This window comes from Quercus robur, chromosome 12 (genome assembly GCF_932294415.1).
Source record: "Quercus robur chromosome 12, dhQueRobu3.1, whole genome shotgun sequence".
NCBI classification, from domain to species: Eukaryota; Viridiplantae; Streptophyta; class Magnoliopsida; order Fagales; family Fagaceae; genus Quercus; species Quercus robur.
Genome location: NC_065545.1, coordinates 18,148,303 through 18,219,275, shown reverse-complemented (window position 1 = coordinate 18,219,275; position 70,973 = coordinate 18,148,303). Strand labels below are relative to the sequence as shown.

General features: G+C 35.2%; 7 protein-coding genes and 1 non-coding gene across 10 annotated transcripts in view; 4 read left to right on the top strand and 4 right to left on the bottom strand.

Moving 5' to 3' along the window:
• LOC126710589 (protein TRANSPORT INHIBITOR RESPONSE 1-like) overlaps positions 1–534 on the top strand; it is a 3,780-nt gene extending 3,246 nt beyond the window's left edge. The window contains exon 3 of the mRNA XM_050411125.1: positions 1–534. This exon is cut by the window's left edge and continues 942 nt beyond it. The gene's annotated coding sequence lies outside the window, so the exon portion shown is untranslated.
• A 4,106-nt stretch (positions 535–4,640) lies between these two features.
• On the bottom strand, positions 4,641–11,181 carry LOC126709606 (protein PXR1). Of its 2 annotated transcripts, none has more exons than XM_050409906.1 (3): positions 10,992–11,181; positions 5,731–5,840; positions 4,641–5,267 (listed from the first exon to the last, which is right to left on the bottom strand). In XM_050409906.1, exons 1-3 carry the CDS (start codon positions 11,164–11,166, stop codon positions 4,974–4,976), a joined length of 579 nt encoding a protein of 192 aa, XP_050265863.1. In that variant the 5' UTR covers positions 11,167–11,181; the 3' UTR covers positions 4,641–4,973. The 2 variants fall into 2 exon arrangements, with proteins under 2 accessions (XP_050265863.1, XP_050265862.1); XM_050409905.1 differs by lacking the exon at positions 10,992–11,181 and adding an exon at positions 7,687–8,055.
• A 13,650-nt stretch (positions 11,182–24,831) lies between these two features.
• Positions 24,832–25,395, bottom strand: LOC126708226 (uncharacterized). The gene has a single exon (XM_050408028.1). It carries the CDS (start codon positions 25,393–25,395, stop codon positions 24,832–24,834), a length of 564 nt encoding a protein of 187 aa, XP_050263985.1.
• A 6,707-nt stretch (positions 25,396–32,102) lies between these two features.
• Positions 32,103–33,989, bottom strand: LOC126709870 (bidirectional sugar transporter NEC1-like). Its single transcript, XM_050410235.1, has 6 exons — positions 33,684–33,989; positions 33,545–33,581; positions 33,228–33,438; positions 32,969–33,133; positions 32,732–32,851; positions 32,103–32,622 (listed from the first exon to the last, which is right to left on the bottom strand). The coding sequence occupies exons 1-6, from the start codon at positions 33,730–33,732 to the stop codon at positions 32,374–32,376; spliced, it is 831 nt and encodes a 276-aa protein (XP_050266192.1). The 5' UTR covers positions 33,733–33,989; the 3' UTR covers positions 32,103–32,373.
• Positions 33,990–39,782: 5,793 nt separating this feature from the next.
• On the top strand, positions 39,783–41,363 carry LOC126710090 (CASP-like protein 1E1). Its single transcript, XM_050410471.1, has 2 exons — positions 39,783–40,129; positions 40,760–41,363. Exons 1-2 carry the CDS (start codon positions 39,909–39,911, stop codon positions 41,103–41,105), a joined length of 567 nt encoding a protein of 188 aa, XP_050266428.1. The 5' UTR covers positions 39,783–39,908; the 3' UTR covers positions 41,106–41,363.
• Positions 41,364–46,882: 5,519 nt separating this feature from the next.
• LOC126708225 (uncharacterized) lies at positions 46,883–47,818 on the top strand. The gene is made up of 2 exons (XM_050408027.1): positions 46,883–47,208; positions 47,398–47,818. Exons 1-2 carry the CDS (start codon positions 46,883–46,885, stop codon positions 47,816–47,818), a joined length of 747 nt encoding a protein of 248 aa, XP_050263984.1.
• Positions 47,819–55,872: 8,054 nt separating this feature from the next.
• LOC126710677 (small nucleolar RNA U3) lies at positions 55,873–56,099 on the top strand. Its single transcript, XR_007649726.1, has one exon. It is a non-coding gene; the product is annotated as a small nucleolar RNA U3 (small nucleolar RNA).
• Positions 56,100–57,533: 1,434 nt separating this feature from the next.
• Positions 57,534–62,001, bottom strand: LOC126708963 (zinc finger protein CONSTANS-LIKE 13). 2 transcript variants are annotated; one of them, XM_050408999.1, is made up of 4 exons: positions 61,148–62,001; positions 60,273–60,485; positions 58,304–58,620; positions 57,534–57,876 (listed from the first exon to the last, which is right to left on the bottom strand). In XM_050408999.1, the coding sequence occupies exons 1-4, from the start codon at positions 61,709–61,711 to the stop codon at positions 57,771–57,773; spliced, it is 1,200 nt and encodes a 399-aa protein (XP_050264956.1). In that variant the 5' UTR covers positions 61,712–62,001; the 3' UTR covers positions 57,534–57,770. The 2 variants fall into 2 exon arrangements, with proteins under 2 accessions (XP_050264956.1, XP_050264957.1); XM_050409000.1 differs by having other exon boundaries at positions 58,334–58,620; positions 61,148–61,979.
• Between the last annotated feature and the right edge of the window lie 8,972 nt (positions 62,002–70,973).

The following is a 70,973-nucleotide window of genomic DNA, read 5'->3' as shown; positions in this document are numbered from 1 at the left end:
AATCATTGTTCGTGCTGGGTGGGTCCACGTAGGGGTAAAGCACTGGCCCGGGAAATTCTTTTCAAAGGGCAGGTAGCAGGACTCGAACTAGGGAGCACACCTAGTCGAGCCCAGTACAAGCACTTTGAGACCAAGAGCCCAACCAACTCGGCCAACCCCTTGGGTTGGTACTAAATTTTTTCGCATTTACTTTTATGTAGTTTAATATAATTGCAGCCCTGATTGGAGTGGGAGCAAGGTTGGGAAGGGTATACAGTGGATCAAGAGCTCGATTGCCACTCATTTTACACTTGGCTGAGCTATGGGATACCAATTAGTGATTAATAAGAGGAGTTAAAACTCTTGTTGTTGTATGTGTATCAAAAAGAGTTGTAATTTTATTCGGCAGGAAGCATGTATACTATTTGCAGACTTCTGCATGTTTATGCATTCATATTTCCTTGTTTTCATCAGGAATTATTATCTTTTGGACTCAGTTGTGTCGGTGTTACCTACTGAAGGAATAAGATTTCATGTTCTAATACATTTCTGTAATTGTACTTGTAATGTTGAATTTAATTATCATTCTTTCAACCTTTTAGAGGTTTACCAGTTGAGTGCCATTTTCTTGGTTACTATCAATCTTCTGTTTATTGTTTGAATTATAATGCACCATATCCATTGTCTAAAAGTGTAGAACCAATGTATGGTGGGTAAAGGTTGTATTTTTATATGCAGTTCGTGGTCCAAGCTCTCTTTTTCTAGTGCAACCCCAACTTGCAGGTTTTCATTTTTTAGACTTGCTGGGAAAGAACCTCTCTTTTTTAAGTTTCGAAGGAAGGTTTTACCTCTTATGGCATATTTTTGATGTTGATCAAATTTTGCTGGGGTCCCTAGTAGTCTTCAAAGTTCCGCTGTGTTCCAATTTGTTCGATCTTTCTTTCCAGTTTCCACTTTCTTTCACCGGGGGTTTTCCTTTGCTCTCTCTCTCTCTCAACCAGTAAAGCAGTAATTATAATTTGGTTAAATAACTTGCCTTGTCTAGCGTATTACTCACATGTGCTACCAATACCATCCCTCATTTTTCTTGCCCCTCATTTTCCATACGGTCGTATACTAGCCCTACTTTTTCCCCCTCTCCCTTCTCTCCATGGAAATGCATTTTGTCCAGTAGAGGTTTAGTCCGTTGAATTGGTCATTTGAGACCGTTAAGGCATGTGCATACACTTGTACTGTTTTCTTATGATTACCCATGATTGCAAAATTTTCGTCTATTCCAGTTGACTTCTTGTATGGTTGTTGCTCGTCACTGTATTATCCATTTCGAATTCAATTGTACACACTACACAAGGGACATGGGAGAAGAAAATTTCAGCTACTAGATATGGGAAATATGTATATTAAAAAAAAAAAAGGAGAAAGAAAAGGGTTGGCCTATCATATTGTTGCTATGATAGATCACTCTTTTTGAGCTTCTGTTTGTTATTAAGGATTAAGAAAAAAAATAACAATAAAGGAGAGACGTATAAAATGGTTGTTCAAAGTTGGAAAATTAGAAATCAAGTTCATGTGTCTGGTATGCAGCTTTTGCTACTTGTGATTTTTTTTAAAGTTGACTTGGTAAAGTTTTGTATATTGAAGAACTAATAAGAGAGATATATCGAAAGTAAATGACATTGTCATCAAAGTCTCAGTAAGGTGGAGAAGGAACAGGAGGCATGTGGTGTTAAGGTGTGAGGTCTGGTTTTGGTTCAATTTCTGATATGGGATTGGTGCAGTTCTTAATATTTGGGGTAAAAGACATCGAAATTGTACAGTTTAAGGTCTAAAATTCTAAGGTACATTTGGACACTGCACATAAATTTCTGGAATGGACTGAGGTACTTTTAAGCACATAGATTACCAACCAGCAATTACCACCCAGCAAAATATGGAGCTTCTTATTATAGAGGAGGACAAACAGGTAATGAATGTAAAAAAGGCCCAGAATTTTACCGTCAGTTGCATGAAAAGTGCACCTCTAGTTAAATGTTCTATCTTAGTATGGTAACTTTCACTTTTTGTTCAATTTCATTGGAGAAAGAGAGAGTGAGAGAGAGAGAGGGCCTCGACTGGTGAGCCACGTGATAGATTCAGTGACATTGGATGGTGTCCACAACTTTTTGCTACATTCACGCTCGCTTTTCTACACCACACCACAACCTGATAAATGACCCAGCAACCAAAGTTGTAGTGTTGTACATGAGCCTCCTATGTGAAATTTGAATATCAGATAGCCACAGAGATTAACATATATTTAGATGAGATAAAGTTTATAAACAAAATTTTATAAAAGAAAAGAAAAACAGAAAGAAATCAGGACAGGTAGACAGACAATAACATAACACAGACACCCTCAACCCCACAAGACTGACCCAACTAAAAAATAAATTAAAATTTAGAAAAAAAAAAAAAGTGAAGAGAGGTAACCATTGTGTGAAAGTGGCTGGCGTAATGAAATTCCAGACATTTTATTGGTTGATGATGGCCACACGTTTTCTATTGATGATCACCATCATTTATATTCTCTTATTACTATTACTATGATTTCTTTTGCTGATTTCATCACTCTGATTTTATTCTTTCACCCCACACTCATTATTATATCACAGTTACTGATTCATGCTTTGTATTATAAAGTTATACTAATGGTTCAGTTAAAGTTGCATTGGTTCAGTTTTTAGATGGCCCATTTCCTTGGTACCAAACTAGCGAAATTTGCAAATATGACTCCCAAATGAGCCCGATATGTGTGCATCATGATTGTGGCTTCCTAACTTCTGTGATACAATGATTATAGCCTGCCAAAGCATAGAAAGAAATGCAGGTTGGAATCCAATTCTATGAATTGTCATTTACAGTCCTATGCTGAAAAAGCTAGATTTTTTGTGTTTATAACAATTCCATTTTTTACCATATACCATAAATCGAAGTTGGTTTTCGTACAACAGGATTTCAGTTCTTGCATTCTATTATGTGTATATTTACTTTTGCTAAAGATTTATTATGATAAGTTGTACAAACTTGGTGGTTAACCAGGAATATTGGGTAGCATTTTAGTCCTAGTTCCTGTTTGACCAGGACTGGCTGCACTGCACTTGCACATGTCTGGGTTCTTGAACTTGTATTTGAAGGAATTGCTCTATCACATTTCATTGTCATGGCACTCCAGAGTGCACATTCTATTCCTATTCTTGAAGAAGTGGTAAAGGGACCCGTGCCTGTGGCCGTGGGAGTGGGAGTCATGGCTCACATAGAAACTTGAACCCCATTTTGCAACAAATCTGGGCTTATACTTTCACCTAAAAGAGTTCTATGGGCTTTCACCTCTCCTTTCTAGATGGGAGAAGAAGCCCAGTTGAACTGTGTGAGCCCAACTTCTAAAAAGAAAAAAAATTTGATGCAAACCGGGTGTAGTATACGCCAAGTCAGTCAGTCACATCTGTTTATATCAGTTTTGGACTTACTGGCATAATCGTGTCACAAAAACTGACTTTTTCAACACTGAAAGGCCGCCCGGAAACCAATAATTTTGAACTTACAATTACCAACCCTCAAATTCAATAAATAATGTAAAACCAGTCTATTCACATTGAGCTTTCTAGGTTGGTATTGGCGTATGACGGTGTCACGGTATGAAGTCATCCATTTTCAACAATAAATTCAACGACGTCATTCTTTTTCCTAGAATCTTCATATTAATCATGCGTGAACATATTAAGAATTTTTCAAGTCTTGGTCTTAGTTGACTTCAATAGATTAATAAATACTACTACAATCTCATTTTTCTAAGGCATATGTGATTCTTTCTTCTTCTATCTTGGCAAAGGAGTTGCGGGGAGGTTCTTGTTTGAAGCTTTGGTGATGGGAAAGCTTGTGTGCTCGGAATTAGCAGCTGAAGGTTTGGATTTTATGGGACTGCTGGTGGCGTTGGTGATAGCTATGACCCTTATGATCCTCTGCAGCAGACCTCCAACACCAAGGCGGGTTTTAATTGCTGTTCCTCGCTATGCTTGAGTCCTTGACAAGTGACAACCTTCTTTGTTGAAGATCCTGGGGCTTGATGTATTTTGGTCTGTCTGAATTTCCCTTCATAGTTTTTAGCTTTTGGTCTTTATTTTGGATATGATGACCCTGGTCAATAGTACACATAGAGGGGGTTTTCGTAGTGATATGGTTCATGTTAAGGGTACAAAAAAGTGACTGCAAGTCACTGACTTATTTGTCTGATTGCAGAGAATGTTTTGCTGCAGTGAATCTTTTAATAAAATGATCAGAGTTTCTTCCTTTTTCTTTTTCTTTTACTTTTAGTATAAATTATCCTGTATAATTGGTAAGAGCATTGAGCAAACGAGCTTCTGATATAAATAAATAATTAAAAAAAATTACAAAATTAACGTCCTAAGGCACTTAATGAAAAAGTTAAGAGATGTTTAAGTATTAGCCTGTCTCAGAGGGATATTTTTCCACTGTTAAATATGAATGCAATTTGATCACCCAAAAAATACAGTTAAAAAAGAAAAAAAAAAAAAAAAAAGGAAAAAGAAAAAGGAAAAAAAGAAAAGAAAAAAAAAGAAGAGCTTTGGAGAGAGGAGAAAAAAAAATTGGGTAGAAACATGAAATGAATTCAATACTATGACAAATTACATATTTTACTGATAAACAATATTGCAGGATTACAGTACAGAATACCAATTTCTCTCTATCATATTAAAATTGTTTTCAGTAATTGTATTCTTTCCATTATATCTACTGTTACAAAACAAGAAAAGGGGAGAAGGGGCAGGTGGAGAAAAGGAAGGGGAAATATTGTATTTGTCTATCGCATTGCCACAGAAAAATTTTGCTACAGAAAAGTTTAACAATCAAGTTTTTTTTTTTACCCCCAATGGAAATCTAGCTCTAAAACAACCAAAGTACAATTGAGCTCAGCACTAATTGAGGAACTTTTGCACTCAGTTTTTGGCTGAATTTTGAATAGTCTCCAAAAGATGCTCAATTCTATACTTCATAACAGGCTGGCCTGCTCTCGTCTTCTTGAACATCTTCTCTCTTGCAGCCTTCCTCCGAGCTTCAGCCTTTTCTCTCTCTTCCTTCTTTGCTTGAAGAACTGCCTGCATCTCAATCCTTTCCTTCTCTTTCTTTTCATGCTTCTTATCATACATTTCTTTCAAACTGGGTATACCAGGATTCTTCTTGTTCTGTTTGTTCAAACCCATACTGCTTCCATCTTCAGTTTCATTCTCATCCTGCAACAAACACCAGAATGGTATGTGACTTAAGCTTCCAAACTCCACATGCAACTACAAATCTATATGGATGCGATGGGTTTGGGGTTGGGGTTTTGACTTCTGAGTGGTATAAACTTAAAACACCACCAAGCATTTTTTCTATTTCAAAATCAGTGCTTTAAATAAATGATCCAAACAATGTAATGATAATTAGGACTTCAAACTAGGAACTAATACTCCAAATTGAAATCCACATACTACCTAAAAAGATTTTTTTTTTTTTTTTTTTTTAAATTTTTATTTAAAAAAAAAAAAATAATTTTATAGGACATGAGTAATGAATTGTATTTCAGAAATAGTGATACAATTGTTTATGGTAAAACTTGTGGTATTTGACATTTTTATTTAGTTCTAAACCTATTTTTAGAGAGAAACCAACAAAACAATCTAACATTCAGATGAAGTAGATGTCATATCAAACCTCAACGGATCTTATAGCTGAGGAAATATCATGTTGCTGACTTTGTTGCTTTAGCAACTTCTTATACTTCTTCACATGCTTTGCATTCTTATAAAACTCCTTTTGCTTCTCTGAAAGAAATGAAACAGGAACCTGTCAGTTAAAATACCACAGTATGACAAAGCAAAATTTATAATCACTGACATCTTTCCATTCTCTTTCAGAAAAGAATATTTTTTTCTCCACTTCATTCTTGGAAAGAACAAGATGAAACAAATTCTTAATCATTATCACTTCTTTTATATTTGAGATTAGTATCATTTTTTGCTCTTTCACCCATCTAGGAAACAAACAGAGGATAATGGATCATTATCCTCGACGGACAGCAGGTGCTATGCCCCCAAGTTGCACGGTAATAAAGGGGTCCATTCAGCAAACAAGTTCAATCAGTGGCTTTTATATACATCAAAGTTCAGGTAGCTCTGGTTAAAAAATGGCTCTCTGCTCTGCCAACTCATTTTCCTTGCCCTAATCCTTGAAAACAATTGTTATCACCATCTTTGAAAATGATGTTCTCGTTGCTCATTTCACAACATAATTCTATTTTTGTAAAAATTAAATATATTATTAGCTAAGAAGCATGGGTACACATATGACATGGCGACACAACAATTTTTGTAGCTCTTACCTAGGAAGCATGGGTACACACCCCAAATATAGTGTCGGTGCTTCCTAAATTATTAGCTGGAATATACCTACATTTCTCTCAAAAGGAATTCAAGAACATCCACAGTCTCCCTCGTCCTAGTGTACAACTCACATGGTTTGTAAGTTATTGACCGTATGAGAACACAGTGAATAACTAACACATCATATCTCATGTTTATGGGGGGTCCTAACCGATTCGAACTACAAAGTACAAACAATGCAGTTCAGCTCACTTAATATGAATCAAAGAGGAACATCATTTAAAAAAGGCTAAACAGAAAACCCTTTTTCAAACTGAAGTAGTGAACTGGAGACTGAAAGTTTATGACACCAAGTCGGTCAATAAGAATTTGGTATTTAGTTTTTAAAACTATAATTTCCTTTCAAAATTCATTCAGGCAAAAGACCAGAATTACAGAAGCATTGTACAACTAGAAAAGTCTAAAGTTTGCATCCCCACCCCACCAGGCTGGAATACCAAAAAAAATATTTCTCATTCCACAAATACTAATCCTGACCAATTCATACAATGCACTATGCTGTTCAGCTCACTTTTTTATAATTTGATAGTTGGGGGTGGGGGGATTTGAACCCCATACTTCTCCATTGGAAACACCAGGAGGTGCCAATTGAGCTATAAGGCTCTTGACGCAGTTCAGCTCTTTAATACAAAACAAAGAGGAACATCATCTATTCATCTAAACTAAGCTAACCAGCAAACCCTTTTTCAAAGTGAACCGGACTCTGCAAGATTAGGACAAAGTTGGTCAATAACAATTTTGTATAGTTTCTAAAACTGAAATTGCCTTTCAAAATTCATCCAGTCGAAAAACCATATAGAATCACACAAGCATTCTACAGCTTGAAAAGCCTAAAGCTTTCATCCCCACTAGGCTGAAATACCGTAAAAATAAAAAAAATTCTAATTCCACAAATACTAGTACATATAAAACATTAGATATTGGAATTCTAGAAAGTTACTATTATTTCCATATAGCTCAAAATTCTTTTATTTCCTTTTCCTGCATTTTCTCTGCAACCAACCAGAAATTTAGCTCTAAACCAAACAGTCTCAGCTCTCAAGTCCCACTACCTCATACCTATCAAACAGAACTAACAAAATAACCCAAAAAATAAATCAAATTGAAATAAATAATCCAATAACTAAAAAACACAAATTGTCAAAGACTCAAAACAACAAAACCTTCATAAAAGAAAAAAAGACTGAAACTTTATCAAAATAAATGAAAAAAAAAAAAAAAAACGTACTTATGAGAGATGGGTTATAAAAATCTCCTTTTGTTTTGGCATTAGCGAATGCCTCGAGCGAAAGGCCACCCCCACCTAACCTCTTCTTCTTCTTCATGTTGTTGTTGTTGTTCATTTTTATCGAATTTGAGCCATTGTTTTTCCCCCTGTTTTCCTCGTCTCGTGGTTTCTGATGCTTCATTGTTGCAAAGGGGTTGGAATTCGAGCTAAATGGAAGAGGAAATTTTGCGAATCACAGAGAATTGGAATTAGGGCAAAAGAGGGAAAAAAAAAAAAAAATTGAACGAAGTTGGAAGTTGGAAGTTGAAACCCTAATTTGCAATTTTCTGAGTGTTGGGAAGAGATTCTGTACTTTTCAGGTTGGTTTGGAAGCTGGGTCTGGGTAATAAAAGTTGAACACGTGGTAATGGGATTTTAAGTTTAAATATGATTTTTTTTTAAAAAAAAAGAAAGAAATATGATTAATTTTAGGGCTACATCTTTTACCACACACATTTTTACAATTATTAATCCTTGTCATAAAAGAATATGATCTTAGATTTTTTCTTGATAAGGTTTTTTTTTTTTTTTTTTTTTTTTTTTTTTTTTTTAATTTACTAGAAAAGAAATAAAATATATATACTAGCTGATAACTTAGCAATAAGGTAAATTTTTACAATTATTACCCTCTAAGCACGCACTCACGCACATGCTTAGAGGCTCTTCTATTTTTTTGATAAAGGTTAATAATTTGCATTTATTATAAATTGGGATTACTGCATTTTTCAATCACAAAAATTCATAGGAGTATGATGAGTGTTGTGGGGACACGTTTTGAAGTCCAAACCTAAAATAAAGGGATATAAACCTAGTGAGCCCAACATAATAAATTTGTAGAGAGTAAGTTGGAAAACTAGGTTCTAATGAAATAGACAATGGATAGAATATGTTTGAAAGATAATCAAACAAAAACCAGAAGGATTGACCTAAATAAATTCACTCTCGACCTGGTCCGAGGAGGTAAGTTCTAGTGTATATTAATTGGAAACAGTTACAAATACGATTTTGCTTGCTAGGATTTTGTTGGCAACAGTTTTTCCTTAGATATTGTCTAACTTCCACTCTTCCAGTACGTTCATGATGCACGTCCTTCTCAGCGAAACTTCCTAGAAGGTCACTTTGAGTAATAGAATATACATTTGACCTGTGCTTTGTTTATCCGAGGAGACACTCCTCCTCGGACCACCTTTCCTAACCTTTCTACTTACATGTTACTTATGGGACTTTGAACTTAACATCCTCACTATTGTTTATTCATCTTCAGACCAATCAACGTCCTCGGCTAAAATCCAAGGCCCAATATACAATTTTTGGCCCTTATTCCTACAATAACTCCTCAAAATTCTGAGTTTTTCCCTTTTATCCGAGGAGAAGAATTGGAATTTTGATTTCTTAAGAGTTAAAATTACCAATTCCTATGATTTACACACGTGGGAGCACTGTCAGGTGCTTCTTATAATTGTTGCTAACGCCTTGAAACCCATGACGCGTCATTAATTGCTCTAGGTGGCACTTTGTTCCCCGCATCCAATGGTGAGGAGCAGATCCTATGGTGGACATTTTTCTTCAAATTTTGAGTGGGATAACTCCTACTTAATCTTACCTCCTATATAAGGTGCATGAAGGGCTCACTTTTTCTCACTTTACAAAAATTTTCAAACTCTCAAGAGCTCTCAACCTTTCAAAAACTCTCAATCTTTCAAGGACTTCCTATAGCGTCACTTGTTCACTTTCCATAAGTTTTTATTCTTTATTTCTTCTAGGTTATTTTCTCCTTGGTCAATCTCCTTGGCCTTCCATTCTTTGTCTCATCCATTTCCCTTTAGATTAGCCAGATGGTAGGTTTAAGCACCTAGTAGATTCTGATGCTGGTATGGAAGGTTTAGGGCCAAGTACCACATTCAGTAAGGAGTAACCCTGCAATACTGTGCTCCAGAATAAATAGTCACAAACAGGGAGGAAAGGGAGGTAGTCATCTCTATGATCGCTTTCATAAAAGGAGGGATGATAATCCCTATGGGCAGGGTGACCCAAGACTATCTAATCAATCATAGGTTGACTCCCCACCAGTGCGCCCCTAACTTATTTAGGATCTTAGGTAGCGTAGACGCTCTCAATGAGCAAATGGGCTTGGGGCTCATGTGGTTTGATGTAGTTCATATGTACGAGTGCTACAAACTTACCAGCGCGGGATATTATCTCAAGTCTCGGTCTGACATCGTTAGACTAATATCCTGCATTCCTAAGTCTAACAAAGGCATGAAGGATGACTACCTGATTGTCTCCGAGGAGTGGCATGACGGTCTTCATTGCCTAACTCGGGTGGGAGAGCCAGGTGGGATACCTTAGGATTAGTCCCTTTGGCAGGGGATTTAGCCCTTTTAGTTTTATCCCTTTTCATTTTTAACACTTCATCTTCTTCTAATGATAATTTTCATTGGTCTGATTATGATTTCCTCCTAGGATGTTTTTGCAGATAAAAGACACGTCACTCCAAGACTCAAACTGGTCAACGGCTCTCAACTATTTGCTGAGGTCCGAGGTCTTTGTAAGTGAGAATAGGCAGTTGTCAGCCCCTCACTTAGTACTTAACTGCGAGCCCTTGTCAAGAATCTTCTAGGAGGCGAGTCAGGCGATAAGAGCTGGTGACTCCTGATTGGCCCGTATAGACGTCTTCGTGCCTGGATTTTTAGCTCGGAGAGATCTTCCACCTGTTGTATTGCCACTTCAACAAGTTTTGCCTGAGGCAACAGTAGCACCAAGGGAGGAGATTGCCTCTTTACGTCTAACACTTGAGGACGAGATAGACAAATTTCATTTTGAGGAAGAGGAAGCTCAAGAGGCTCAGATAGTTCACATCTCGGACGCTGAGGATGAGCCTGACAAGCACTCAGGTGTTCACGCCCCAACTTTGGTAATTGCTCGTCCAGACAGTACCTTCGAAGAAGAGGAAGATGAGATGGCACTGAACCGGGGGAATAAAAGCCTAAGAGACCTCATAGCTCAAAATTCTTTTATTTCCTTTTCCTGCATTTTCTCATCAACCAACCAGAAATTTAGCTCTAAACCAAACAGTCTCAGCTTTCAAGTCCCACTACCTCATACCCATCAAACAGAACTAACAAAATAACCCAAAAAATAAATCAAATTGAAATAAATAACCCAATAACTAAAAAACACAAATTGTCAAAGACTCAAACAACAAAAACCTTCAAAAAAGAAAAAAAGACTGAAACTTTATCAAAATAAATGAAAAAAAAAAGTACTTATGATAGATAGGTTGTAAAAATCTCCTTTTGTTTTGGCATTAGCGAATGCCTCGAGCGAAAGGCCACCCCCACCTAATCTCTTCTTCTTCTTCATGTTGTTGTTCATTTTTATCGAATTTGAGCCATTGTTTTCCCCCCTGTTTTCCTCGTCTCGTGGTTTCTGATGCTTCATTGTTGCAAAGGGGTTGGAATTCAAGCTAAATGGAAGAGGAAATTTTGCGAATCACAGAGAATTTGAATTAGGGCAAAAGAGGAAAAGAAAAAAGAAAAAAAGGGAACGAAATTGAAAGTTGAAACCCTAATTTGCAATTTTCTGAGTGTTGGGAAGAGATTCTGTACTTTTTAGGTTGGTTTGGAAGCTGGGTCGGGGTAATAAAAGTTGAACATGTGGTAATGGGATTTTAAGTTTAAATATGATTTTTTTTTTAAGAAAGAAATATGATTAATTTTAGGACTACATCTTTTACCACACACATTTTTACAATTATTAATCCTTGTCATAAAAGAATATGATCTTAGATTTTTTCTTGATAAGGTTTTTTATTTTATTTTTTTTTTACTAGAAAAAAAAAATAAAATATATATACTAGTTGATAACTTAGCAATAAGGTAAATTTTTACAATTACTAGCCTCTAAGCACACACTCACGCACATGCTTAGAGGCTCTTCTATTTTTTTGATAAAGGTTAATGATTTGCATTTATTATAAATTGGGATTACTACATTTTTCAATCACAAAAATTCATAGGAGTATGATGAGTGTTGTGGGGACACATTTTGAAGTCCAAACCCAAAATATAAAGGGATATAAACCTAGTGAGCCCAACACAATAAATTTGTAGAGAGTAAGTTGGAGAACTAGGTCCTAATGAGTTAAACAATGGATAGAATATGTTTGAAAGATAATCAAACAAAAACCAAAAGGATTGACCTAAATAAATTCACTCTCGGCCCGGTCCGAGGAGGTAAGTTCTAGTGTATATTAATTGGAAACAGTTACAAATACAATTTTGCTTGCTAGGATTTTGTTGCAACAGCTTTTTCTTAGATATTTCCTAACTTCCACTCTTCCAGTACGTTCATGATGTACGTCTCTCTCAGTAAAACTTCCTAGAAGGCCACTTTGAGTAATAGAATATACATTTGACCTTTGCTTTGTTTATCCGAGGAGACACTCCTCCTCGGACCACTTTTCCTAACCTTTCTACTTACATGTTACTTATGGGACTTTGAACTTAACATCCTCACTATTGTTTATTCATCTTCAGACCAATCAACGTCCTCGGCTAAAGTCCAAGGCCCAATATACAATTTTTGGCCCTTATCCCTACAATAGCCCCTCAAAATTCCGATTTTTTTCCCTCTTATCCGAGGAGAAGAATTGGGATTTTGATTTCTTAAGAGTTAAAATTACTAATTCCTATGATTTACACACGTGGGAGCACTATCAGGTGCTTCTCATAATTGTTTCTGACGCCTAGAAACCCATGACGTGTCATTAATTGCTCTAGGTGGCGCTTTGTTCCCCGCATCCAATGGTGAGGAGCAGATCCTAAGGTGGACATTTTTCTTCGAATTTTGAGTGGGATAACTCCCACTTAATCTTACCTCCTATATAAGGTGCATGAAGGGCTCACTTTTTCTCACTTTACAAAAATTTTCAAACTCTCAAGAGCTCTCAACCTTTCAAAAACTCTCAATCTTTCAAGAACTTCCTATAGTGTCACTTGTTCACTTTCCCATAAGTTTTTATTCTTTATTTCTTCTAGGTTGTTTTCTCCTTGGTCAATCTCCTTGGCCTTCCATTCTTTGTCTCATTTCTTTAAAAACTTCACCCATTTCCTTTTAGATTAGCCAGATAGGTAGGTTTAAGCACCTAGTAGATTCTGATGCTGGTATGGAAGGTTTTAGGGCCAAGTACCACATTCCGTAAGGAGTAACCTTACAATATTGTGCTCCAGAATAAATAGTCACAAACAGGGAGGAAGGGGAGGTAGTCATCCCTATGATTGCTTTCATAGAAGGAGGGATGACAATCCCTATAGGCAGGGTGACCCAAGACTATCTAATCAATCATAGGTTGACTCCCTACCAGTGCGCCCCTAACTTATTTAGGATCTTAGGTAGTGTAGACGCTCTTAATGAGCAAATGGGCTTGGGGCTCACGTGGCTTGATGTAGTTCATATGTACGAGTGCCAAAAACTTACCAGCACAGGATATTATCTCAAGTCTCGGTCTGACATCGTTAGACTGATATCGAGTGCCAGAAACTTACCAGCACGGGATATTATCTTAAGTCTCGGTCTGACATCGTTAGACTAATATCCTGCATTCCTAAGTCTAACAAAGGCATGAAGGATGACTACCTGATTGTCTCTGAGGAATGGCATGACGGTCTTCATTGCCCAACTCGGGCGGGAGAGCCAGGTGGGGTACCTTAGGATTAGTCCCTTTGGCAGGGGATTTAGCCCTTTCAGTTTTATCCCTTTTCATTTTTAACACTTCATCTTCTTCTGATGATAATTTTCATTGGTCTGATTATGATTTCCTCCTCGGATGTTTTTGCAGATAAAAGACACGTCGCTCCAAGACCTAGCCTAGTCAACGTTCCGGCTCTCAACTATTTGCTGAGGTCCGAGGTCTTTGTAAGTGAGGATAGGCAGTTGCGAGCCGCTTACTTAATACTTAACTACGAGCCTTTGTCAAGAATCTTCTAGGAGGCGAGTTAGGCGATAAGAGCTGGTGACTCCCTATTGGCCCGTATAGACGTCTTCGTGCCTGGATTTTTAGCTCGGAGAGATCTTCCACCTGTTGTATTGCCACTTCAACAGGTTTTGCCTGAGGTAGCAGCAGCAGCACCAAGGGAGGAGATTGCCTCTTCACGTCTAACACTTGAGGACAAGATAGACAAATTTCATTTTGAGGAAGAGGAAGCTCAAGAGGCTCAGATAGTTCACATCTCGGACGCTGAGGACGAGCCTGACAAGCACTCAGTGTTCACGCCCCGACTTTGGTGATTGCTTGTCCAGACAGTACCTCCGAAGAAGAGGAAGACGAGATGGCACTGAACCGGGGGAATAAAAGCCTAAGAGACCTCATGGTTGCAAGGAACAAGGGGTCAACTTCATAAGAAGTCCCCAAGTCCCAAGTTCCTCCCACTCTTCCCCCTCCTCCCCCTCTACCCCCTACTAACCTCGGACTGCATGCCATTCCAAATCTAAAGAAGAAGAGGCCAGTGCAGGAGCTTGAGGAAGGGGAAGTGGCCCCTCAGAAGTGCATAAAACAACAGAAAGTGGCTAGAGACCCTAGCGACAAGAGGTCCACTTCTGTGGACAGCCGTGAGGAGCAAACTTTAGCTGAGGTGCGCACCCAGCAACGTACTTGGTCTCTTCGACTAGAGGTGGATAGGGCTGTCATCCTGTGGAACACCTCTGTTAGGGAGTTCCGAAGAGGTCATTTTGCATACATAGCCAATGCCTTGGAGCAACCACTTTTTTTACCCAAAGATATGGACGCTATGAGGAAGTTGAAGCAGCAAGACCTCTTCACGTCCCTAAAAAGGGACCTTGCCATGGTAAGTTCACAGCCACATACTTTTTATTTTTTAAGTACTAGTAAGTTTATTTTATTTTATTATCATTATTTTTAAATGGGGTTGCTATATTGTTTTTGTGTAGATCACCCAAGAGGTCTATGTGGCCGAGGAATGGGTTAAGGAGGCTCGAAATGATGTCAAGAACTAGGTCCACCTTCGCCTCGAGACTGAAAAGGCCTTGGGGGCCACGAAGGAGGAGAACAAGGAGTTGCTCTCCAAGCTGACTGTTGAGCAAAGGGATAGAAGAAGTGCTGAGGCAGGACTAAAAAATGTCCAGACTTAGGCTGAAGACCAGTGCAAGTTACTTTATCAGACCGAAATAGAGCTGGCCACTTCAAGGCAACTTGTGCTAGATCTGAGGGCAGAGCTGCAGAAGGCAAAGGAGGTGGCTCAACTGGCCAAGGAGGCAGCAGAGGCTGAAAGGCAAGCATCTTACGCCCTCGACATGGAGGAAACACAAGCCAGGCTCACTGAAGAGCTGGCCGAGGTATGCAGGGATTACCGCAATGCAACATGGGATGAGGCCTTTAATGTTGTAGGAGTCCCTGTAGACTCGGCGTGGAGGCAACCTAGGGGCATATAATATCACCCGGATATTCATGAAGTTCTAGGTGCCATCCTTTCTCCCCCTGCCCTTGCTCCAAAGACTTCAGAGCAGCCCCTGACTGCCCAGGTTGCTCTCCCCCTCCCTGAGGCTTCGAAAGGACCCGGCCAAGCTAGTAATCAAGGCCAAGGGGCTGATGGGGCCAAAGACAAAGGTAAGGGCAAGGGGACCAAGCCCCCCTTAGAGGCCAAAGATGCTGCCAAGGCCAAGGAAGTTGAAGCTAAGGCAAAGGAAGCAGAGGCCAAGACTAAAGAAGCTGATCCTAAGGCCAAGGATGCTCCTACCTCTCAGTTGAGATAAAATGATGACCCTCCTCCTCCAAAGGCCAAGGCTTAGCACTTAGGATTTTCATTTTGTTTTTTTTTTTTTTTTTTTTTTTTTTTTTTTTTTTTTTGTAATGACATTCTATCAATGTATATAATGTATTCCTTCTTTTTTTTTTTTTTAATGAAAATGTTTTTCTTTTTATCTCTTGTTCCTTTACTTTATGTGCTTTGAAGCTTATTATTGTCACAAATAGCATTGAACTGTTGTCACTTTGTCTTTAATAAAAACTAACAATAATACATTGCTAATAATCTAAGTAATTTGATCAAGTACCAGCAATAAAGAGGTTTACCACATATTTATATTGAGAATTGAACCTTCTACAATGGAGGCTGAATCTAATGGAGATAAATGCATACTTTGTAAAAAATAAAAGGGGCAGATAACCTTCATCCTGCTCATCACTTAGATAAATAAATAAGGATTTCAACTTACCCAAAGCCATCAATCCAATGAGTTGGATATAATTTTGGATCTGTTTTGACACTTAATAAAAGACCAATAGATATCACAGTGTTAATTTTCCCAAAATATATGATCTGAGGGACCAGTCATGACTAGGGTTCCATTTAATGCTTATAAACAGAGGCGGAGCCACGTTGTCCCTTGGGGGGGCCATGGCCCCAGCAAAAAAAAAAAAAAAAAAAAAAAAAAAAAAAAAAAAGAGTCCAACAGAGTAGGCATGAAAATTGATTGGACCCCCCCAATGTTGGATATCCGCCCCCCCCCCCCCCCCCCCCACCCCATATCCCCACTATTTCTCCCACTCCCAGCTTTAGTCTTAGGCCTCTATTCTCCCAGGCTCCCACCTTTAGTTTTAGGCCTCTCATGCTCCAAAAAAAACACAAAGTTGGCCCACTAACATTTAAATACTAAAATCCAAACACATAACAACAAAACTTCACTTTCTCCATCTCAAAAACCCACCCCACAGTCTCCACGGAATCCCTTATTCTTTTCTTTTCTTTGACGTCTGTGATACACTTCCCACTTTACTTCTTATTCTTTTCTTTTCTTTGTCTTTTGTGAAACACTTCCCATTGGTACCGCCTACTAGCCCCCAAAACTCAGCAGCATCAGTCCTCCAGTCCCGAAAAAAAAAAAAAAAAAAATCCTGACCAATTTTTTCTTTCTTCCTGCTTTCTAAAAAAAATCACTCAGCATATTTCATTGTCAAATTTCAAGATTTGGAACTTGGTGACTACTTGGTGAGTTTTCTTCTCTTATTTAAGCACTATGCCTTCATCTATTTTCAGTGTCTTTTTTTTTTTATTTTCTCAACTATCTACACCTAAATATTCACATGCTCTTTATATTTTCATAGATTTTTAGAGAAATATATGATTGAAGGCATGGGGATGGTCAGGATGGAAATAAGGAGATTGTTTGTGATGACTGATGAGTCTTGAAGGGAAGAATATCTACAATTGTAGGCAATAAGCATTGCCACACGGCCCACCCATTTTTGCACTTTGTGATTCTGTGAAGACAAAGTTTCTACTTTCTAAGGTAAAATTATTTTGATTTATTATCTATTTTTGATTAGTTAATGTGGCTGTGAGAGTTGTTAAATTGTTTGGTTTATGTTGTGTACAAATACTTGTGTATTTAATTTTTGTTTTTGTTTGAGGGGGTTATTATTAATTAAAGTTGTATTAAAAAAATTAAAATACAAGAAAATTTTAATAATAGGAATGATGATGATTGATGGGTTGACTGTTTAAATTATAGTGGAAATTTTGTTTTTTCTTGAGTATGAATAACATCCATATAACTAAGTAAAAATTTCTAATTAAAATTTTATTTTTTAAAGTTCTTTTAAGGTTAATTTTTGAGTCATATTCTTAAAGCTAAAAGAATTATGAGCAAACGAAAAACAATTGATGCATTTTTTAAGAAAAAAGATGTTAGCAATTCAGAAATTAGGACACCTGTGACTGTAGAAACAAATGTTGATACTTCAATGCCTAATGAACACCTCTCCAAATGTTCAAGAATTCAATTTGAAGAGATAGATCGTGATCCAAGATCACGTAAACAAATATGTGAATTCCCTATCAACAAACAAGATGAAATCCGACGAGCTTATTTCAAAGAAGGTCCGTATCAACCTAAAAATATATACTATCCATACAATGATGATACTCATCGTTGTCGATTTCAACTTTCATGGTTTGAATCACATAAGGATTGGTTGGAATACTCACCTTCAATGGATGCGATATATTGTCTACCTTGCTACCTTTTTAGTAAGAAACAATTAGGTCGTCCCGGATCAGATGCATTCATTTCAATAGGTTTTAATAATTGGAAAAAGGTGAAAGATGGAATGAATTGTCCTTTAATTTGTCATGAAGGGAAAGATCCAAACTCCCCACATAAAATTGCTGTGAAATGTTGCGAGGATTTAAAGAATTATTTATGACATATTGACAAGCTAATTGAGAAACAAACATCAAAAAAATTAGAGAATAATCGGTTGCGGCTCAAAACCTTAATTGAGTGTGCTCGATGGCTAGCATTCCAATCTTGTGCTTCTAGAGGTCATGATGAAAGCCTTGATTCAAAAAATATAGGTAATTTTATTGAATTGATAAAATTCACATCAACTTTCAATGACAAAGTAGCTAGTGTTGTCTTGGAAAATGCTCCAGGAAATGCCAAATATACATCACCCATAATTCAAAAGGAGATTTTGCATATTCTTGCTAGTAATGTGCGAAATACTATTCGTGAAGAAATTGGGGATGCAAAATTTTGCATTCTTGTTGATGAAGTCAGGGATGAGTCGAAGAGAGAGCAAATGGCCATCATTTTGATGTTTGTTGATAAAGAAGGTTTCATTAAAGAGCGTTTCTTTCATGTTGTGCATATTAGAGACACTACTGCATTGACTTTAAAGAATGAGATATGTGTTGTCCTTTCTCATCACAACCTCCACATTGAAAATATTCGAGGTCAAGGATATGATGGGGCTAGTAACATGCGTGGTGAATGGAATGGATTACAAGCTCTTTTTCTTAAAGATTGCCCATATGCTTATTATGTACATTGTATGGCTCGTAGGTTGTAATTAGCTCTAGTTATAGCATCTAAAGAAGTAAAAGATGTTCATCAGTTCTTTGATCATTTGGTTAATATTATCAATATTGTTGCTGGTTCTAGTAAGTGTAATGATGAATTGCAACATGCTTAAGCAGAACAAGTTGAGAATATGATTGCTTCTAATGAAATTAAGACTGGAAGAGGTGCAAACCAGATTGGTACTTTGCAACGAGCTGGAGATACTAGGTGGGGATCTCATTTTCAATCTATTTGTATTTTGATTAAAATGTTTGATACTACTTGCAAAGTTATCAACACTATCTCTGAGGAATGGGCTAACTATAAACAACGTGGTGATGCCGAGGGAGCTTATCAGGTATTAACATCATTTGAATTTATTTTAATCTTGCATTTGATGAAAAAGATAATGGGAATTACTAATGTTCTTTGTCAAGCTTTGCAACAACATTCTCAAGACCTTTTAAATGCCATGCATTTAGTTTCAACTACAAAATCACTTATTCAAAAGTTGAGAGATGATGGATGGGAGCATTTACTTGCTAGTGTTATATCATTTTGTGAGCAATATGAAATTGATATTCTTGATATGAATGCTCGTTACACTAAAGGTCGAGGTAGATATCGTCGTCAAGATGAAAATTTAACAATGGAACATCATTTTAGAATTGGCATATTTACAGTTGCAATAGACTTTCAATTGCAAGAATTGAAAAGTAGATTTTGTGAGCTAACAACGGAACTTGTCATTCTTAGTTCAACTTTAAATCCCAAGGATGCTTTTAGATTATTCAAAATTGTTGATATATGCAATTTGGTTAAGAAATATTATCCTCAAGATTTCACTGAACATGAACAAGAACTTTTGGAGTCTCAATTGCAACATTATAAGCTTGATGTGATAAAACATCCAGATTTTCAGAATATGAGTACAATTTCCGAGCTATGTAAGGGATTAAAAATTTCAGGAAAGTTTAAAATCTATTTTTTGATTGATAAACTTATTTGTCTTGTGTTGACCCTTCCAGTTTCTACAGCAACTACAGAATAAGCTTTCTTAACTATGAAGTTGTTAAAAACAAAACTTCGCAATAGAATAGAGGATGAGCTTTTGGCAGATAATATGATAGTTTATATAGAGAAGGAAATTGTAGGGAATTTCAATGTAGAGATGATAATGAATGAATTTTATTCCATGAAAAATCGTCGTCAGGCATGATTTGATGTGAATGTTCTTTTTTGTATGTCTACATTGAGCTAGATAGTTTTTCATGTTTATTAATGTTCAAGTATATGATGATATATGAAAGTTGATAATTTTGTATCCAATAGACTTAAGAATTATATTTAGTATATCTCTGTTACAACCCGGCCCCCCCATGTAATTATTCCTGGCTACGCCCCTGCTTATAAAGATGTCATTGAGTATTAATTTTCCCAGAGTATGTGGTCCGAGGGACCAAACATGATTAAGGTTCTATTTAACACTTGTAAAGATGTCATTGAGTGTTAATTTCCCCAAAGCATGTGGTCCGAGGACCAGGCATGTGTAAGGTTCTATTTAATCATTGAAAAAGATGTTATTAAGTATTAATTTCCCCAAAACATGTGGTCCGAGGAGCCAGACACGTCTAAGGTTCTGTTTAACTTTTAGAAAGATGTCATTAAGTATTAATTTCCCCAAAGCATGTGGTCCGAGAAGCCAAACATGTCTAAAGTTCTGTTTAATATTTAGAAAGATGTCATTAAGTATTAATTTCTTCAAAGCATGTGGTCCGAGAAGCCAGACATATCTAAGCTTCTATTTAATACTTAAAAAGATGATAATGGGAAGTACAATGTATTTATACAATAAAGGAGCATATGACAAGGGAAACTTTCATTAATAATAATACCTTTTCAGGTTGCTTACATTTTAAGAGCGTGGTATTACATGTTCATCTAGGTCTTCGAGAAAATATGCTTTTATACCAGCCACCGAGGTAATGCGATACGGCCCCTCCTAGTTAGGTCCCAACTTTCCCCATGCTGGGTTCTTTGTAATACCTAGAACCTTTCTCAACACCAATTCACCAGGCACTAAAGGTCTCAGCTTCATATTGGCATCATAACCTTACTTGACCTTGTGTTGGTAATATGCCAATTGAACCATTGCATTTTTTCTTCCCTCCTCAATTAAGTCTAGGCTTTTCCCTAATAACTTGTTATTGTTGCTTAGAGTAAAAGAACTCATCCTCAGTGTTGGGAATCCAGTCTCCAAAGGAATAACGGCCTAGACCTCATATGTCATTGAAAATGGCGTCTCTCCCGTTGACCTACGAGGCGTAGTCCGATATGTCCAAAGGATGTGTGACAACTCTTCTGCCTATCTTCCCTTTGCATCATCCAACCTCTTCTTGAGTCCATTCACTATGACTTTGTTAACAATTTCGGCTTGTCCATTCTCTTGGGGATAAGCTGGGGTAGAATATCTATTTGTAATTCTCAGGTCACAACAGTATCTCCTAAAAGATTTGTTATCAAACTGAAGGCCATTGTCCGAGATGAGGGTACGAGGGACCCCGAACCATGTGACAATGTTTTTCCAAATGAATTTCTTGGCATCCACATCCCTGATATTTGCCAAGGGCTCAGCTTCAACCCACTTAGTGAAGTAGTCTGTGCCGACTAGCAAATATCTCTTGTTCCCTGTTGCCTTGGGGAAAGGGCCAACAATGTCTAAGCCCCATTGGGCAAACGGTCAAGGGCTAGATAGGAGATTGAGGACTCCTCCTGGTTGGTGCATGTTTGGTGCGAATCTCTAGCATTGATCACATTTCTTCACAAATTTTTGTGTTTCTTTTTGCATGTTTGGCTACCAATAGCCCTGTGTGCTGGTTCTGTGAGATAAAGATCTGCTTTCTGTGTGGCTTCTATAAATTCCTTCATGTAACTCCTCTAGAGTAGTTCTAATGCCTCAGGGTGTATGCAGAGCAAATATGGCCCAGAAAAGGAGCACTTGTACAGTTTCTGGTCCTCGGATAACCAGAACCGAGGAACCTTTCTTCGTATCGTGTCAGCCTCTGATTTCTCCTTGGGTAGGATATCCTCCTTCAAGAATAGTACCACGGGGTCCATCCAGCTAGGCCCTACTCTGACTTGGTGAACATGGACCACCTTTTTTCTTACCCTTGTGGATTTGCACAAGTCCTCTATGAGGATGACTCGAGGTAAGCTCCACGACGAAGAGGTTGCAAGCGTGGCCAGGGAATTAGCATGTGTGTTTCCACTTCTAGGGATGTGTAATAGGTTGAAAGATTCAAATCCTAATTGCAAATGCCTGACTTGACTCAAGTATTCTTGCATTCTTTCATCTCTTACTTCCAACTCTCCCTTCACCTGGACACAACCAATCTTGAGTCCGAGAACATTTCTACTGCCTTTCCGCCCATTCTTTGGACCATGGCCATTCCCATCAGTAGGGTTTCATACTTAGTCTCATTGTTTGTGACCAAGAATCCCAATCTTAATGATTTCTCAATGGTGATTTTCTTGGGTGAAACCAGAACTAGCCCCACTTCGGACCCCCTTTGATTCACTGCGCCATCAACATATACCTTCCAGATTAAAGGTTCTTGTAGGGTGATTGTACCAACTGATTTTTCATCCATGTGTTGTGTTTCTGCCTCTTTCTTGAATGGGGATTCAGCGAACTCGGCCACCAAATCTGCGAGGATCTAGCCCTTAACAGAGGTCAGTCATGTATGTGGTGTCAAAAGCCCCCAAGATTGTACCCCACTTGGCAATCCTCCTTATGTAATCAGCACTTTGGAGCAGAGCTCTGAGTGGGAGTTGAGTTAGGACAACAACTGTGTGTGCCTGGAAGTAATGGGGGATTTTACGTGTAGCATGTACTACCGACAAAATGGCTTTGTCCAGTGGTAAGTAACAGATCTCGGCTTCATGCAGTGATTTGCTCACACAATAAACTGGCATTTGTATGCCACTATTAACTTGTATTAGCACCAAGCTCACAACATGAGGGGCCACAGCAATATAAGCAAACAGGACCTCATCCATCTCAGGACTGGATATGATAGGTGGCCGAGAGAGATATTCCTTAAGCTGTTTAAAGGCCAAAGCACACTCCTCAGTCCACTCAAATTTCTTCCATTTATTCATCAATAGGAAGAAGGGTCTGCATCTATCCGCTGACCGAAAGATAAACCGGTTCAAGGCAATAGTCATTTTGATTAGTTTTTGGACTTCCTTGGGATTCCGAGGTGGTTGTAAATTGTTAATTTCCTTAATCTGATTGGAGTTAACCTCAATTCCTCGGTGAGTTACCATGTAGCCTAGAAACTTGTCTGATCCCAGACCAAAAGAGCACTTGGAAGCATTAAGGTGTAACTTGTGTTTCCTTAGAATTTCAAAAATGTTCCCAAGGTCTTCTACATGCTTGGACACCACCTTACTCTTTACCATCATATCATCTATATAGACCTCAATATTCTTGCCTAACTATGATTCAAACATTCTAGTCATCATTCTTTGATAGGTAGAACCTGCATTTTTCAAGCCAAAAGGCATCACTTTTCCTGTGGGGGTGACAAAAGTTGTCTTTTCCTGATCCCCTAGGGCTAGTGGTATTTGGTGGTATCCCTGAAAGGCGTTTAAGAAGCTCATCTGAGGATGTCCTACAGTTGCATCCACCAATTGGTCTATCTTAGGCATAGGGAAGGAATTTTTCGGGCAAGCTTTATTTAGGTCTGTGAAGTCCACATACACTCGCCACTTCCCATTCTTCTTCTTCACCACCACAGTATTGGCCAGCCAATCAGGGTAGAAAACCTTATTGATAGTCCTTGCCTGCTTAAGCTTCATCACTTTATCTCTGACAGCATCAAAATGATCCTTGGATGAGTGCCGAGGTGGTTGCTTTTTGGGGGTGACAGATGGATTAACGTTTAAATGATGGCAGATGAAGCTCAGATTGATGCCTGGGGCTTTGTAAGCGTTCCATGCAAACACATCAATATTGCTCCTAAGAAACTCTATCAGCTCCTCCTTCTTTCGAGGAGGCAACTAAGCTCCGACCTGAAAGAACTTCTCCGGATCATCACCAACAACAACCGTCTCTAGATCTTCACATTTGGCCTCATCGACTGATCCATTGACAGGCAACACCAAAGCTTTTAATTGCTATAAGCCCCTTTCAGCAGAGGCCGAGGACTCAGCTTTGGGTTGATGTAAGATGGCAGACACCAGGCACTGCCTAACCGTGGATTGACTCCTAACAATCTCTTCAATCTGGCCTCTTGTTGGATATTTCACCTTTTGGTGCAAAGTAGAAGAGGCGGCTCTCAGGGCGTGAAGCTAAGGCCTGGCCACAATGGTCGTGTAGGGGGAATAAGCATCCACCATGATGAAGTCTACCTTCACCACTTCTGAACTAGCCTGTACAGGTAATCTAATCTGACCATTCGGAATAACAACTTACCTATCAAAACTCACCACAGGAGAATTGTAGATTGTTAGGTCTTTGGGTCTCAAGTTCAACCCTTTGTACAACTCGGAATACATAATCTCAGCACCACTATCTTGATCCACCATCACCCTTTTCACGTCATACCCCCCAATCCTTAGCATGATCACCAAAGCATTATCATGGGGCTGTATGGTTCCAACTTTATCTTCGTCTGAAAAGCTTAACGTCGGTTGGATACTTACTTTAGCCCTCTTTGGCTCAGAATTTGAGTCCTCAGCAGACAGTCGAGCGATAGACATTACCCTGGAAGGACAGGACTCGATCTTCCCTGGAGCGACGAAGATGACATTTATCATTCTTAAAGGAGGTCTTGAAGAAGCATCTCTCCGGGGTTTCGAACCTTTTTGGCTCCCTTAGCCACTAGAATGATGCAAAAGCTGCTTTAACTTTCCCTTTTAGACCAGCTGGTCCAAATGGTCCCACAAATTTCTACAATCTTCTGTAGTATGTCCCTGATCTTGGTAATATTGGAAATAAAAGCTTTGGTTGCGCCTCATGGGGTTTCTTGCCATCTTATTTGACCATTTGAAGAACGGCTCATTCTTAATCTTTTTCAGAACTTATTGCACTAGTTCTCAGAACACCGCGTTAACGGCCTGAGTATTGGCAGATCCCGACTGCTCGGCGAAGTCCCTCCGAAGTCGGTTATTGTTGTATTGGTCCGACCTGAAATCCATCCTCTCTTGAGGGATAACCTTAGCCTTTCCTTTCCCCTGCTGCTAGTCTTCCTCAACCCTCTTATATTTATCAATCCGATCCATGAGTTGGCACACACTGGTGACTGGTTTGCCAGTCAGAGACTTCTTTAAACCGTGCTCAGTTGAAAGACCAACCTTGAAAGTACTAATGGCCACGTCTTCAAAGTTACCATTTATTTCATTGAATATCTCCCAGTATCTGTCCGAGTATGTCTTTAGGGTCTCTTCTTCTTGCATGGATAAGGATAGTAGGGAATCTAAGGGCCGAGGAACCCTGTTACACATAATAAAATGAGAGCCAGATGCTTGAGTGAGCTTCTTGAAGGAATCTATGGAATTTGCCCTTAGGCCGTCGAACCATCTCATCACCACGGGTCCTAGACTAGACGGGAATACCTTGCACATCAAGGTTTCGTCTTTGGAATGGACAGTCATTCTCTTATTGAAGTGGCTCACATGCTCCACATGGTCTGTTCGACTATTATAGATGGTGGACATTGACTGATGGAACTGTCGAGGAAGTATTGTCCTCTCAATCTTGTGCGTAAAGGGCAACTTGAAAATCTGGTTCAGTGTCTTACTCATAGCGTCATTTCCTAAGCCTCTGTGGGGCGGGCTTTTGTATCTACGTTTGTGATGGTGTTCTTCATGATAGGAAAAAGATTCGTTGGGTGGAGTTCTTGACCTTTGCTTATAACTTGCCTTTTCTTCACCTTCAGAGGAAACGTTAGAGTTGGAGGGGGTTCGTTCTCGCTGTGCATGGCGCAGCTTCTTTTTTAACTAGTAAATCTCCAGTTGCATGGTTCTGTTATGTTGCTCTTGAGAGACGTGACTTCCAACTTGAGAGTGGCTTCTGTTTATATGCGTAGTATGTATGCTCCCCTCACGATCTCTCCTACGTTCAAGATTAAGGAAGTTATCATGTCTTTGGGACCTCATGGACTCTTGTTGTTGGGGACCTGATCCTACCATAGTTGACCGTTGCACTCACTATCACACAAATTCTTCCCACAGACAGCGCTAATTGTAGGGACACGTTTTGAAGCTCAAACCCAAAATATAAAGGGATATGGGCCCAGTGAGCCCAACACAATAAATTTGTAGAGACTGGGTTGGAGAACTAGGCCCTAATGAGTTGGACAACAGATAGAATAGGTTTGAAAGATAATCAAACAAAAACCAGAAGGATTGACCTAAATAAATTCACTCTCGGCCTGGTTCGAGGAGGTAAGTTCTAGTGTATATTAATTGGAAACAATTACAAATACGATTTTGCTTGCTACAGTGCTTTCTCCTCCTTTTTTCCGATCCCATATCCATGGAGGATCTTTTACATTATATATCTTCTTTTTCGTTATCTTGATCCTACATTTGTTGATCATTTAAGCCACTACTTGAGTGCTTATCCCATCAGACACCTTCTCTGGCTTTCTATGAGTTGCGGTAGCCAAGGCAACACTATTCAGGGGTCTTCTCCACATAAATGCAGTTAGAAAGTTAGCTGCAGGGCATTTAATGTGGTGACAGCAGCTTTTCCTTAGATATTTCCTAACTTCCACTCTTCTAGTATGTTCACGATACATGTCCTTCTCAGCGAAACTTCCTAGAAGGTCACTTTGAGTAATAGAATATACGTTTGACCTATACTTTGTTTATCCGAGGAGACACTCCTCCTCGGACCACCTTTCTTAACATTTTTACTTGCATGTTACTTATGAGACTTTGAACTTAACACCCTCACTATTGTTTATTCATCCTCGGACCAATCAACGTCCTCGGCCAAAACCCAAGACCCAATATACAATTTTTGGCCCTTATCCCTACAAGTGTTATGCATGGAGAAAGGTTAATGATTTTAATATTTGGTACAAATGCATAACACTCATCATGATCATACTCCTAAGTATTTTTGTGATTGAAAAATGTAGTAATCCAAATTTATAATGGATGCAAATTATTAACTTTTATCAAAAAAATAGAAGAGCTTCTGAATACGCACATGAGCGCGTGCTTAGAGGCTAGTTTTATTTAGGGTAAAATGCAAAACTGACTCTCTAAGTTTTTTCAGATTTCATTTCAGTTCTCTAACTTTGCTTTTGTTCATTTCAGTCCTCTAACTTTCAAGTTTATTCAATTAAGGCTTTTCCATAAACTTTTGTTATATGTTGTGGTTAATTTTTTAATTTTATAAATTAAAAAAAATCAATTAATGATTGAAAAATATTTTCCAGATTTTTTTTTTCAAAAATTTTTAACAAAAGTTAACAGAAAAGCCTTAATTGAATAAATCTGAAACTTAGAGGACTAAAATGATTGAAAGCAAAATTAGAGGACTGAAATGAAATCTAAAGAAAGTTGGAGGGCCAGTTTTACATTTTAGCCTTTTATTTAAGGAAGCCAATTAAAGCATTCAAAAATTATCAAAAGCATTCAAAATCAAACTCAACAATTTATTTTGATACAATATCAAAATCATATAACCTTTTACATGGCATTGAAAAACAACATATGTTCAATATTCATATACATATTTATCAACAAAAAATAAAATATCCATATGCATACAAAAATAATAAAGAGAAATGAACTAAATGTGTCAGCTGCATTCTAAACCATCAAAAGAACATTTGTGTGTAGCCTTCTTTATTTCACACACTCTATGCACATTTTTATATGCTTTTTAGTTTCTTTTTCCCCCCTTTTCTTTTGGATTTCCTAATAGTTTCTATTGGCATATAGGTTCACATTAAAAGAAAGTGTTCTAAAAAAAATTCACATACGTGAATAACATGAAACTAATAGAAAATACTCAATGTAGTGAGCATATTTTATAAAAACTTTTTAAAGATTCAATAACTTGGGCACCTAGCCTGCAGATGAAGAATTCAAATAGAAACTTTGTGTTAATCTTGTGAGACACTTTGAAACAACATCATTCTAAACAAAAAGGAAACTAAAAAAAAAAAAAAAATGAAAAACTTTTCTAGATAGCCATTAACAGAAGCCAAAATGAAGAAATATAAATAAAGGGAACCAAAAGAAAGATCTCATTTGTTATATTAGATGCAAAATTATTGAATTCAAAAAAAAAAAAAAAAAAAAGAGAGAGAGAGAGAAAGAAAGAACAGTTTGACATTAAAGAAGAGAAATAAATACCAAACAAATAGAAATTGTCATGTGGCAAGAGACAACCAAATACATATTCTGAAGTCAGGATTTCACTAAATAGATGTTAATTGGTTGTTGGTGAGATATTGACAAAGCAAGAGGGGCTAGTGGCTTGAAACATAATCGCGTTTATGTTGTGCCCTTCTTGATCTGGTGGAAGCATGATATCAAGGGAATGGCTGTGACAGTAACATCTCATTATCACAAATACACGTTTGAGAGGCATTTAATATAAGAAACCAAAACAAATATTTAAAAACAATAATTGAATATATGAGATAGGAAAACTTAAATAAAAAAAAAAAAGAAGAAAATATTCGGATAAGTAAAAGAAAATTATTTGCTCATATATACTTATCCGGTCAGGTAATCAAGTCTATTTCCAACAAAGCAATTTATACATATCCAAATTTGTTTAGTTTGATATTTCCAGAAGAAGAAGAAGGATATAGCTTCAAACTCAAAAAATAAAAAATGGAAATGTAAAAGTTAATAAAAGTTGTTCTCAGGAAGTTAATAGAGCAGTTTAAAAACCAACGTGAGTGTATTGGGAGTGTGATCCTATTTTATAGATAATGTTTTACGTGGAAGTAAATATATATATATATATATATATATATTTTTTTTTTGCAATAATGGCATTTGTTTTTTTTTTTTAATCAGTAGATGTATTTTTACAAATAAACGTATGTTTGTTTTAATTTTTTTTAATAAATAGATAAAGTAATTTTTTTTTTGAGAAATAGATAAAGTAATTTGAAAACCATCAAAAGAGTGGTTCTGTTTAGGCAATGTTTTAGTGGGAGTTAAAGATGTATTTTTACTAAGTTGGCCCTATTTAAATGTAGGTTGTAGGGATATTTTGGAACAAAAAAAAATCCGGTCCAAATAGGGGAAACCCCTTAAATAATAGCATAGATGAAGATACAAATTGTCTTTTTTTATTTTTTTATTTTTTATTTTTTTTTATGAGAGAAAATAAAAATTGTTATTGGTACGTAAAAAAATAATATTGGTGAGCTAAATTTGAACTAGTTAAAAATTGTTAACACATCCATGTAAATTGATACATTTTTTAAAATCTTGAGTTCAACTTGAAATTCACAAAACTGTATGGTTTAATTTATAGTAGTTTTATATTTTAAGGGTTCAACACCTTAACTTAAACTTTTGGAATTGTATGATTTAATTTACTTTAAGATTTAAAATATAATTTGTCTTAATTACTATTATTATTTATAGCATCTATAACAAGAAAATTTTGTATCCTAGGGTTTAAATTGATACGTTTTTTTTTTTTTTTTAAATCCTGAGTTCAACTTGAAATTCACAAAACTGTATGGTTTAATTTATAGTAGTTTTATATTTTAAGGGTTCAACACTTTAACTTAAACTTTTGGAATTATATGATTTAATTTATTTTAAGATTTAAAATATAATGTCTTAATTATTATTATTATTATTTATAGAATTTATAACAAGAAAATTTTGAAGTACATATTCTATGTAATGACTTAATTTAATTTATAGGTTTTTTTTTTTTACTCAATGAATTATTTGCAAGCGAATAGTTTCTTTTTCTTCCAAATAACTTGCAACATATATACATTTTTACAACTATGTTTACCAAATGACTTGAATGAGAGACTTTTTTCACTAAACTATGACTTAAATTCAAACAATATAATTTGATGAGTTTATGCATAGATTGTTTTATTTACCAAAAAAACTGTAGAGTTTTTTTTTTTTTTTAAAATAACTTCTGAACAACTTATCGCGCATAGATTTTCTACATTGCACAACTTGTAGTACAATACCTCACTTGCTAACTATACAAAGGAACAAACAAAATATGGAGGAAACTAAGGACAAAATAATTTGTGGGAAATTTCAAAATATAGAGCAGTTTTTTGTTTTTGGTTGCAAGATGCATCTAATTTTTTATCAGCTACCTAAAATTAGTGCTTGTGCCACACAGGAAAAGTGCAACTTTGAAATCGATAATTAATAGTCCCAAAATAAAAGCTTTGTTAAAATAGAAGATGTCCACATTGCGTATTAGTATAACTCTTTTAGCTAGAAATAAATGGCACATACAAGACATGTACATAACAGTACAACACAAACAATATTATCTTGTAAAGGTGAATTAAATTCAATATAATTATGCGTTTGAAAGATTCAATACAGTGGCCATAACATAGTAACTTTCAAGTTTTTGCAATACAAAAAAAGTCGTATTGTATGGTGGCATGCCTAGTATGAATGGATAGTGAGAGCTAATTTGCCAATCAAGGTACATTCCTTAATTTTGCTTTTCTCTTATAATCTAGTGGGGATCCAAGTAAGTCCTCTTAAACTCGAAGGAATTCCAACGTGGGATTGATAAATGAAGAAAGTCATACCATTTTTTCTTTCTTTCTTTCGGCTATCTCATGCCAATAATTAAACACAAGGTTGGATGCAGCAACTAGATTCCGTAAAGTATATTACTTGGTTAACAAAGGGATCAAAGTAACTAGCCAATCATGACCATGAAGTTCACATCGACTTAGTTAATTTGTGTATATGCTATTTTGGTTGAACCGTTTCACATGTAAGTTAGATATGAACAAAATACATATTGCTGTTGATTTCTTAAATACATGGTAACGTTTGGATGGAGAATTTACCAAAAATGAAAAAAGAAGGTGCAAGGAAACAAGGAACAATAATTATATAAACCAAAATACATTTTTGGGCCTTTTCACGCTTTAACAATTGGAATTGTTTTTATTTTGATTCTTAACATTTTAAAAGTTTCAATTTGTCCCTTAAAAGTTTGGTTTCGTTTTCAAAAAAACCTTGTTATCCATATCTATTACCATTAGTAGTTTTATATATTGTTATGTGCCAAAAGGACCTCGATATATAACCCATTTAACGCAGGGCCTTTAAGAAATTGAACCATGTGTTAAGGGTGAAAATGAAACTTTTTAAAACGTTAAGGGATAAAATGAAAACATCAAACGGAATGGGCCAAAAATATATTTTAGTCTTTTTTTTTTTTTTTTTTTTTTTTTTTTACATAATGCCATGGTTTGCTATGGCTTTGTTTTGTCTTTTTTTGGTCCAAGCATATGGGTGATGTAGTTTGTTACGATAGTTTACATAAAATGAGTGATGTGACTCAAAGCTAATCTGACAATAAATTGTAAAATTATTAATTGAAATGGAACCAAATGTTTAGGGTCAAATAATCAAAATAAGATCAAATATTAAGAACCAAAAGTATACTGTAGTCATTTCTATAAGATCAAAGACAAGTAGGCATCGATATGGATCATTAAGGCAGTGTGCGTAATTATCTTCATATCCCTAAAGTAATATATGTAAATTAAAATCACATAAAAGTATTTGTAGTAAAAGAAAAAAGTATGAAGTATCTGCTATTTATAATTTATATCACTACCCACTCAATTTCATTTGTTTTTTTTTTTTTTTTCTTTCTTTAGTAGCAAATAAACAATGTAATGTAATAGTCCATTTAGATTTCACTAAAACAAATATCATTTTTTTTTTAAAATTTATGAATAAGCAAATTTCATTCCTCAATAAACAATTACAAAGTAAACAATATTTGTACAGCTGATTCCACACTTCAAAAGAATTCAATTTTGAATTTATATTATTGAGTGTGCGTTTGCCTAACGCGTTTTGTGTTTTAAATCCTGGGTCCCATGGCAATAAGTTTTGAGCTAGCTTAAAAAACGCGCATTTTGCCTATCCTGAGTTCCATGGCAATAAGTTTGCCTAACATGCGTTTTGCGTTTTATCTATTAAAAATTATTCGTTACAGTATTTTTAATAATAACTTTTCAGTTTTCAGTAAAATAAACAATATCCAAACAGACCCTAAAGGAGATTATTTTTTCAAATTGAGCCAATGACCATGCATGTGGTGGGCCGGTGGCTATTTCTTTTCCTCTTGTATTTCATAATTTTCATTGCCACATAAACATAATCAAATTTAAGTACGAGGATATACATACTTCATTAAAATGTGACAGTGAGTCGGGAAATCTTAGACAGACACACTTTGATCAATTTTGAACTTGAAATCTAGTAAGAGATGGAGAAAACCATTGGACTAAGAAGTTATACTTAATTTTATAATTAATAGTTGTTTGAAATAGTTGACATAAGCCTTATAAACTGATTCATTGAATACTAGTAAGTCGGACAACACCAATAATGAAGGTCTGTAAGAAACAACAAGAACCTGACCCTAAAAACAGAAACAACAGAAACGCCTTGCGTTTTTCTTTTGCCAAACCACTCCTCTAGAACCAAGTAGAAGCTTTTATTTTTTTTGCATTTGGGCAATACATGTCTTGTTCACTTCATTGTGGGTACTCACACATTTAATTCAGCTGCCTCAGTAGTTGCATCACCAATCCCTTTACCTATTTTAGACTCTTGCGTTTGATTCATGGCATTGAGTTTCCCTGGCGTCTCGTCTGTGCACAGTTCGATGCTGGGTATGGTGCCATTTGGAGCATCTTCAACCTTAAATTCTGGCAACACAACGTTCTTCTTATCCTTGTAAATGATGTACAGTATCATCTGAGCAATTCCGAATGTGAAACCTAGTATGTTTGGTGTCTAATAACACAAAACAAGAAGAAACAAATTAATGAATTTCTAAGCAAAGAAATTAAGGGAAAGAATAAAGTATAACATTAAACAAAGAGAACTAGCTAAGGCACTTTACCGCAACATAGAAATCATCTATCAATAAACCATAGGAGAACCACATTGTAGCACAAATCGTCAAGAAAAATGACAGTGAAAAGGGCATGAATTCCACACTCTTTGTTTTTATAACCAGTCTCTGAAAAACACACACAATAGACAAAATTTTAAAAAGTAAAAAACCACAACAAATGGTGAAGTTAATGGAATACTTAAAGCAGAACATATATAATTTGTATTTGTGTAAGAAATTTACCATGATACTAAGAGGAGCAGCAAAAACACAGACTGAAAAGATTGCACACATCCATCCAACAACTGTGAGCCTCAAATAACTTTGCTTAATTAGGAGGGAGGTGCAAAGCACAATCATCCCAAAAAGTCCTAGGTTAAAAAAGGCAAGCAGTTTTGCGGTATAAATCTGTAGAGAGAGAAACAAATCATATGTCATAAACCTATAATAAAAACAACATGATTATCATATATGAAAACATGTTAAGAGTAAGAAATAGTACCCTAGCTCTCCCTGGTGCATATATCATGAATATGATAAGGTATATGGACTCAATGGCACACCCAATGGAATTGATGGTGATTAGCATAATAGCCCGGTTCTTTAAGTATCCATAGTAAAGGGTTAACATTGCACTAAATAGTGCTACTGAATAAGGCAGTGATTGGAACCCCTCTGTTGATTTTTTCTTGCATATCCTAGAAAAAGTTGGCCTAACAAGAAAAAGGTAATGAAGGAAACAATGATGTAAATGCAACTTCATATAAGCTTATATATGAGAGAGAGAGAGAGAGAGAGAGAGAGAGAGAGAGCGCTTACAGTGGTGCAAGGTATACGAGGAAGGACACAATATTACCTGTATAGGATGAGAAATAGAGAATAGCATTAGAGAATGATAGTATATATAACTGAATTCAGGAAAGTTTGGTAATGAAGGAGAGAAAATTAAGGTAAGTACCAAGGAGGCCGAAAACAAAAGCCAAATGAACAGCATGAATGGTTGCCATTCTTGATGTGAAGCCCTTTTGGATTCTAAGGATGGAGAGGTTGTTGAGGATCAACAAAAGAGCTTGGCATAACTCTTGGTATTGGGTGCTTATTTATATATGAGACGAAAAGGTGTTGCTAAGGGTGGCATGCCATATTTCCATGCATGAATTATGAATATTTTTTTTTTGCTTTTGGTTATTTGGCTCTGGGTTGTTAAAGAAATAATGATTGAGGGAATTTGCGGGCCAGAACTAGAGAAGCTCTATTATTGCCATTTTTGAAACTTAATTTCTAGGTTTTTCACTTATTCTTCTCTATAACTCCTGAAACTTCACTAGATAGCTGCTTTAGGAGCCGTTTAGGATCTTCCTTCTTTTTTTTTTTTTTTTTTATTTATTGAGGAAACGTTTAGGATCTTCCTTGTTAGCCTAGGTGACTAAATGAAAATTGCTTTATCAAAATATATCAAAAAGTTTATGTACACAGCATTTTTCATGTTGACATGGCTAATTGTAAATTTGCAGTTAGTGTACAATTAAATGGTATTACTCACGTGAAAGTAGTGTTGTTCTAATCAAAATAAGTGAAACAACAAGAATATTGTGTCCCTAACAATATTATTCAATAAAATATATACGTTCACTAGCAATTCTTCTTAAACTGAATATTGGAGCTATTCTAATGTTTGATTTTTGGGGATATGTTACATTAGAACTTTATCATATGAACATTTCATCTGTAATTATCTTCTTTCTTTAGAGGAATGTTGAAATTTCAACTTTCAATTTATCTGTAATTATCAGTATATATGCCCCTCATGTTCATTTGGTTCATAATGCCATTGAAAATGAAATGGTACAGTTTGATAGTACAGAATTAAAAATAAAAGAAGCCTTGGAATCAATAACCAAAAAGATAAATTCCATAGCTTTATTTAAAATTTTTTTAATGAATCAAATAAATTCCATATCTTGCTCTAATTGGGATTTACACATGGTATTTGGGACCGTGTATGAGTGGCTAAAATGTGACTAGAAAGTGAGCGTGTCGAGTCATTCGATACGTGTAATAATGAGTAGTTGTGGAAATAATAGAGAGTTTGTTTTGCATTTATTCCCAAAGCCCTTTTTTGAGGGATTGGAATTAGCATGTGAGATGAGAGGGGTCCACTAGCGGTACATACGTTACGTTTAAATTGGTCACAACCAATTCATGACTGGCATCCACGTCTAGACTAATTTGCTTTTGCTCCTATAGGCTCTATTCTTACAAAAAGCAAGGGCCATTTTTAAAAAAAAAAAAAATTGTCTACTTATGCATATATCAGCAAGAACCTCATTTCTAAATCCAATGTGAAATCTTATAATGATGGAATTTGCAAAGATTGCATTGCCAATTTAATTTTAAAACCAATCAAGAAAAAAAAAAAAAAAAAAAAAGCAGCTAGCATCCCTTAACACATCATGTGAGGGAAGGTGATGAGAGAAATATGTTGGATCATTGTTGCCCCGTCCCTCTCTTGTCTCTTATTTGGGGCTGAAAAACCTCGCATGGATTTGGAGTGGGCGTGGGATTGGAGTGGGCAAATCAGGATGAGACAGGTTGGAGGTATTTTTCTATACTTAAGGAAACATAGTCGTGTGTGTATTAAAAGAAAGATGAAGCAAACGTTTTAAGGATGGTAATAAAATATGTAAATTAAAATAAATGGAATAAATATATATATACACGTTCAGGAAAAAGCAAAGTGAGACGAGGAGAGGCTAGCGAAACCAATCTTTGCCCTGTTACATCTTCAGGAAGAATTAATAAAAATTGTGCCAAACATAACGGAATAAGACAAGCCAGACGGGACAGGAAAATTTTGTGGAAAAGCATATGGTATATTGAACTATTGATATGACTTTGGGCGCATGAAATAATTTACCAATAAAAGAAATAAGGATCACTTGGTTGAATTTGTTGGTTTATTGTTTCTTGCAGGTCATAGAAACCGGTGGTGTTATGAACTCTTAGTTTTGAGCTTTCATTCTCCCATTAAATTTCATTTATACATTATTTCTATCTCAGTTTCAATTTTTGCAATAGTTTTTGTGTGTGTGTGCAATACATTAATTATGGATTTATAGTAGGAAAAAGATTACTTGCAACTTGCAATTAGAATTCCACATACTCCTTTCTCAAAAAGAATTCCACATACTCGTTTGTGTAATCTAGATCAACCTAATACATTCCCATGGGATTCAACATATTACTACCACACAACACTCTCACTCAATCATATAATCCAATCAATACGATCATGGGAATCATAATTATGTAGTTAATTTCTTTTTTCTTAGAACTTCATAGTTTGCATTAACTATTATCAGTACATATATAGTATACTATGACTTATATCCTCATTTGCATTGGTATCTATGGAATAACACATGCCGTACACGCTTAATTATTTTATTTATAAGATTATTATATCAAACTGGATTTTACTAAATAGAGTCCTAGAGGATGTGTCATCCACATATTGACAATAAAGCATATTCAAATCTCGAGTTGTTTAACAAGCTAAATTTAGCACAATGATGCGTTTTTCCTTCGTTTAGATCAATAATTTCATGACAATCAGGACGTGTGCAATTATTTGTTTTTCTTTGCCAGAGAGAAAGAGAGAGAGAGATGGGTTTTAAGTTTTACACTTTTATGATACTACTATAATGAGGTGGGACTAGTGAATCAAGAATCAGAAAATGCCCTAATAAATTACTTGATATTAAAGGGTGAGCAAAGAGATCACTCAAAAGCTAAATAAAGGATTTCGAAAACGTGATTCACATATATTCAATTTGCTTACTTAATGTCCAAATAATTCATAATAATGACCTGTGATAGAATATTCAGGTCCTTCAAATTAGTCAAAAATAATTTGCCTGGTTCTCTAATTAGACATTTGCTTATTTGCATCTACTAGGACAACTGCTAATAGACGATTGTTTCGTTCACATCTTTCACTTCATGACTTTCTTGTCATTCAGATTTAGCACCAACATGACCATCATAATCGATCTGATATATTTTCTAAATGTTTCTAGACTTCTATGAAATTAATTAAAAAAAAATTAAAGAGTGAAGTCGGATTATAAAGGCATAGTAGAAAGTAGAAACATTGTTCATCATAAATATTGTAAGATTTTTATTTTATTTTTATTTTTTTTGGTCCTAAAATATTACAATAATGGGTCAATGTTTTAGAATAAACCAGTAAGTAGTGCACGGGAAAGATGGTCATTCACTAGTTTATTGGAATTTGGTTCAATGTTTGATTCTAAATAATTTTATTATGAACAATTAAAATAAATATGATAGTATGAAAGAATTTCATATACTTATTGTGGGGCCAGAGAATTTGTGATCCCGGCCCACTTTCCATTAGGGTCTAAGTCCCACGCCGAGGAGAGGTGTTGCCGAGGACATGCAACGAAAGTCCAAATGGCTTAGAGATATAGCCGAGGACGATCTTGTCCTCGGCGTCCCAAAACCTAGAAGGAAGGAACGGCATGCTATCAAAGGCGGCCGCCAGAGCGCTCCCAGAAGGAAAGGCGAGTACATTGTAGGAGTAGTTCAAGGAAAACTGTCACCTCTGCATTGAATGCGCCAACAAACGTCCTGACCGCCTTAATGGAGAAAGGACCCCTAAACAGTGTGGCGACAAAGAACAAGGGAAAGACTGCCATTACTGCAATTAAGTACTCTGTGCCTAACAGAGCCATGCTTTTTAGCTTTTACAACCACTTTGGGTATGGGCTGATAAGACAAGTATCAGCCCTATAAAGCTGAACCTATACGTGGACGTTCGAGGGAGGGGAAAAGCTAGTATAAAAGGAAAGTGATGTATCGCCAAAGAGAAACCTAGCACAAAAGGGGTTATAAGAATATTAAACCCCTTGGACGAGGGCCAAGAACTAGAGCCACCCAGGCCGTGCCGAGGAGAGCGTCTTCTTGGATACGCTCAGTTCACCCCTGTGCGATCATCATGAACACCATAACTAACAATTGTCCGTTTACCAAGGCCTAGCCTTTTAGCCCACTCTCTACAAATTTATTGTTTGAGCCTTTAACGTTCGAACCCAATACATCAATTTGGGGTCGTTACAAATTGAGTCCCTACACTTATCAGTTTGACGTATATATTAAATAATCTAAATGCTATATTTTGATTAGTAATATCCAAATTTATTGAGTATTTAAGAAAAAAAATGTGAATTTTTATCCTAGAAAAATTGACTGAGTTGATAAACTAGTTTTACATATTTTTTGATTGAGTTTGATTCACCCAAATCCAATGAATTAAATAGTTTAATTTGATTCAATTATCTTAACAAATCAAAGGGGTTTGGAGTCTTTGGACAGTAAATAATAAGATTGATTCATGATTTAACCAATCCAACCTGATCAATTGTGATTTTTTTTATTAACAAAAACCTTTAATTATTTGACTTAATTGGTAAATTCTCCCTGTGCTGGGTTTGCTTCTTCCAGTTTGATCTTTGGGTAGCCTTGCTTAATATAATTCTGTTATCTATAAGCTGTAAGGCATAATTTAGCCTTCATCTAAACTTCTCCTATTTTAGTTTTACTTGTCCATTGTAACAGGTGACCCAAAAAAAAAAAAAAATGGGTGGGAAAAAAATCCCAGAGCCCATATAGCCAAATGCCTTTCCTAATTATGTAAACATAATTTAATAACAGTGTCATATCACTATAAGTTCTTGTTATGATTACTGAGACAAAGTTTGGCTGTAAGTCCCATTAAAAAAAACTAACATAGCTATATATTTTGAAAATTTAACCCATTAAATATTATGTTTTTAATACGTATATCAAATTTTGTGTCAATCAAATACTATTTACTATTTAATTTAAAAACTTATTTTAAACTTAAAATTTAAAATTTTGATTGATGACATAGTTATTAATATTTAATTTTATGAAATTTTTTACAAACTTGCAGGATATATATAAAAAATAATGTTATCAAATGATAAATTTGTTAAAATTCACATTTAAATGATAAATATTGAGCAGAACTATAGCAAAATTTTGCATTTTAAATAACTATAAACCCATATTGATGGGCTGTACTTTTGGATTGAAGCCCATAATTTTCTTTAGTGTGACGGCCCAGTCAGACCCTAGATCTAAATTATGTGCAAACTGCAAGGTACTTTGAGAATGGACCATTCGGTGTGCAGGTGTAGATAATAATGGACGAAATTAATATGGATTAATTAAACAAGTCTAGCATGTTTGATACAGTTTAGTTTTGAACCTACAATCCCTTGTCACATTCAGAGTAACCTCCAACAAATGCAAAATCATATATGATTGTGACAACACATTCTTGTGGGTCCTCAAGTAAGTAGACTATTCACACACGAACCCAACCTTGTGGTTAGATTCTTTTATGGGTTGAGTTTTTGAATTCAAATCTTTGGGGTTGACGACATGACCGTTGGTTTGGTTTAAGAACTATTACTTTGCATGGTTTGAAATCACTAATAAATTCCTTTTGATGTGGTTGAGGGGATGAGGCTATGACTTAACCAATGCAGATTGCATCGGCTCCTCTAATACTTGATATTAAAGCCACTCAAATAATGTTAGAAATACAAAATATTTCAAAATTACTAAGATGATAAGTTTCTGTGAGAGATGCATTATTTTCATACGAAAACTTTTATTTACGCTAATCACTGCATGACAATATGCCACTTTAACAAATGTGAAAAAACATTTGTGTCTTTAGACTACGCAGACCATCAGGGTTCATTTCAAAATAAGTCCCATAACTTTCCCAAGACCTAAATATTTTAGCTATCACCTTCTAGTCTTCTACTCTTCTACGTGACATGAATAATTCTAGGTAGTTTAATTAGCCTGCAAGTGTGACTGTTACTAAACCTTTTTACCAAATGAACTGGCATAGTTTTCACTATGTTGTTCATGGTTATTTAAAACAAGCATATGACTTGTCTTCAATGCTAGCTTTTACTTCCCTCACTTTCCCACCTACTCTCTCCCAATATCTTATTTACATTGATGCAGTCTTTCACCCTCTCGTATAACTCTTTGCCTTTGCTCTACTCTCTTTATTTTCTTTCTCTTGTAGAACTAGTAGTACAGCAAGCACAACAACATGGATGGAGTGAGGAGTGATGTGAAGGTGGTAGAGAGTCCAAGGAGAGTAAGGGTTTTTGATGCCTTCCTGAGACTTTTTGCGTTGGCCTTTACACTGGTTGCAGCAGTTGTGGTGGGTGTTAGCAAGGAGACCGAGATTGTTCCTATCACTATTACACCAAGCTTACCCACCTTGCATCTTCAATTCACTGCAAAGTGGCAGTATATGTCTGCTTTTGTGTAAGCTTGTCTCAAACTTGTTTCTTGTTTATATTTGCTATGGTTCATTTCATTATTCCATGTAGAACTTTTTGGATCCCTAGCCACTACTGCACTGAAAATAGTCCAATCATTGATCTTCTATTTCCGAAGAAATCAAACCATGTGTTTGTTTATACTATTGAGGTCATCATAAACTCTATAGCTTTCATCTCAAAAATACAAATAAAAGAAAGTGCATTATGTAATATAACAAAAAGTTTTATGGTTTTGAAGATATATGCTTTTAAAGAATCCTTTTATTTTTAATGTTTTCGTTAAGCATTTGGTATTTGACAATACAAATGTTATGACAACTAATGCGTATGTGATAGCCTGATAAGCACATACTGAAAAGAGTCATTAAAATTTAAGATGTCCAATAAGTTTAGGGACAATATTTTGTATAATGTATTTCATAACTACTGATGTGACCATACGTGATTGATGCATAAAAAAGTTTATTAGTATATTTTTGTGAAAATGTTCTTTCCGATTATAACTTGTCATCTTCCCATGTTCTGAAAGAGATTATGTTAATCACAGTATTCTAAGAATTGCTTTGGTATCAAATAGGGACCCTAATTCTTTATTACCCTTGCAAATATATAGGTACTTCTTGGTATCAAATGCCATAGCATGTTCATATGCAGCAGCATCTTTGTTATACTCATTGGCAGTCAGCTCAAGCTTCAACCAAGATGCAGTAGTATTGGTATTAAGCATTCTAGACCTTGTCATAATGGCACTACTCTTCTCTGCAAATGGTGCAGCGGCTGCTATTGGAATCATTGGCCGTGACGGGAACTCACACGTGCAATGGAGAAAGGTGTGTGATATGTTTGGTGCCTTTTGTCACCACTTCACTGCTGCCTTAGTTCTGTCCCTGATTGGTTCTTCCGCCTTTCTTTTGCTTGTGGCCTTTGCTGTTTTGGGACTTCACAAGAAACCAAAATGAAAAATAGGGTTGTTGGTAAATTAATTATACGAAGTTAGGTTTGGTGTAAGAAAGCTTGTTATGTGCTGGTACTTTACTAGTAGTAAATGTATGTGCGACTTGGCATTCAAAAGTTAAAAAAGAAGTAGAAGAAAGGACTAGTAAATGCTTTTCTGTGTGCTAATTGAATTCGATGCCAAACAGCTGGTAGGTGTGGTTTATTAATTGCTACTTCTATGCAGAACCGGATAACTAATAATGGAGTCTTTTTTATATTTATATATTAATTAAATTAATATTTATTTAATATTTTTATATTATAATACATTTCATTTAAAATTTATCTTTTTTTGCCTTTTGAGATGCAAATTGACTAATAAAATATTTGTATTCAAGTTCTTCTAATATCTCATTTTCAATCAATAATATAGCTAATTCACTTCATCTTTCTTGGGATATTGTCCATCTTAGATATGATTTTATTAATTTTAATTTTGAAAAACTTCTTTATGCAAAAGCTATTATAACAAGTATTGTTAGTAAAATCCTATAAGCAATGTATGTATTTGAAAATGAATCTAATCTTTTTATATAATTTAGTATGTCAATTAGAGTATAATATTTTATTTGTAAAATTTCTTTTAAAACGTTTAACTTTGAAAATAAATCTAAACCATCAATATCATAATAAACATCACGTTTGAGAAAATCTTCAAGTTTAAGACAGTATTTTTGTAAACTATCATCATCTAGTGGCTTCAATTTTGTGAAGTTAAATAGAAAACCAAAAATATCTTCATATATTTGAAATTGTTCCAATCTATTCTCAATTGAACTAATTGCTTTATCTACTATATATAAGAAATAATTAATTCTAAAAGATTCTTTAGCAGAATGTGTTGTCTCATTATGAATATTTTCATCAAATTGTTTCTTTCTATGAATTATACGTTTCTCACGAAATACAAGTTCTATTTCCATTTCTAATGCAATTTTTTTAGATGAATTCATTGTAGATGTGAATCCATTTTCTCATTATTTTCATTTTCTTCTAAATTATTTTGAAGTTCATTATCAAGATTTGTTGTATTGCAAAATTGAACATCATTGTTATCTTGCAATTGTATTATTTCATTATCTTCTAACTCTTTTTGGTGAATTTCTTACTCATTTGTGATATTTTCATCTAAATTTTGTTTATTACTAGTAACAAATTTATCCATTAATCCTTTTTGAGACTCAATTAATTTTTCTTCTTTATTTCTTTTTTAAAGTTTTTCATATCTAGATGCATATTTTCTAGTAGACATTTCTAATCAAACAATATATTTATAAAGACTAAAATAAAAAATAACTTTCAAGTGTACAGCAAATGAGAAATAGAACCTGATTTATATATAAAGTATTGTTGTAGTTTCACCGAACAATAACAAGTTTTTAGCAATCTCAACCTGCATAAATAAAGACTTATTCAATATATTACCACTAACTAAATATATATATATATATATATATATATATATATGAACACAAGATTAAAATTAAAAAAAAAAAAAAAATTTAAGCACAAGCATAACAAAAATTTAAGCACAGCTATAACACAAAGCTTATTAATAAGACCCACCCACAAAAAAACACAAAACAAATCCGATCTATAACCCAAAAAAAAAAAACACAGGCTTTATTAAAAAAGAAAAAACTTGAAAGCCCAAACAAAAGTGAAATGTCCAGGCAGCCATAAACAAAACAGGCCCAAATGCCTAATCTTATTATCTTAACAAATTAAATGAAGAGAAAGCCAACTAGCCAAGCGAAGCGCCATATATTTATACCTGATACGGTGAGCAGTTGAGAGAGGTGGACAGTAGAGAATTAGATTTAGAGAAAGAATGAGAGAGGCGGAGAAAGCTTGCTTGAGCAGTTGAGAGAGGCAGTCCAAGCGGAGGAAGCTTGCTTGAGCAGTTGAGAACAGTGGAGAGAATATCAGAGAAAGAATAAGAGACAGAGAGAGGCGGAGAGCAGAGGGAACGGTAAAATTTTTAGGGATTTGAGTTGTTTTATTTGTTTGGATTTGTGATTGTTTTGTGGTTAATCTCTTAAACCAGATTTGTAGTTTATCTTGTTGATTTTTGGTTTGTCTAGAGGATAATAATGTTATTTTTGGGTAATGATTTTGTTTAGAACCAATGTTTAACGGATCTACCAAAATTTTTGTTTTTTGGTTAAAAGGATGTGCTAAATTTTTGTAATTCATCTGAAACTTTTTTTTTTTTTTTTTTGGGGCCCCCCTTCCACTTGGGGGCCTTAGGCAATTGCCTAATTGGCCTAGTGGAAGGGCGGCCCTACTTCTATGAAACAGTTGCAATATAGTATGAACTTGATTATTTTGGATATCACATGGAAGAGCAGGATAGGACTAACATAGATTTAGAAAGTTTTTTTTTTTTTTTAATTTTTTTTAATTTTTAGAAAGTTACAATATCCTGCTAACCCTACAATTTTTCTTTCCCCTTTAGATCTCCAAACACTTTATGCATGTATGAAAAAATGTCAATTAAATTCCAAGACTCTTGACAGAAAGTTACTAATGTGGTAATGTTGTTATTTGTTATAATTCTCTTACCACAAGTGAGGGAGGGAAAATTGAACCCAAATTTTTGACATAAAGATAATTTGAATAATTTCATCCAACCACAAAACTTTTAACATAAAATCTAAAGTTAAAAATAACGCAAATTGGTATATCTCATGATTCAAAATATGTTGGCTTTTAGACTAAGTAATTAACAATACTTCTCCACAAAGTTTGGGTGATAAGATAAGCTATCCAATGGCCTGCCCTAAATTCACGTAGAGAGAGTTGTTTTAGTCAATATGCGAAGCCACACTATGTTGGGAGGGCCCCCAAATTTATGAAAATTTCTTTTTTTAATGTATGTATGTTTTAAACAGTTATAAAGATGGACAAAATTTAACTACAAAATTGGTTGTAGTCTAAGACTTCATACTCAATAAAATAGACATTATTACATATTTTGAAAATCTAATAGTTGAATTGCATGTTCTTTACACTCTTAATACACATAAAATTTTGTGTCAATCGGATATTATTTACTATATGATCTATAAGTTTATATTTTATGCGTAATTTTAAACTATAAAAACTTACAATTTAAATCATTTATTGATAACATAACTATTGATCTTCAATTTTCTAAAAATCTTGCAAGTATAAAGAATATAATAAGAAGATGTATTCCAAGGGTGGACTTACCAAAATTCGCCTTCAATACAAAGATATTGAGTAAGGTTATAGCCATAGGCTACAATAAATTTTGTAGTAAATTTTGTCTTTACACATATTCCACGTCCAATGAGCAACCAAAGGTAACTTTTGTAAGGAAATATCAAACTACATGGAACCAGAACGCTCTCTCTCTCTCTCTCGCGAAGAACAAGAGGAACTAGCATGTAGCAAGAACAAGGTCAAAGACGTGAGTCATGCTGGTTACTATGATGATCTTAGCTTGAACCCAGTGTCACCTACTTACGCTGAGGGGTCTTAGAGCCAAAATGCTTCATTTAAGGATAAACTTTTGGGGGATGTTCCTAGGGCTTTTATGCAAGCTTTCTGCCTTGAAGATGCTATGGAAGATGACGTTGAATCTGATGGTGAAGTGGAGACACTTAGGCAAGGTCTTGTTGCGGTGAGATTCTCTAGGGAATTTAAGCAAGAGTTTCGGAAGCCATGGACGAGAGCTTTCATCGTAAAGGTGTATGGACGTACCGTGGGGCTAAAGTTTCTCCAGGTTAAGCTCTTGGCTTTATGGAAACCAGTAGGGAGATTGGAGCGTGTGGATTTAGGCCATGGGTTTTTCCTCACAAGAATTTCCCTTAGGGAGGATTTTAAAAATGTATTGAGGAAGGGTCCGTGGTTTGTGGGTGATCATTTCCTCTCCATTAGACCTTGAGAGTCGGATTTTAAGCTTGCTTTAGCAAATGTGTCTTCCATTGCTGTTTAGGTCAGATTAAATGAACTTCTCATTGAGTACTACAATGCGAAGGTGTTGAATCACATTGGGAAAGCCATTGGAAACATCCTAAGAATCGATACTTTTAAGGCGACTGAAAGTAGAGGGAGATTTGCAAGAATTCGTATTCAAGTGGATGTGGAGAAACCTTTGATAACTGTGATTATGATAGGGAAATTAGAACAACAAATTAGCTACAGAGGTATTCAAAAACTCTATTTTGGATGTGGACGTATAGGCCACAGGAAGGAAAATTGCCCTTATTTTGTTCGGCAAGCACCGCTGTCCGTGGAGGAGGGGAGAAATGAGCAAGGTGATTGGAGGTTTAGCTCACACGAGAAGCGTGTGCCTAACAGTCTGAAGGGGATGAAGGGGACCACTAAAGCAGTGCATGAACCTGAGCAAGGGACTGTGCATGAAGACTTGTATGGGTTGTGGGTAGTGGTTACATGTAGAAAGAAAGGGACAAAAAATCAGAGGAGTGGTGGGACCCCACCTGGATTGACTAAGGATTTTGTCTTCAAAAGTACTGTTAATGTAGAGGCTGGAAGTCCGGTTAGGGTTGAAGTGCAAGTTGGGCCAACTAGAGAGAGTAAAAGGAAGTTATCTTCCTCGGTAGCATTGCATAAGGCCCAAATAGAGGTTGTGGTTCAAAGTATTGGAAAGAAGCCTTTTCAACAGGCCTAACCCAGCTCGGCCCGAAACTATAAGGTAGGGGAGACAAAAACTCAAACAGGTCGGACTCTATCTACACAGAGCTCCTTACGATCAAACACGGTTAAGGGTAAAAAGGAGATAGCTTAGAGTAGGGCGAGCCAAGGGCAGTTTTTTAGCACCGGTGAAGGTAGGAATTCCAAGCTCGGCACCAGCAGTCAGTAAAGGGAAGGTGCTTTTGTTGGATTGAGTGAGGGAAGAAGCTGCAAAGGCAAGACCGAAAACTCCTGAACTCGTTTAGCTCATAGCCACCACGACATTAGAGATGGGTAGTAAATGTGGAAGGCGCTATAGTGAAGATTCCGAATTTTGTCTTGACCGTGATTCGACCATCCTGAACCATGGGTGGTTCAGCGCCAAGATCAAGGAGCCTTGGAGTGTCTTACGGAGCGGGGTATGCTAGAGGGGCATCTGATAGCTACATTCACAATGGGGAAAAGCCTGCCATGAGTCTGATTCAAGTTTTCTATCCAATAGTGGGCTTCAATCTACTGTTAGCCTTACAGGAATTGGATATGGGGGTTCTACAGCACATGGCAACATTGTAACCAGGAGAGGGTCAGACGAGGGAGGTCTTGAAGCAGACCAGATGGAACTTGAGGGAGGAGGCGAAGCTGAGGCCTCTCTATGATGAATGCCCTACCCCATCTTATAAGTTTTCTGATGAATGTTATAATTTGGAATTATAGGGGGGCTTTGAAGCCCTCTTTTAAGAAACGTGTCAGAGAGTTGGTGCAGATTTATGATCCAGCTATTCTTATTGTCATGGAGACCCATGTTGGGGGAGACAGAGCAAGGGAAATCATGGACTTGTTGCCTTTTGATAGAGCTATCCACACTATCACCATTGGCTATGCTGAAGGCCTTTAGGTCCTGTGGAATGATGACAAGGTTGACATATCTTTACTTTCTAGCACAGAGCAGGAAATCCGCACTTAGGTGAAGGTACGTTTCACTAAGAACAGCTGGTTACTTTTTGCTGTGTATGCTAGCCCTAGGAGTTCCGAAAGGCAAATTTTATGGAATCTGATGAGTGTTGCTGAGTTGTAAAATATGCCTTGGGTAATAGCAGGTGATTTTAATGAACCTCTTATAAATGAGGATAAATTTGGGGGAAGAGCGGTGAGTGTTAGTAGGTCGCTCTTATTTAAAGAATGTTTAGATAAATGCAACATGATTGATATTGGTTTTTTGCGTCCTCGTTTCACTTGGACTAATAGGAGGGAGGTTCAGGCTTTGATTAAGGAGAGATTTGATAGGTATTTTGTGAATCCTAGCTGGGTTTTGATGTATCCAGAAGCTAAAGTAACTCATCTCACTCGATGCCACTCGGATCATTGCCCAGTTTTTGTTGGAGATGTAGTCGAGATGCCATGTTGGTAAGGTTCGTCCTTTAGATTTCAGACTGCTTGGTTGCTAGATCCTACCTTTCCTCTGCTTGTGCATCAGGCGTGGGAAAGTAATAATAACCTGGAGGCTGCAATTAGTTGTTTTACTCTTAAAGCTAGGGAGTGGAATAAAAACTAGTTTGGCAATATTTTCATTTGGAAAAAGAACTTGATGTCAAGGATCAATGGTATTCAGAGGGCCCTAGCCTTAAAACCTTCTACTTTCCTTGTTAATTTGGAAAATGAGCTCCTTAAGGAGTTGGATGTAGTGCTGAATCAAGAAGAGGAATTATGGGCTTTGAAATCCAGGGTGAATTGGATGATTCAGGATGACCGTAATACTTCCGTTTATCATGTCTCAACTCTTGTTAAAAGGAAGAGGAATAAAATTATGGCAATCAAGGATGCAGTGGGTGATTGGATTCATGAGGAAGATGATATCAAGTTTTTTATTAGAAGTGGTTTCAATAAAATTTACTTGCCTTCCCTTTCTTGTGTACCAAAAACAGACCCTACTAAATCGTCTTGGCAACCTAAGCTTACGGAGGTGGAGAGGGAGTGTCACGACCCAAATCCATGGAACATGAATTCAGATGCATGACTAACCTACTAAACTTATATAACTCCATAAACATAATTAATCCAAAATAAATTAATACTCCAAAGAAACAATACTCTTAAAAACCTCTTACAACAATCTAAACTCCACAAATTGGAAATAATCTCTATTGTATAAAACATAAATTACAAAATAAAGGTAACTAAAATTCTATAAGTCTTCAAGTAATACTGAAATCGCCTACAACTTCCATGCTCTACCTTGCACCTTACAAAGCGATCCAAAGGTTCTATATTCCCAACTACACTTTAATTTGAAAAATAGTAATTGATGGGGTGAGCCACACATCTAGTAAGTAATTATACAGAATATACAACGGAATAGAGTCAAGCAAAGCACGAGTATTTTGATTTTTTTCACAAACTCATTCAATGGTATCAAAAATAATTATTCCAAAACATATAATGAATCACTTAATACATATATAATCACATCTCAAAATCATTAGAAAACACATACATATAATTGATCAGAGAACAATGTCATATATACTCATCACATATTCTCACATACAATCCTGTGAGTGGATACTAACATCTAACCCCTGCTGGTAAGGGATCAACACATATTCTCACATATAATTCTGTGAGTGGAATTACACATTTATCTGATCAATTCTAAAAACATTCATTTTGAGTCACATATCACAAAACAAACTATATGCAAAATAGAATAATTTTCTTAATATTAACAATTATTCCAAATATAAATGCGTAGCGAATATCACAATAACGAATGGAACATAAATCAAAGGATGCTTGACTCTCTTAGTGAATGAATAAGAACGAAAGAGTTTATATAAATATTTTTACAATTCTTGAGTAAGTTTGAAAACCCAATTTACTAAAGGAAACGTCTTAAATACCATTTGAAAAATAAGAATATGACTTTGAAATCGCTTGGTTTTAAACAAACTTAAAGAACAAGAACCTTTTTAGAAAACTTACTTTGAAACTCAATTATTTTCGGAAAACAATTTAGTTTAGAAATCATCTTTTAAATGAAATTTGGACATTCAACACATTATTTAAAATTCGAAATTTCTCTTTAAGACATTGTCTAAAAGTCGAAGTTTCTCTTTCAATGATGTAAAAATAATGCTTTTGATAAACTTTAGAAAATGTAAGTTTTAAAAACATAACTTTTGAAAACCTTTAACTTCTAAGAACCTAAAGAATAAAATATGTGCATATTATGCATAATTACTTACTGCACTTGAATCACTCTGAAAGTTCAGCTGAAACACCCTCCAAATAGTCTCAAAATACTCTTAAATAGTACCTATAATCAATCATGGAAATATACTTAGCATCTTCTACAAAATATAAAGCTTATAGAACTATACAAATAGACTCACTAGGATTATACTTTGCTAAACTAATAACACTTTTAACACTAAATTAAAGTTTCTCTAACCAATAATATTCCCTTATATTAATCGAAACTCATATTGCCATGAGGAAGGCAGTAGCCAAAAATATCATTGACCTAGGATTTAATATAAAACCCCAATGAAAATGTAAGAGCCATATAGCTGAATAGATATTTGTAATCCATGGCTTGTTCACACAGTGGGCAACCTAGAATTTTATTAAATAACTCTAATGAACAAGTGAAGGCCATCTCCATGAATAAAATTTTGATCCATGAACACACGGTGGCCCAAAACTAGAATTAAAGATATAAATATAAATATATATATATATATATATATATATATATGAGATGGGTTCAAGTTACACCTTTTTTAAGCCATTGGATTTAAGGAGATCCAACGGTCAGAAAAAGACCCTCATTAATGTTAATTTTCTAATTGATCTTATTTATTATCCATTATTCAATACATTCCATACTTATTTTTGAACCCAAAAAAGGTTATAAGTATGACTCTTTCTCTCTCCACTGCATCTCTCTCTCTCTTTCTTGTTGCACGTTTCTCTCTCTATTTCCTCCACCGCTCTTCCACCTCTAAGGCCAGGTTGCCGGTAGCAACAACAAAAAAAAGTCACAGCCACTGGAGTTTGTTGAATAACACAACCATTGCTTTTAGCGAAGTCTTAAAACAAAAGGCCACAGCTGCTGGACTGTGTTCATCATTAGCGAAGTCTTAAAACAATAATCAAATGCAGCTTGTTCACAAACCAGCGAAGCGAGATTTTAATATCTATTAAAATAATATTTGGATTTCAAGATTATGCACTTTTTTGCTTTCATTTAACAAAAAAACAAGAGGAACGCAAAACTTTCACCATCTCGTAAAACAAAAAACTGAGCTGGAGATGGGGATAATTCGTAAGTCTTCCACAAAATTTGGAGATTGATTAGCAAATTTTTCTTTCCACAAAATTTGGGGCAAGAAAGCGGTATACTTTAATTCAATCAAATTGAAGCACAAAAGGGTTCTTTATTTATATTATATCAATAAGTCCAAACACTAAACCTAAGAAATGTGTTGGATAACGAGGATTCAAATTTGATCAGATCTGGATACAAGTTAAATTGAATAAAATTCAAGAATTAGATTAGGTTAGAATAAATTGCAAAACTTATGATGCTTAGTTGTTCTAGAAACGTGGAGATTGAGCACTGGGTGTGTTTTTTTTTTTTTTTTTTTTTTTGCTGCCGATGACTTGGCAATGGAAGTGAAGACTGAAGAGCCGTGGAGGAGATAGAGAGAGAAACATGCAAAGAGAAAGAGAGAGAGACGTGCAGTGGAGAGAGAAAGAGTCATACTTATAAACTTTTTTGGGTTCAGAAATAAGTATGGAATGTATTGAATAATGGATAATAAATGAGATCAATTAGAAAATTAGCATTAATGAGGGTCTTTTTCTGACCGTTGGATCTCCTTAAATCCAATGGCTTAAAAAAGGTGTAACTCTTTAAAGTTACACCAAGTGTAACTTGAACCCATCTCTCTCTCTCTCTCTCTCTCTCTATATATATATATATATATATATATATTATATCCCAACGAAACAACGTTAAAGACATCTTTTTTCTTTTTTTTTTTCCCCAAATTGCAACTATCTCTAAAGATTCAGCAACTTTTGGATTAACTTTATTGAGGTCTTTAAAGCCATCCTCTAATATATATAAATATATAACCCAAGAAAAACAATAAAGCTACCTAATATATATAACCCCAAACGTTAAAGCCATATTCATAATTAAGATTTGAAATTCCATGATTAAAATTCTAACTCCTTAATTCTTTGTTTCTAACGGTGAGAAATCATACCTTGAACAATTGGTTGCTTCTTCAATTAACTCCAAGGAAAAATACACCTCCTAGCCTCTTTAGTGATGAAACCCTTCTTATGAAAACCCTAATTTATCTTTTCCTCCACCTTATATTTTAACACATCAGAGATGTGGGTTTGGTGGGATAGTGGGTTGGAGTTTAAAATCCACTTGAGCTTATCTCTTTAGTCTCCAAGAAGTCCATAAAACATCTTCACCTTTTATTTATTTATTATTTTAATTGCCGCACCAAATTGTATGCACTAAAACTTTAATTTTCTCACCTATTTATAGCATCACAAAATTGTTTACTCCCATCTTAACGTGCACACACATATAGTACCTCAACTTTATATTAAAAATGACAAGGTACGGTGATAATCATAAAAACAAAATTGGGGTATTACAAGGAGAGCATTAGCGGTAGTGCTTCTGAAGAAGAAATTAGGGCTGTTGTTTGGTCTCTTAAACCCTTCAAGGCACCAGGTCCGGATGGCCTTCATGTGGGTTTTTTTTTTTTTTTTTTTTTTTTTTTACAGAAATTTTGGCCCACGGTGGGAAGTTCAGTGATTGAAGAGGTGAAGAAGATTTTTGAGGATAGGAAAGTTCCTAAAGCTTTGAATAGAACCCTCATTGCTTTGATTCCAAAAACTCAGGGCCCTGAGACTTTGGGGAATTATAGACCCATAAGTTTGTGCAACATGATGTATAAGATGGTTACAAAAATTATTGTGGCAAGATTGCCGCCTTTCTTGGATAAGCTTATCTCTCCTTTGCAAACGGCTTTTGTGCCAGGGAGGAAAGGCATTGACAATATGATTATTGCTCAGGAGATTATTCACTCTTTAGGGAAGAAAAGAGGAAAGACAGGGTATATGGCTTTAAAAATTGATTTGGAGAAGGCCTATGATAAACTAGAATGGAATTTCATCAAAGACATGCTTATTAGGGCAAATCTTCCAATTGATATTATAGATGTCATCATGAGTTGTGTGTTAACAGTTTCTACATCTATATTATTCAATGGAGAAGCCCTTGACCAGATTCTCCCTTCTAGAGGCATAAGGTAGGGAGATCTTTTATCGCCTTATCTATTCGTCCTTTGCATGGACTATCTTGGGCAACTTATTGAAGAGAAGTGTAGTGAGAATCTTTGGCAACCAGTGAAGGCTTCTTAGAGCGGCCTGGCTTTTTCTCATCTGTTCTTTGCAGATGACCTGATTTTATTTGCAAAAGCTGATAGTGTGAATTGCTCAGCAATTAGAGGTGTGTTGGACACATTCTGCAGCTTCTCGGGGCAAACTGTGAGTGAAACCAAGTTGCGGGTCTATTTTTCCCCAAATGTGGACAGGGATACTAGGGAATCCCTTTGTGATATATTGGGGTTTGCTTCTACGCCTTTTCTTGGAAGATATCTTGGTTTTCCGCTAAAACATCCTGGTTCTTCCTCCTAGGACTATAATTTTATTTTGGATAGAGTGAAACAAAAGTTGGAAGGGTGGAAGGCGAATCTCTTATCCTTGGATGGGCATATAGTACTTAAAAAAGCTTCCTTGGCAGCCATACCTTCTTATATTATGTAATGCTCTTATTTGCCAAGGAGGGTTTTGAACTGACTAGATAGAGTTAATAGAAACTTCCTGTGGGGTCAACAGATACAGCCAAGAAAATTCATTAGGTTCGCTGGGAAAAGGTGATTAAACCTAAGGATGAAGGCGGGCTTGGATTACAATCAGCCAAAGGTAGGAATTTAGCTCTCCTCTCCAAGCTAAATTGGAGGTTTCATACAAAGGGAGAGGCACCGTGGGTTAGGCTTCTGAAAATGAAATATTGTAGCCAAAGGAGAAGGGTAGCTGCCAAAGTCGATAAACTCCCTTGTTCCCCAATTTGGGCTGCAATGAAAAAAGGGATGGATACTTTCAATAAGGGTAGTAGGTGTGGAACGACCCAAGGAAAAGCGCTAACCACATCTGCGCTATACCTCAAAAGGACTAGTCGCAATTGAAGCTCCTTGCAGTTGTTAATAAAGCCCATTTCAACCCAGTAAATACCCGATGTGGGACTCATCACACACCCACACATATCACACAATCAATCAAATTGGGGCATCACAATCTCCCCCACTTAAATTCCTAACGTCCTTGTTAGGGCCCACTTTGTGGGGTAGTGTCTCCGAGCCCACACAGGGTTACCGGGCCGGCTCTAATACCATATGTAACGACCCAAGGAAAAGCGCTAGCCACATCTGCGCTATACCTCAAAAGTACTAGTCACAATTAAGGTTCCTTGTAGTTGTTAATAAAACCTAGATCTACTCAATAAATACTCGATGTGGGACTCACACACCCATACACATCACATAATCAATGAAATTGGGGCATCACATTTGATTGATTATAGCGCAGATCTGGCTAGCGCTTTTCCTTGGGTCGTTACATATGGTATCAGAGCCGGCCTGGTAACTTCGTGTGGGCTTAGAGACACTACCCACAAAGTGGGTCCTAACGAGGATGTTAGGGATTTAAGTGTGGGAGATTGTGATGCCCCAATTTGATTGATTATGTGATGTGTGTGGGTGTGTGATGAGTCCCACATCAGGTATTTATTGGGTAGATCTGAGCTTTATTAACAACTACAAGGAACCTTAATTGTGACTAGTCCTTTTGAAGTATAGCGCAGATGTAACTAGTGCTTTTCCTTGGGTTGTTACAAGGTGGCTGGTGGGTAGTGATTGCAAATTGAATATTTGGCATAGCAATTGGAAAAATGGGGGGCCCTTCAACATTTGATTCAAGGGCCTATTACTCAAGAAGCTAGTCTTTTGGAAGTAAGGGATTTGATGCTGGAAACGGGCTGGATTGGGAGAAATTGCCCTTTGAGCTACCTGTTGATATTAAGAGAATGATTCTTGCAATTCCTACAACAATCTTAGGTGGTGGAAATGATAAATTGGCTTGGGCTAGGACTCCCCACGACTCTTTTGATATGAAAAGTGCTTATAGGCTTGCAATGGGGTTTATGGAGTTTGATACCTTTGCAGCTAAGTGGATTTGGAAGGCAGACCTACTGCCAAAAATTAAAACCTTTCTATGGATGTGTGCACACAACGACATTGGTGTCAAATGTTGTTTAGAAAAGAGAGGTGTGGTCCATGACAATGTTTGCCCTATCTGTTGTAATGGTTCTGAAACCATTTTACATGCCCTTAGAGATTGCAATCATTTGAAGCAAGTGTAGAGTCAGTTGGGGGTCTCACCCTCCAACCATGAATTTTGGCATTCCAACTTGCTAGAGTGGCTGTCAACTACCAATGCTAGATCCAATGGCAAGTGTCTTAATATTACCCCTCCATGGAAGGTTGTTTTTTCCTTCGCTTTATGGAGCATTTGAAAGAGTAGGAACAAGTTTGTTTTTAACAGGAGGAGCAGAAATCCGAATCTGGCAGTAGAGATTATTAATCAAGCAGTGGAATTTTATCACTGTGTGACAGCCCCTAGAGTGTAGAACCGTAGAGTGTTAAAAAGGATCCCCTGGGAGAGGCCTTTGCAAGGATGGAAGAAGCTAAACATGGATGGTTAAGCCTTGGGAGAGCACTGGTCAGCTGGCTGTGGTGGGGTGATCAGAGATGAAGGTGGTCATTGGGTAGCAGGCTTTAGCAAGCAAATTGGGTACACCAGTTGTTTTGCAGCGGAGCTGTGGGGGCTTAGAGAAGGCCTTCTGTTGTGCTACAACCTTAATATTCAGCTTCTTGAAATTGAAGTGGATGCCAAATCTGTTGTAGATGTGTTAGGAAACTTGTCTTATGTTAATAACATCATCTCTCCCATTTTGGATGACTGCAGGCAATTGATAACTCGGTTTCAGCAAGTCCGGATTATGCATTGTTTCAAGCAAGTGAATTGGTGTGCTGATGGTTTAGCTAGGATGAGCTTTAGGATGAATGATGATTTTAAGCTTTATGATAGTTCGCCTATGGACATTCTTGATGTTTTTTAGGGTGACCTAATTGGGATGTACCTTAACGGGATATATCCTGAACCTTGTGTTTTTCCTTAGTTGTTTTTAATGATATCGTCTTTCACCCAAAAAGAAAAAAAAAAGGGTAACTTTTGTTTAATTTAAAATTGTGAATATAAAAAAGCTAGAGATAAATTGTTTTCGATGAAAAAAACGTTAGTATATTACTACATAAATAATCATGTCTTGCCATTTAAATTGTCTATAAATATCAATACAAATGAAAATCAATTGAATTTAACCAAACTCTTGGTAATAGAAGAAAAATTAAAGAAGTGCATATAACTCTAGAAAATGGCCTCTCAAAAAAAAAAAAAAAATCTCCAGAGAGTGGCGTGGGTTTGGGGATCCCCTAATTTTTATAGCTACAAATTATTTTCCATGTAAAATTAATGTAAGCCTAAAGTAATCTACATAGGAAGCCATTGCAATTTGCATCTATTGATTTTTATTCATCCCTAAAAATAAAAATAAATAAAAATCTACACAGGAAGCCCATATACTTGGTTTAAATAGTTGAATTACTTTCAAGTTGGAGTAATGCTCTCCTATTGGTTTTTTTTTTTTTTTTAATGGAAGAGAAGAACTAAGAAGTAATGCTCTCCTCTATCAATCATTGCGCAGCCAGGTCATGATGATATTTAGAACTTAGAACCTGGATGGCTCACAGGGACAAAGTATTCGTTTGGCTTTGGCAGACGAAACAGAAGAGTCCCACGTTGAAAAGACATGACATAAGATAGTGCTTTATATTATTTAGCGTAGCATGGGAGTTTACGACTTTACTTGAACAAGATCTGTTCTTTAGGATTGTACGTCTGTTTCCTTGATCACAAAGGAGACGGGAACGCAAACCTTGTGGATGAATCGTGGCTGTGTGATCAGAGCGTGATTAATGGTTAGATGAGTTCGTGGAGTCCCATCCATTGAGCCGTAGAGGATCATTCTCAGCTGGTTCAGCCATTTGAGATGGTTGGGATGGCACACGGCTGTCTGACAGGTCTAAATATCTTTTTGCCATTTTTTCTTAGACGTGGCTATCATTTATTGGCTGGGGCCCTTTTAAGAATAACTCCAAACTTAATTGCAATTAAAATGCTCTTGTATTTTTTTTTTTTTTTTCATTTTTTGAGTATATTAAATATTTATTATTTTCAAAGTGTTTTTGTTTGATTGCAATTAGAGTTTCTTGTAGTTTTCAAGTATTAAAAATTTGTTTTTGAAACGTGGATCTTAAATTTCAATCCTCAAGTCCAAATGCCAATTGTCTAAAGGTGAAAAAATTGTGGTAATTGGTGACTTTAGACTTTAGCATGGGCACCAATGGACCAAGTCAATTTAAATAATTAATATTAAAAAGATAATTTTCTGCAAATTTTGTCCAAAACTTTGATATAATAATCCATATTAAATCAGAATGGAACAACATTCACACAATCCTGTATCAAAAAAAGAGCAGTTGGTTTTGTTCATAGTGCCATCATGTCATGTATTTGAAAAATGATCCTCCCAAGTTTGTATTAAGTGCATTATAGGCAAGCTTAATTAGAAGGTAATGGTGGGTTCCAGTTAACTAACTGATAAAATCTCTAATAGTTGAATAAGAGATCTAGGGTTCAATCCCCGTCTACACAAAAAACTAATTGATGTCTTAATCTGATGATAGCTTCTATCATTAGGAGTGAACGCCTTAGTTAAAATTCTCTATAAAAATAAAATAAAATTAGAAGGTAATGATAGAACCAGTGTTTATACCACGAAAAAGGATTTTATCACCACACCCTCGAAAACCATCTTCTCGTATCAAAAATATGGTTGGAATAACGTTTGAGTCTTTGGCCATTCACACTTATGCCTATTACCTAGCAAAATAATCTAGTAAGGTTTGGTAATTCTCAATCTGCAATAGTTTTGTGGTTTGTTTTTTTTTTTTTTTTTTTTTTTTTGAGAAGCAGTTTTGTGGTTTGTAAGTGGTATATCTGGACCAGACCTTAGATTATATGTGTTAAGGTCATGACCATCATCGGACTTTACGCACTGTGAGAATCTTCCATTACTCATATGAGTTCTATTTGAGTCCCATACCAAATGTTCTGGTAACTACACTCATCTGAAGTGCATGTTCCTACTATCAATGGTGCAGATGAAAACCATATCTAGCATGATGGTCTCAAAGTTGCCTGTGCTGGATGTAAAACTAAAACGGAAACTTTCATTAAGAAAAATGGCAACAAAGGCTGAATCTTCCTTGTACTTGGAATAAAAGAAGCACAAGTTCCCAATGCAATGATTTGGTATGCAAAGTGAGTGTTGGTTACAAGGGAGAGGCTTATAAAATTTGGACAAGCATTTAGTCGTAACTCTTTTCCAACTAAGGCACATTTCAGCACATAATCAGTTACTATCATATAGGATATAGCTACTTTATACAGAATCCGACCAAAGGTAACTTTTGTTTAAGTGAAAATTGTGAACATTAAAAAGCTAATGATTTTTCTAGATTTTACATTTAGCTTAAGTGAAAATTGTGAAATCCAAAAATACTTTCCAAGCTTTAGCTTCAAAAGCTATTACATACACAAATAGTAATTCGCTTCACCTGATGAAAGATAAACTTGTTTTACTAATAATTAATACAATGGCAGTAAACAAAACGAGATTAGCAATTCTGATGTTACAACTGCCTGCCTGTAGTATCCATCTTAGCAAAGCGTCCCTTGATTCTTATCCTGCTCTCTGCCCGAACCTTCCGTGATTCATACCTAATGTGCTTTTCATACCTGTTGTTTCCACATAATGATCATCATTATACTAGGTCCAAATGTGATTACAAGATGAAAAATGTGAGCCACATATAAATAAATAAGAAAGAATTTAGCAGGGTAACTTTAGAAACAAGAAGACATCCATTGTGTGACTTACCCCGGAGAAAAAAAAATTCATTTTCGTTCCTACTTATTCAGTAACCTCGACTTTTAACATTGACGAGAGCATGATAACATTCCAATTTCAATATTTCAGCTCATTCCATTTCAAAGCTAACATAAATCAAAGCAAACTCCAAAACCTTACAATTGTAACTTTGAGAAAAATATGTACCATGTTTTGGAAACATTTTAAGTTCCTGAAATTTTTAAGAGGCTCAAAATGAAACACTTCAGTGATCGATAGACTTCGAAAAAAATTCAAATATTTGAGAAGTCATACATTTGTGGGCAAAGGGTGGGGCTATGATACCTCCTTGTTTTCTTCTTCTCTTTGTATCGTGATAATGCAGAGTCCCTCTCCTGGCTATTCAGCTCATGTGAAGCAATCCTTTGAAAAGCTGATGAGGTTTCAGATTTAATAGGGTATCGTGAATGTCCTTCACTACCATCATTGGCATGAGTGACACTGCAACTAATATCTGAATGCTTGTCAGTAACCACATGACTTTCTTCAAGATAGCTTCTTGTTGATGAATTAGGAAGAAAAAAATGATTTGCAGCCTCACTACCACCAGTACAGCACTGAAATGCACTTGCCTGCACAATAAGGAAAACATTTAAACTTTCCACTTTTATTTTTTTGAAAGAATACATCATATTCATAAACAAGATAGTGAAATTGGAAGAATTCAAAGATCTAACAAGTTCTCTAATGGCTGAACAAACTCAAGCCGCAACAAACATTAAAGAAATGAAACTATAAGTTATAACACAAAACAGATAGGGTGCATTGGTATAGAATCTAACAATGATCTGTAGTTTATCTGAATAAATAACATGCTACGTTGGTATTTTATGTCTCCAAATTCATTTAACATAGAAAATTTTAGGTCTGAGAAAGTGAGATGTCCATTTGGAGATCTGATTTTTCACAAGAAAAGCAGTAGAGTTAATGAATCAGATTGACATACATGGACTATTACTCCATCATATCTTACATCTTACAAGACACAGGTATCAAATGCTGTTACTTCATTTCGCAATGACATGATTGTAGGATATGTCACTACTTGGCAAGGTGATTCAGTAATGAAATTAACAAGTAATGTACAGTAAAATTTAAACTAGTATGTAAGATTATCCACTTGGGAAAATGCTAGTTTGACTCAGAAAGGACCACGGCAAGAACTAATTCAGAAGTAAAGATCTAATTCTTACTGTAAGAGATATATCAGCGTATTAGCATAGGCCCAAGCTTAATTCTACTTTGTGTGCAAGCCAAGTCTCTTATGTTATAGTTCATTGTAACATAGGTTTTATACTGCACTCTTATATAATAAAAATGTGGGTTTCCTCCGTGGATGTAGCTCATAAGGCTGAACCATGTAACCCTTGTGTTCTCGAGTTCCTATTTATGCTTCCCTCTTCCGCATCTATTCAAGCATATTCAACATAAAATATATTATAGCTAATATTTAACATGGTATTAGAGCCACCTTCCTGTCGCCATGGTTCTTTGGCTTCCCACTACTACTTTGGCTCTCCGGTAAAGTTATGCCACCGTTAGAAGTCGCATCAATATTGCATGACCATTGCCTTCCTCAAACTACCGTCACAAAGCCAAACTTCATTTAAGGGATTTTCTCAACCTTATCAAATCTCAAGCTTCCATCTTGAATTTGAGAAGGGGTTTTAGAGATATATTAGCCTATTAGCATAGGTCTAAACCTAATTTTGCTTTGTGTGTAAGCCAAGTCTCCTACTTGTACTAGAAGTCTATTAATCTAGGATTTAATCTACTATATGTATACCTATTTTATGGTTCATTGTAACACAGGTTTTGTACTACACTCTTATATAATAAAGATGTAGCCTTTAAGGGTTTCCTTTGTGGACATAGATAGTAAGGTTGAACCACGTAACACTCGTGTTCTTGTGTTTCTATTTTATGCTTCCCTCTTCTGCATCTATTCAAGCATATTCAACTTGGAATATATCGACTTCAAAAAAAAAAAAACCTTTGGAATATATCATAGCTAATATTTAACGCTTACAATTCCTACACCTTAAATTGGTGATCAAGAAGTAAAGAATAAAAACAATAACGCTATACATATCAAATGAGAAGATATAATGACAAGGAGTTCCATGTTAGACAAATGTACAAAAGAAAGCTTGAATATGGAAAATAGCAAGGTGGCAAGCATCAGAAAACAGTTTGCAGAATACCAACAGAGTAAGAAGTTTACCTCAAATCTAGGGAAAACAAATGGCTCTGCATTATCTGCAAAACCTGTAACCATATCTTCTTGTTGTACATTTTGTTCAGACAGCAGTGGTTGGAAACCAGTGAGGGGTTCAGCATCCACATTTTCACAATTCAAGTTGGGTTCCAACTTTACCAATTCACGAAGCTGATTGATTATTTCGTCCTTGTATAGCCCACAAGCAGCATTACGATTCTGATTCAACAACATAACCCAGAACCAAGTCAAAACTGCAGTAGTCTAACAGAAAATTTTATAGAAATATTTAACATTCCATATAATCACATATCCAGAAAAACCTCAACCAAAATCAAATAAACCCCAGCAAAAGAACCTGAAATTCAATGTCAAAACAAAATCAGAAATCATAAGATTCAATTACTGTAAGAATAAACAATACATTCCTAAGCCAAAAGGAAAAGAGTTCATTAAAAAATATATATATATATATATATATATATATCATATCATACAAATTTTTAATTCACAAGAACCCCATAAGCAAAAACCTACACTTAGTCTAACACAATAATAAAATGGATGATACTTAGTAAGAACCATAAATGACTAATTAACGTAATACTTGTGGATTAATAGCTCAAACTTAATACAACACCAGACTTACTAGTTCATTTCTGGTGGTTCATATCACTTTTCCTCTGTTTTCTCAGCACTCAGAAATCAAATAAAACAACAACAATATCAAGATTTAGTCCCAAAATTTTCGGGGTCAACCACGGATCCCCAACATACTAGTTAGAGTTGACTAAATGTATTCTTTTACGACAACCAAATAAAACAACTTAATTTATTTACAAAATAAAAAATAAAGCAGAAGAACAAGTTAGATAATTGACCTTGGGCAGAGGAGGAACTTCCATAGCCTGAAAATCATGCTCCGAACTCGTCGAACTAATCAAATCATCAAGACTAACAGCACAAGGAGTATCCCAAACCAAAAAATCCGAAAGCCCATCAAAACCATCATCACCACCAGTGCTCTCATCCTTCAAAAACAGAGCTTTATGACCCGTCTCTTCAAACCCAACAATACCCAACAATTCATGCACAGAAGGACACCCAGTGAACCCCTCGAGTGGCCTCCTATTGTGCACTTGTGAAAGTGAGAGGCTGTGGCGTTCCCAGTCACAGTTCTGGCACAGAACAGAGCACTCTGTAGAGCAGAAAATGGAAGCAGGGGAGGAGTCACAGGAATCACAGAGACGTGAGCGAGTGTGCTTGGAGAAGAGCTGGTTGGTAGAGTGGACTTCACGGTCACAGAGGAAGCAGAGCTTGGCTGAGTCTGCTCGGCAGTAGAGAAGAGCTGTGGTTTCTGAGCAATAGTCACAGAGTCGCTTTTGAATTTGAGGGCTCATGATGTTTTGGTCTTGCTGTTTTATTTGAGCTCGAGAGTCAGTCATTTCTTGCTCTATGTTTCAAGGGTTTTGGGTATTAGAGCTCTGTGTACTTTTTTGCTTTCTCTGTTCCTTCAAATCAACAAGAAGATGAAGAAAAGTCCATTATTTCATGCTTTTCTTTCTTTTCTTCTTTTCCTTTTTTTTTTTTTTTTTTTTTTTTTCCGAAGGGTTTAGAGGTTTGCCTATTTATTGCTTTAAAGAAGGAGAAGAAGAAGGTGGGTAGTTTGAATGTTGTAGCTTTGAAACAGCGCTAAGTAGGACAACATCATAAATAGTATGACTATACGCGAGAGAGATAGAGAGAGACTTGTTGTCTTGTTGAGCAAGAAGCCAAGAAGTATCTTGATTCTTGAGCACGTAGTTGAGATCTTTTATTAATTATTTCACTTTTGATTGGCCACTTTTTCTCATCATAATTTTGCCATAATTCTTACTTGAAGGTAGAATAATTGTAGCAAAAGTAGCCATAATTATTACTATTTTTTCTTTGGCTGAGATTTGAAAGCTGAAGGAGTTTCCAATCTCAACTTTTTTGTCAATCAAAAGGGTTTATTATTTACTTGCTTTCTTAGCTAAGAAGGTGGACGAAGTCGTTGAAGTACAAACTTCCAAGGCTTATTTTGGCCCGCTCTCATTGTCAAACCACTCCCTCCTAAAAGAAAATTTATCTTATTATATAAGCTAAGTTCCCAAACTACTAGTTTGAGAAATTTGGAGGTGGTAATTTATTGTGAAAAGTAGCCATCTGATTTGGCGATTGAAGTAAACATGAAGTACCCACCAAAGTTATTTACGCATACCACCAAGACAATAGGATTATGGGAGTAATTCAATCAGCTTATGGGCCACTAGTACAAGAGAAGCACAAGATTTAGGTACAAGATTTAAATACTATTTTTTAGGTTTTCTTTTTAAAATTTTGGTATGTAGATTTTTTTCTCATGGGGTGAAAGTGTATTTTTTAGTAAAGTAAACACATTACTGAATTTTAAGAGGGGAATTTAAAGAGCAGCACCTAAGCTGTACCTAAGCTTTGCTCATAAGAGAAAGTGTTTATTTGGAAACAGTTTATTTAGTTGAAACTGAAAAACTTTTTGTTAAAAATACTATAAATAAAAATAAAAGTTAGCTGAAATTGTACAATGAGACCCGTGAATAGTGTCAAAAAGTGCAGTGAGATCAATAAATAGTAGCAAAAATAAACTGAATAGTAAAATAAGCTGGAAAAAATAATCAATGCCAAACACACACAAAGTATGTTATTACCGACATTGTTTAAGAACTTTGTGGCTCAATGATATTTCTCTGTTCTTTACATGAGTAGAATATGGATTTGAATTCCTCCTCATTTGTTGCCAAAATTAAAAGAAGTCAACAGTTGACAAAGTAGGATTTTCACCATAAAGATAAACTAACAAGGATATTTAACATAAATTTTCACAAATCAAAATAATATCCTCAAAAATTCATGTGACTTTCAGCAGTTATATGAATTCAAAAGATCAACCAGCACTTCAAAAGTTCTTTCCACAATATGACATTACAAAATAATTCACCTAAAAGTATAATTAAGCTTTTCTCATAACTGAACCCGTTGTCCAGCCTTCAGCCAAACGACTTGTGCAAAAGAGTTATCCCAAGAATAAATGAATGCAAAAAGTTTAGTTATGAATTATGATGGCAAATTATTGGGGATCTTCCTCTCTTGCCAAACAGTGAAGTTGCTGCATGGCCTTCGGAATCCTTATTGTTTAATTTAATCTATAATTTTGGCAAGTTGCCTTTTATATATAATTTTGCATGTGGTGCAAATTAAAAAGAAGAGTGAAATGCTATTGGGAGATTAGACCATTGATGCAAATATTAAAAACTGAACTGCCTATTGCAAAGCAGCATCCATTGATGCTAGTATGTCAAAGATTAATGCCTCTTCATTATTAACATTAGATGATATCCCGCGCGATAAGCGGATTACTTTTACAATTTTATTTGAACTCATTTTTATGTATATTAAAATCTACATATAATACTTAATACTTATTTTTTTGTATAATATTTATGTTTACCCACAATATTGTTAATTTTGAAACTTGATTTTCTTAATATTTTCTTTAAAAAAATTGTATAACACTCTAAGATTATAATATATTATAATATGTACTATTAAAAATAGATTTTATTTTTCAAACTGATTAAATGATTTTGAAATCTACAAATAAGAATTTAAAGTATATAATACTTTTATATCCTAAAATTACGTAAATTTTAGCAACCTATCAAAAACTTTCTCAACCACTCTATTCTCACAACCAAATATAGAGACTTTGATCACAAACACCCAATTAATTATTTCAATGAAATTAAGGAAATCATTTGTAAGTATCAACATAAAGAGAACGTTATTAAACAAAGAGAAATTTGCTAAAAACACATTTATTTATCAAAATTCAATCGTCTTTAGTTGGGCTTCCATATCTTTTGAAAAAAAGCGAAAAACACTTTTAAATCACCATTGATTTTTGTTGTTATCACTATGGCTCATACCACACAAAATAGCAGTAAAATAAACTTACAAAGAAACCTAAAAATTATGAATTCTAACACAAAATTTAAATAAATAAAAAAGAAGCTAACTTCATAAATAATCAATTAGAATGTTTCTTTTTCTTTTTCTTTTTCTTTAGTTCTAAAAAAATACATTTATAACTTTCCCAAACCAAAATCTCAAACATCCAAAGACTCCAAGTGAATCAAAATCTTCACAAAATCTACAATGTCTGACTTCAACATCAAAACCGTAAGCGACCATCACTGAATAAAAAGCACAAGCCCCCTTCCTTGGTCATAGCCTACTCATATGGGTTACGATCAAATGATACTACAACATTGGAGTTATTTAGGTGTCATTGAAAGGTTGAAAGTAAATGACATCGTTTTTTGTCTAAGCATATTTGAGATGGGATGGTATGAAAGGCTATGGACATGTGTATATAAAGGAGTAGAAGTGAAAAGGGTGAATGGAAATACAAAGAGTTTTTTGTGTGTGTAAGAGATGAAAAATCTTGAAACATTGAACCAAATAAAACAAATATTAAGCCTAGTTTGGATAGCACGTGCACATTCACATTTGTTGTGAAATGCGCGTTTTCTGCCTTTATTTTATTTTTTTATTTTTTATTTTTTAAGACCAGCGCTCGGTGCACTGTTCATGCATATGAACAGTAAAAAAAGAGTGAACAGTAATTTTTCACACATTTAAAAATTATTTTGTTATAGTGTTTTCAGCAAAATAAGTTGTATCTAAACAAACCCTTAGTCTTAAAACATTAAATAATAATGTAACAAAAATAGTCTTGAAACATGGAACCAAAGGAAATAAAAAGTCTCTATTTTAAATTTGTTTTTATCTCTAATGTATAGTTTAAGGGTATTTCAATTCTCTTCATAGAGTGCGCCATATGGCAGAACCTCATGCTCTCTATATGAGGTATCTGTTTTTATATATATATATATATATATATATATATATATATTTATTTATTAATGATTGATGTGTTCAAAGGACACACTAATGGTCTCTTTCCTCAAGTTTCTACTCTTTGCATGGCTAGCTCAAAGAAATTTTTATCATTCAGAGAAGGACAAAAAAGAACTTCATTTTCAGCCATAGTCGATATTTAAGCTTGTGGGACACACAATCTTCGCTGGAAAATCTGATCGAAGGCGATGAGACCTGCACTAATTAAAAGGCAAGCGAACCACATCAAAGGAATTTGTGTGTAATATAAATACTATGTCGGTATATAGTTTTAAAGGTTCACATGTCACGTTGGTATCATCATAAGCATGCGGTCCTCTCCTCTACGTTCATGAATGGCCACCTTATGTACAACAAAGCCTATTTTGACAATAACTTGAAAATTGAGTTTGCATCTACATGTACTCTTTCAAACCTCATGACTCATTCCTAACTTTTTCTTCATTTCATGTCATTTCGTATTATGGGTCCATTTTACACTCCCAAATTTCATGTGATATAGGCTAATGGCCTGTAGACCGACTAGGGTTCTAAATGTCACAGTAACCTACCCAAAAAAAAAAAAAAATCATGTGATAATTGATAAGGATAGGATATGGATATTGATATAAAAATAAAAATCATGTGATATAGATAGGATATTGATATCTAATCAATCGTAAAGCTCCCTAGAAATCTCTCATAGTGTTAAGTATCATTTAAAGCATCTCCAGCAAAATCATCAAATTTTTGTACTGTTTGGAGAATGAACAGTAACTTTTACCTTTATCTACCCACTTTTTCAAATACACTTTCCAACAGACTCTCTATCTCATTCTCTATCTCATTTAAATATTATTTCTTCATTCATTATTTATTCTTTTTTTAACAACTACATATCTTCCAACATTTTTTTATTCAACACCTAATTATTATAATAGTAAAAAATGATTTGAAGAATGAACAGTAGCTCATCAGGTGATGAGCTACTGTTCATTAGCCAAAAAAAAATTCATGTATGGAGAGTCTGTTGGAGAGGTCATTTGTGAGTTTCCTCTCTATAATAGAGAGGATTTTGTGTATGAAGAGCCTATTGGAGATGCTCTTAGTTGTCAAATTTGCCTTTTCTTTGACTCGTATAAGCCTAGTTCATCATATGCCAGTCCTAACTCCTAATATACATGCAACGTACTCAACACTCGATAATTTAAATACTCCATCTTTTCAATTTGTTTGTCCTCTATTCTATTTTAGGATGTCCCAAAATATTGTCCTGTTTCTAAAAATAAAAGTTATTAATTTACCAATGTTCCTATTATACCCCTACTTTATTTTCAAAACTATTTGAAAAGAAAACTAACAAATATTTAAAATGTCGTTCTAATTGAGGCACCTTTTTAGTTGCCTCATTAAGAGTAAATCTTTTAAAAAAAAAACTAATAAATTTATTGAAGGGTAGTTTTGTAAACTTATACATTTTTATGAGGTAAACAAGAAATAATGTTCCCTAAAAAAGTTTGACTTTTCAAACAAGATAAACAAATTAGGACAGAGGGAGTATAAGAGCACCCACAGCAGATGTGCTAAATGTGCCAAATGCCAAATTTTTGGCACATTTAGCACACCAAACACAAAAACATAGGTTTATCAAATGTTCTAAATGGTAAAAATTATACAACATATGAACAGTACCGTTGCAAATTTGCAACGGTACGGACAGATGTTGTAAAATTTTTATTATTTTATATTACGTTTTCTCTCTCCTCTCTCTCTTCATTTCTTTCTTTTCTCCTCTCTCATTCTCTGGTTCCCTCTCTCTTCTTCATTTTTTTTCTTTTCTCCTCTCTCACTCTCCGGTTCCCTCTCTCTTCAACCGGTCCGAAATGTTTACCGTCAGCGACGACGGCGTAGCTCCGACGACGACTGCGCGCTCCGCCAAGCTCGATCTCGCTCCAGCCACTCGATCTCACGCTCAGCCACGCTCCAGCTACGCTCGATCTCACCGATCACACCCACGCTCGATCACACCCACGCTCGATCTCACCGATCACACCCCGAGGCCGCCATCGATCTCACGCTCCAGCCACTCTGCCTCTCTCTCACACACACAAACATGTCTGTGACTAATAACAGAGCTCTTTCTTTCTCTTCTCTCTGCGTTTTCCTTATCACAATCTCATCAAACTCTCACAACCCCATCAAACTCCACCACAGAGTCCTTCGTCTTCGGCGGTTGTTCTCAGCTAAAGTACACACCAGGCTCACCTTATGAAAACAACTTCAACTCGCTACTCACCTCCCTGGTCAACTCAGCCATGTACAGGACTAGTACCTCTGGGGCTGTACAGGGTGTGGCGCAGTGTGTTGGGGATTTGAGTCCGAGCCACTCTGTCTTCTGTTATTTTTTTTTTTAATTTTTTTTTCCTGTTTTGTTGGTGGTTTCTGGCTTGCTGGGTGTGTGATGGTGGGGTGGTGGTGGTTGGTGGATGTTGTTGCTTGGTGATTGGTATTTGTTTGCTGTTGGTGGCTGAGATAATATATTATTTTAATGAGTAGTATATATTATTTTAATGTATAGAATTGAATGATAAAACATCTGATAAATGCGATGTTGTAAAATGATGTGGTAAAATAATAAAGTAGGTGTTTGGTGTGGCAAAATAGCATTTTTTTTACAACAGCTGCTGTGGATGCTCTAAGAAATAAGAAAATTATTGTGTACTCCTATATTTCCTCCACTCACATGAATGGTGGGTCCCACTAATTAAATTCATGGTGGGACCCACCATTTATGTGAGAGGGGGGACTACGCATTTATGGTACTTCGAAAGTACCTAATAATTTTCCTAAGAAATAAAACATCAACTATGAAATAGACTATTTTCATAGGTGAAATAGAGATAATTTTGACCGTTTATTTTATTAATCAATTATTAGCCTTGAAAATCAGTTGCTAAGTCTAATTGATATATTAGACATTGTTATGTGTTGATATTAAAAAAAAGAAAAAAAAAAGGTGGTTGGTTGTACTTCGATTTGGGATGTTTAGTTTTAAATAAATACTAGTTAGGGTAGCACGTGCAAGGCACGTGCTTGCCGTGGAAAAAAAGTACTGTAGTAATTAAGGTCAATTTTAGATTTTATTTGTATTACAAAACAAAGATATGAATCATTTGATTTTTAAAATATATAAAGATTTACATTAATCAAAAGATATATTAATTTTAAGAATTTTGATAATTATGTCGTAAAAAATTAATCTCATTCGTTTAAGAATTTTGATCAACCACAAAGTTAGGGTAGCTATTTAACATATAAATATTTATTTGACTATAATAGTTTTTTAGTACCTACTTGCTAAAGACAATATATCTATTCTCTAAAAACTTCTAAGAATGATAACGAATATCATCATCTTTCAACAATAAACAATTGAGTTTTGCTAAGAAATTTAAAATAATAAAAAAAAAAAAAAAAGAAAAGGCCTGTGTCATTAAATATCATTATTCTAACTTTCTAAGAATTTTTATCATTTAAAACTCAAAATACGTAAAGAAAATTTTTAGAATGTTAAAATTTAGCAAGAGTAATTTAGACATTACACAATAAAATATTTTAAGAATCATAAGCTTTCATTAGGGTTTAACTGAGAAAATAATAATATGATATATTTGCTCTTTTCCAAAATATTAAGGGAAAAATTGCATGATTTTAAAGTTTAAGGAAGAATTGTAAACTACCCCAAACATAAAGGATGAAAAATGTTTTTTTCCTAAATTTTTGTTTTTGTTTTTGTGTGCAAAACTATGTGTTTTTACTTAAAATAATGTGTAAAGAAAAAAATATACAAAAAGTCAACCCAAAAAAATTGTATGTAGAATAGTGAATTTTGGCTCAACAGAGTTGATTAAACCAACTTGGTACTGTAGTTACTATTCAAAACTTAAAAAAAAAAAAAAAAAAAATACAAAGTGGCTCAACAAAATGGTACTGTAGATGTACAACGCAAAAATACTGGATGTAGAGCGCAAAAACACTTTACGCGCATTTGCGCTTTTATATATAAGAAAAAAGAGCACAAATCTATGATTGAAAGAAAAAAAAAAAGTACATATTGAACAAACAAAAAGTACTGTAACTTTTACACATTCACCTAACAAGTGTCACAACATTTTCACAAAATATTTATTTTTAATTGTGGTTAGTCACAGTTTCATATTTTATTATTTTATTTTAACTTATAAGAAATTGACACCTTAATAATTGTGAAAATATTATGAAATTTGTTGTGTCAGTATAACAATATATATAAAAGAAAAAAAAGTACAAACGGAAGACCCAAAAAAAAATGTAACTATTGTAGCTACAGTGCTGCCTGGTACTGTAGCTACGGTTCAAAACTAAAAAAAAAAAAAAAAAAAAGACAAAGTGGCTCACCAAAATTGTACTATAGATGAACAGTGGAAAACATTGTATATACAGTGACAAAACACTGTAGTGGCATAGCCGCTTTTTATATAGTTAATAGATATATAAGAAAAAAGAGCACAAATCGATGATTGAAAAAAAAAAAATACATATTGAACAAACCAAAAGTATTGTAGTTTTTACACATTCACCTAACAAGTGTCATAACGTTTTCACAAAACATTTATTTTCAATTGTGATCGGTCACAGTTTTATATTTTATTATTTTATTTTGACTTATAAAAAATTGACAACTCAATAATAATGAAAATATTGTGAAATTTGTTGTGTCAATATAACAATATATATAAAAGGAAAAAAGTACAAACGGAAGACAAAAAAAAATTGTAACTACTGTAGCTACAGTGCCGCCTGGTACTGTAGCTACTGTTCGAAACTTAAAAAAAAAAAAAAAAAAGAAGAAGTGCCTCACCAAATTTCCAATGTAGATAAACAGTGAAAATAGTGATATAAACCGTGCATAAAGCCATAAACATTGTAGCAGCGTAGCCGCTTTTTATATAGTTAATAGAAATATATAAATATATATATATATATATATATATATATATATATATATATTTATATATTTAAATAAAAAGGAAAGTCTTTATCACTAGTCAAAGCAGTTATCAGATTAGGATATGATTCATTTGATCTTAATTACTATTTTTCATTAAGTTGGTTTTTTTAGGATTGTTGTTATTAAGTAAGTTGTAAAAATTGTAAGTTCTTAACAAAATAAGATTTATAAGTTTCCTTCCAATTTCAAGAGCCTTGTAGCTAAACTTGTTAGCATCTCTTGATATATCTATGACACTTTGGGTTAACTCCCCTCCCTAGTTATAACTATCGAATTATTATAAATAAATAAAATCATTTGGAAACACTCGAGTGGTGGGATCAACGGACTTAAAGAATGTGTTGTACAACCTGAGGTCTCAACTTCTAACTACCACACTATATACTCATGGGGTTTTCAAGTGTCTTGTGGGCATGGGACTAGGGGTGGCAAATGGGTAGGTTGGGTTATAAATGGGTTGGGTGTATAATTACCCATTCATCCATTTATGATCTGTTTATATATAAATTAATTATCAATTACCAACCCAACCCATTTAATTAGTAAACCACCCATTTAATCTAATATGACCCACATACCTCTAAAACTACTTAAATACTCTTTCGACCTCCAAAATTACCAAAATACCCTTAAATACCTAAGATGACCCAAATACCTCTATACTTCCAAAATTACCAATATACCCTTGAACACCAAAA

What these genes read in the sequence shown, in the direction of transcription:
- LOC126708963 (XM_050408999.1), bottom strand. Translation starts at nt 61,711, where the DNA reads ATGACTGACTCTCGAGCTCAAATAAAACAGCAAGACCAAAACATCATG. An exon ending in TTGTTTTCCCTAGATTTGAG is followed by an intron (nt 58,621 to 60,272) that starts GTAAACTTCTTA and finishes CTTATTGTGCAG; the next exon opens with GCAAGTGCATTTCAGTGCTG. An exon ending in CCCACCCTTTGCCCACAAAT is followed by an intron (nt 57,877 to 58,303) that starts GTATGACTTCTC and finishes TGGAAACAACAG; the next exon opens with GTATGAAAAGCACATTAGGT.
- LOC126708225 (XM_050408027.1), top strand. Translation starts at nt 46,883, where the DNA reads ATGCCTTGGGTAATAGCAGGTGATTTTAATGAACCTCTTATAAATGAG. An exon ending in GTAGTCGAGATGCCATGTTG is followed by an intron (nt 47,209 to 47,397) that starts GTAAGGTTCGTC and finishes CTTGATGTCAAG; the next exon opens with GATCAATGGTATTCAGAGGG.
- LOC126709870 (XM_050410235.1), bottom strand. Translation starts at nt 33,732, where the DNA reads ATGGCAACCATTCATGCTGTTCATTTGGCTTTTGTTTTCGGCCTCCTT. An exon ending in ATGCACCAGGGAGAGCTAGG is followed by an intron (nt 33,134 to 33,227) that starts GTACTATTTCTT and finishes CTCTCTCTACAG; the next exon opens with ATTTATACCGCAAAACTGCT. An exon ending in CTGCTCCTCTTAGTATCATG is followed by an intron (nt 32,852 to 32,968) that starts GTAAATTTCTTA and finishes TGTGTTTTTCAG; the next exon opens with AGACTGGTTATAAAAACAAA.
- LOC126708226 (XM_050408028.1), bottom strand. Translation starts at nt 25,395, where the DNA reads ATGAGTAAGACACTGAACCAGATTTTCAAGTTGCCCTTTACGCACAAG.
- LOC126709606 (XM_050409905.1), bottom strand. Translation starts at nt 7,867, where the DNA reads ATGAAGCATCAGAAACCACGAGACGAGGAAAACAGGGGGAAAAACAAT. An exon ending in TTATAACCCATCTCTCATAA is followed by an intron (nt 5,841 to 7,686) that starts GTACGTTTTTTT and finishes CATTTCTTTCAG; the next exon opens with AGAAGCAAAAGGAGTTTTAT. An exon ending in CAGCTATAAGATCCGTTGAG is followed by an intron (nt 5,268 to 5,730) that starts GTTTGATATGAC and finishes TGTTTGTTGCAG; the next exon opens with GATGAGAATGAAACTGAAGA.
- LOC126710090 (XM_050410471.1), top strand. Translation starts at nt 39,909, where the DNA reads ATGGATGGAGTGAGGAGTGATGTGAAGGTGGTAGAGAGTCCAAGGAGA. An exon ending in CAGTATATGTCTGCTTTTGT is followed by an intron (nt 40,130 to 40,759) that starts GTAAGCTTGTCT and finishes GCAAATATATAG; the next exon opens with GTACTTCTTGGTATCAAATG.